The 62,072-nt window shown below is 39.0% G+C and overlaps 1 protein-coding gene across 1 annotated transcript; it reads right to left on the reverse strand.

Annotated features, from left to right (window-relative positions):
• Nucleotides 1-16,188: 16,188 nt before the first annotated feature.
• On the reverse strand, nucleotides 16,189-46,060 carry ZMAT3 (zinc finger matrin-type 3). The gene is made up of 6 exons (XM_090274087.1): nucleotides 45,854-46,060; nucleotides 42,122-42,445; nucleotides 25,625-25,744; nucleotides 18,593-18,759; nucleotides 18,378-18,478; nucleotides 16,189-16,432 (listed from the first exon to the last, which is right to left on the reverse strand). The coding sequence occupies exons 2-6, from the start codon at nucleotides 42,389-42,391 to the stop codon at nucleotides 16,224-16,226; spliced, it is 867 nt and encodes a 288-aa protein (XP_090130213.1). The 5' UTR covers nucleotides 42,392-42,445; nucleotides 45,854-46,060; the 3' UTR covers nucleotides 16,189-16,223.
• Nucleotides 46,061-62,072: the final 16,012 nt, after the last annotated feature.

The raw sequence follows: 62,072 nt of genomic DNA on the forward strand, positions 1-62,072 counted from the left end.
CCAGCAATAGGTTAATTGAAGCATTAAAACAACACCTTCTTTTCGTTTTTTTATCTTTGAAAACAAAACGTAACCTCTAAACCAATGTTGGCCCCCTTTTATCCACTTTACCTGAGATACTTGTTCAAAATGCAAGTTTCTGGACTCAAGCCCAGGTTTACTTAATCCAAACCATGGAGGGTGGGCTAAGCAAAGAGTATCCTGGGTAATCCACTGCTCACTGCAGTTCGTGAACTACAGTCTCCATCTCAGGAAGCATGAAGCCCAAAGAGCCTTGTGATTGTTTTCAGAGTGTTGCCTTTTATTCATCCTTGTTTTGTCTTTTGTTACCAGCACCTGGTGAAAGATAATCATCACAGCTGAATGGCTTCTAGATCTCAAAGGCAAGGATGATATAAGATGATACAAATTTTTCACAAAATATGGAAAAACCAGCCACAGTGAGAAAATGGGAAATGCAGTCTTCCTTTCCCACATTTTTTTTTCCCATTGCGTTACCCACATATGTATCCACACTTTTAGTTCGTGTTTGTTTGCTTACATTTGGGCTCCTAATTAAATTTGTTACATGCGATAAGATTGAATATTATATCCCCAGATCAGGCACACTTCTCTTTCATTGCTCCACGCAGCTCTTTCTTGTCCACGTTGTGATAATTCAATTGTGTGTGTGCCCACAGGATGGTTATGAAATGATGGACAGACAAGGATATAAAGTTTCTTTAATGGAAGAGGATATGAAAACTTTGAAGATGGTTGTATAAAGCAGGCAATAACACAAACAGAAGCAAAACCTCCCGGGTCCCCCCAATGTTGCACAGAGAGAGGCACTACTGTGGGTAAACCACCCTCCCGGAGATGTGAACTCGTTGGGCATGAGACATCTTTTCCATTCTCACCGAGATTTGATGCCTGTCTGTTCTGGAAAACACCAAGGCTATACCCAACTACAAAACACCCCAAATCTTCCCCAGACTGAGGCTTCTAAAAAGTCTGAGAGCCGTTCCTGTAACTGTCATTTCCTAAACCTGTGAGAGGCTCAGGCCCTGCGGTTTCTGGAAGTGCCACAAGGAATGATGCCATTTGGCAACAGTAGTTCAGTTGCCAAGTACTTAACAATAAGCTAAGGGACAGGCACAGCATTACTGATATTCTAGGAGCTTTTGAAAAACAAGACCAAGACCAGTTTTCTCTCACTGCTTCTTTTTCTCACTCCCTATTCAAATTCAACCAGGGCCACTGCCTCTTAAAATCATATTGTCTGGCCTTGTCTCCTGCTTCACTGGGAAAATTTAGGCCAATGGACATAAAACATCCCAGTTTTCTTTCCCATGTATGTATATTTTCTACCTTAGCTTCCCTTAAGAAGTAATAAGACAGAGTGGTCAAGAGCATGAGCTCTAAAACCAGGCTACCTGACTGCTTATCACCTGTGTGATCTTGGGCAGTTACTTAGCCTCTCTGTGCTTCAATTTTCTAATCTGTAAAATGGGGATAATAATACTATGTATCTAAAAGAATCCTTGTGAAGAGGAAAGGCTAACATTTACTAAATATTTTGAGAACACTCAGAACAGTGCCTGGCATGTAAGCAGGTATATATCAGCTTTTGCTGTCATGATTCTAATTTCAGAGAAGACTCCTTTAGAGGGAAGTTCCTGCACTTGAGCTCAGGATGCCACTCTCATCATCAACAAGAGTTGGCCCCATCGACATCTCCTCCCTCCATCTGCAATCTCTCCCTCTTCTCTAGCTCCTTCCCTTAGCCTTTAAAGATGCATGAGTGTGGTGGAGGAGTTAGGGAAGGGTCCACAGAGGAAGCTAAACTGAAGCCAGCCTTCAAGACTCAGTAGGAATTTGCTCAATGGGATGAGGGAAGCAGGGAATCCGTGGGAGGATGCAGGGGTGAGGGTTCAAGCAAAGGGAACAGCAGTTGCAAAGAGCTTTGCTGCTTGAGGAGTTGCACAGGTGGTCGGGTGCTGAATGCCTGGAGCGCATTCCTTCACGTGACTCTCCAAGGCAGGGCCACAACCTCAAATGCCTGTGGAACCTGGAAGGTAAACTGAATGAGGCAAGTAAGCTGGTTAAGAAAATCAGGAATGGAGAAAGTCTTAGCCTAATTCCCACATAAAAGCAGAGCCTGCGGCAGGAACTCAGATACAGGCATTTTATTTTACGAGGTGTTCTCAAGGAGCGTGAGGGACTGGAAGAGTAGAAAATGAGGAGAGAAAACCAATCCAAGAGTGAATGTGGATCTGGTCGCTGCTGTGGGAAGCGGCAGCTCTTTTCCACTAGGACATATTTACCTACCAGTTCTTTTATTTATTTGTTTGATTTTTGGTTATTTTTAGAGAGAGGGGGAAAGAGGAAAGGAGAAAGAGAGGGAGAGAAACATCACTGTGTGGTTGCCTCTCACTCGTGCCCCCAACTAGGGACCTGACGTGCAACCTAGTCATGTGCTGTGACTGGGAATCAAACCAGCGACACGTGGCTCGCAGGCCGACGCTCAAACCCCTGAGCCACAGCAGCCAGGGCTACCTACCAGTTCTTGATCCTCGTTTCCCAGGGATTGCCCCATAGGGTAAGAACCACTGCACACTTAAGTTTGCCCCTGTATCAGAAAGGTTAGTGAATTCCTTCCTACATCTCACCCTGCAGAGAGGCTGTGGGTCAGAGGCCAAGGCTTACAGTAACAGTAGCCTCCGGGGGTGTAACAGGGATTGTCGCAAAGTGGGGAGAGCTCATGCCCCATCCAAAGAGTGCAGGCACATTCATGACATATAATGTATACAGAAATGCTGGCCAATGCTGTCAAAAATCTGAAATTTTATGTCAAATCTCTCAACCTTGTTCTCTTAATAATTGATTCTATTTTTTCTAAAATGTTGTGGGGCCAGGTTAAACATGTTTGCCAGACAAATTCAGTCCTAGTCTGCTAGTTTGTAGCCTCTGCTTTCAGAGCCTTAGATTTAATTCTAGGACAATAGAATTTACATTTTTGGCCATGGAAAACCAGTAAAAGTTTTTAAGCAAAAGAATGTTACAGCCAGATCTTACTTGGAACGCTTGGCTTTTCCCCTTCCGCCCATCAGCCCATGAATTCCAAAGCGGCAACCACCTGCAATAGGGCAGTTACGAGGCAGCGTACACATCTCTCTTGAAATCCAGCACACGCCACAGTTTTTGTCACCGGTGGTGACTTTGCAAAGTCCTTGAGCCCAGAGATGACTTCCTGTTTTCCTTGCCAGCTACCAAGAGATAAAGTGGTGACCACATGCAAAGAGACACGAAGCTGCCCATTCTCTCTCCTCGGTCCACTAGCAAACACCTGGCAGGAGGGCATGTTGATGAAATGTGTCAGAGCATCAGGCAACAGCCATCCTGAGGGCCCCCATCTGCAGAGCACAGTATTTCCTAAGGCCCTCACTGATAACATGAACCCATTGGCTGGGTATTGTCCTGCCAACAACCAGAGAGAATTCCTAGGGAACAAAACTGATCATCCCCCTGCATTTAAGTGGAAGAAGGGAACAGGAAAGAGCAGCGTCACATTCAGCAAATGAAAATCCCCGGCCACAGCCTCTGTGAGCCACTGACACTAGAGAAAAGGGAGTACTGATGAAAAACCGAGGCCCGTTTCTCCTCCCTGGGAAAGACTGTCCTTCCAGTTTTATCTGTCTAAAACAGGATGTATATAACTAAGGCGTCGCTGACTGCCTTTTAAATATAATTCTGATACAACAGTGAGCTCTGCCACTTTGGTCATTTGTTTTCATTCTCTAGAGCATATTTTTAAGCTGTATCCTGGGTAAAGTAATTCATAGTTAATGTAACACAAGAAAGAGTTGGGCAAATCTGGGAGAGAGATGAGGAAATACAGTTAAATAAAGCACTAGAATATATATTAAAAGTACATGGTGTAGAAATTCTTCTCCAGTAAAACATAAAGATTACATATTTACAAATACATAGGAAAAGGTTTGGAAGGATACACATTATGCTAATAATATCAGTTACCTCTGGGAAGGGAAAAGTGGGATTGGGGAAACGGGAAGTTCGAGGAGCGTTTCCCCCTTTTAAGAGTGCTTGCATATTTGACAGTGAAAATGTATGTTGAGTCTAGTTATGTGATTGAACATAAATCTAAGTAATGAAAAAAATTTTCCTCTCTCCAAGGAAGTTCCTTCAGGTCACATGAATATACTTTGAAATGGCTGCTCCAGATGTGAGTTAAGTGCTCTGTTACACAATTTATTTGCAAAAACACAGAGTGACTGGATATAAGAATAATTCACCCTGAGGTGCCACTGGAAGAGAAGGATTTTCCCAGTTTTGACCACAATGACACTGTAGTGTTGGGCAGAAAAGGCCACATCACTAAGCGAATGAAGTCCTGAGCTCTCTTCCTTAGGGAAGCAGTAGCTTTGTGCACTCAGAGGTCATCCCTGCTGGGTGAGTGCGGAAGGGTGGGGCAGCTTCCTCCAGGGAGATTCCCGGACCCCGCTGACAGAGGGAGCTGCTCGGCCTGGCAGAGATGAGCAGGAACCTTGCCGTCCTACCTCATGGTCTTGCTTATTACTACATAGTCTCCTTTCTGATAAACTGCACGATTTCACTCAAAATTTCAAAGCCTTCTTAAGGGGAAAGTAAACTTTCCAGCAAATAATAATATTAATAAAATGCTTTACAGGAGATTATCTGATATATAGTTAGTGCCTTACAAGTGTTTAAGTAAATTAAACTCTAGGGATGAAGAACTAGTTGTAGTTAAAATAGGACAAGGTATTTCCTCAAGTGTTTTGATAAATTACTGCATTAGAGGTTTCCATCATAGTAGCTACCTGCCTGCCGGACACCCTTGTGGGTAAAACTGTCTTTTCTAGAGAGGCATCCCAGCAAAAGCCAAGGCACACTTGCAAAGCAGCCATGAGTGTTTAGGTCCCAGCAATCATTCTAAAGCTTGGCTATATATTAGAATTACCTAAGGAGCACAACCCAGAGCAATTAAATCAGATTCTCTGCGCCATGACCCAGACATAAGTTTGTTGTTGTTTTTACCTTCCCATGCGCTACTAAGTTTGAGAACAACTTCTCAAACTTTAATATGCTTATGAATCACCTGGGGATCTTGCATAACATAGCTTCTAATTCAGTAGTTCTGCAGTGGGACCTGGAATGCTGCATTTGTAAAAAGCTAGAGGGTGATGTAGCTAGGATCTAGCCTGGAGAGTCTATGGAGATATATTTTAAAAATTCACTGTGGTATTGTTTTTAATGAGAAAAACCATCTAAACATCCATCAACAAAAGGATGAGTGAATTGTGCTATCTTCAGATGGTGGAATATGACTACATGTATCATCATACATATATCTCAAGAACAATGTTGAGAAAAAATTAAAATACAAATATTTGTATATTCTTGAGACATTTATAATTTTGTAAGCATAACAACAATACTATCTACTGTTTATGGATACATATAGCATTAATGTAAATTTATACATGGAAATAATAAATACCAAATTTAAGATTGTGGGTTTATCTGTCAAGGGCTGAGGGGTGCACAGTGGGCTTCAGCTGGATTGGTAATGTTTTATTTTTCTCTAAAACTATCAGAATAATATACAGCAAAATGTTAGGACTTGATAGTGCTGGGAAACTCAGTGATAACATGTATGTCTGTTAGTTATCCTCTATACTTTGCATTTATTAAATATTTCCTAATTTTAAGTCTTTAATTTTTTTACACCCATGGTCAGCATTATTCACAATATCCCAAAGGTAGAAGCAACCCAAATGTCCATCTATAGATGAACAGATAAATAAAATGTAATATATATATAAAATGGAATATTAGCCCAAAAAGAAAGGAAATTCTGACACACATTATAACATGGATGAACCTTGAGGACATTATTCTAAATGAAATAAGACCATCACAAAGGACAAGCACTGTAAGATTCTCCTTACATGAGGTACCTAGATAGTAAACTTCAGAGACAGAAAGTAGCACAGTGGCTGCCAGGGGATGGGAGATAGGGAAGAACGGGGTGTTATTGTTTAACGAGTTACAGAGTTGCTGTCTGGAAGGATGAAAAAAGCTCTGGAAATGGAGGGTGGTAATAGTTGCACAATGTGAATGCACTTAATGCCACTGAAGGTAGACTTAAGAACAGTTAAAATCATCGATTTTATGTATATATATTTACCACAATATTTTTAAGTTTTTTTTAAGACATTATTTTTAGAGAGAGGGGAAGGGAGGTAGAAAGAGAGGTAAAGAAACATTGATGTGTGACAGAAACATCGGTCGGTTGCCTCTAGCAACCCCCTCCCCCACAACTGGTAACCTGGCCCACAACCCAGGCTTGTGACCTGATTGGGAACCAAACCAGTGACATTTCAGTTAGCATACTGGTGCTCAGTCCACTGAGCCATACGAGTCAGGGCTTAAGTTTTCATTTTTAAAAGATCGCTTTATATATATATAATTTACATAGATATAAACATCTCGTGTGTGTGTATAAAACGAATAGAAGATCAAAGTAAGAAATTTTGAAAATCATGCAAGGACATAACACACAGTCAAAAAGAATGAGATAGATTCACATGTCCTGGCATAGAATGATTGCCAAGGCACACTGCTCACTGAGTAAGGGGTTTATATGTAATGCCCCACTCACACTGCATAGACGATCTCTGGAAAAACAACTTAAGCAGCTGGTAACTGCTCACCTTGGGGGAGGAAATTGGGAGATGAGTTCAGGAGTGAGCTCAGAATTTATTTATTCAAAAAAAATTAACGAATTTTTTTAAAAGACCAATTCTCTAAATTGTCCCTACTGTTGAGAGTGGTAAAAAGGAATAATTGGAATTCACACCTAATAAAACCTCAATTCTAAGTAACTGAATTACAGAGAGGTTAAGTGACGTGCTCAAGAGCACACAGGTGACAGAACTGGGACCAGTTATGGTAGTACATACTTTTTCTAAGTGTTTGAAATATTTAATAAAAGACTTAAAAATGTCTCCTTATGTACTGCCAACTTATTGAAGCAGAAATCATTATGTTCTTCCCTCAAATAAGTTATTTTGGGGAAAACTTTAGAATTCTGCAGTTTAGTTCTTATATTATCAGCACAATTTGCACATGTCTGGTAACACTTGTCCCTGTATATAATTTTTTAAATGTTTAACAATCTTCTATGATGAAAGATTTTTTCTAGTCCTTTCCAGTTTGGGGCTCCCACTGACCATTATTTTATTTTAGTTTCTATGTTTGTTGTTCACATACATGAACATGTATGGATAACAGATTTTTTTAAAGCAAAATGGATATTTTTAAAATATCACAAAAAATCCTATACCTACATGCATAATATATACATGCATATGCATATATATGCCTCCTGATTCCCAATCCACCACTTTTCTCACTCTGCATACTTCAGCAGCTGAAACTGTAAAAGAATAAACTCCTTAACACCTCCTAAAGACATGTGTACCCTTGATTTATTTAAGGATGAAAACTCCTCTCCCCGAAGGTGGTTTTTAGCCAGAGATCCTGCTTCAAAGGTAGTGTTCCAACCACATCCAAACTGCTAACTGTAAGATTCAGAGAGTCCACAAGGTGGCACTAGATACCTTTGGTCAAAGTCTAACAGGCTATTTGCAGAAAACGAATGGAGAAGTCTCTGGCAGGAGCCAAGATTAAAAATTGAAGCTAATACTAAAGACGTCTTGTTCCTTTCTGGAGGATGGCTGCCAGCCAAAACACATTTAAAGCTCTAATTATACTGAATGGCATGCAAAACGACGGGCAGGAGTTACAGGCAGCCTAGGGTGGCGTGTGTCGCCTCCAGTGGCAAATTTACTCCACTCCTTTGGACATGCTTCATTACAAGAATTAGACATCTTAAACATGTTTACATAAACTCCCTCCTAATACACACAACTCAATCTCTCTGTCTCATCGTTGTCTCTCGCACACACACAAATATACACGCACAATAGAGTGTATTTTCAGGTGACTTTTTTTTGGGGGGGGGTAAGGATTCAGAATCACATCCCTATTAAATAATACTTATATTTCATAGTGGGCTAAGTCTCAACTCAGATTATAAAAATCTTAAAATTCATCACAAAAAGATCTATTTCTGATCTCTCTACAATCTTACACCAATTTATAATAGATTGGTAAAGTTCATTGCTGGTCTTTTACAGACAATTCTAAAGTACAACACACAGCGCTTGATCTTAAATAAATTTTCGGCGAACAAATAGACCTCAAAATGCCTGAAAAAAAAAAAAAAAAGAAGAGCTGAAAAGCTGTACTGATTTAAGACTTTTATTTCTTTGTTGCCCATTATTATGGCTTTCTTTTAAGCTAAAAATCTCTTGGAGATGATTTAATAAAATGTGCTGATGCCTTGAGTGTTTTTAAAACACACAGAGTCAATGTCATCTATTCAGTTCATTCAAAAACATTTTTTGTGTGTGCAGACAAGAATTTTTCCCACGACAGTAAGTGTATGTGTCTTGCATCCTGATTAAACAAACCATAACAGCACCTTCCAGGCCTATGATCTACTTTTTAAAATGAGCATTTAAATTCAAAAGCAAATTGCAAAGAGTAAACAAGAGTGCTTAATGACCATACCCCAATAATATATCATATTTTTAAGCTAATTTTAATAGTATTTTATATGTGAAATACCCAAAAGATTAATATGCCTGTTAATATGTTTATTTCTAAAAGCAGCAGTTATGATCATACGAAGCTCAACTTTTCTCAGAATTTGAAGGGGAAAAAAAAGACAAATTTTTAAATATATCAATAAAATTAAGAACTCACTCCAGTCCCAGGCTAACTCCAGTGATGTGGGGAGGGGTAAGACAGTGTGGGCAGCTGGTCAATTCTACTGCAAGCCCAAGACCTGACAATACTCCACATGAGTTCAAGGAGTCCAGGACAGATTGTGTGCGGACCAATGAATGGTGAGCCCACAGTCATCAAGCACCGGCATCAAAAGTAACACCTCTGTGCTGACAATGGGCCTTTTCCCATGATCTCCAACTCATAACTGAATGATCTGCAGACAGGACTCAGAAACTGTTTTATTAAATTGAACACAAAAGGCCCGTTATAACGTCAAGCCTTTATCAGAAACCAGTACATAGTGAGGATACACAGCCAAAACAAGCCATCAACATAAGCAGTAATAAATTTTAAATAACTTTTTGATTTCTATATTCAATATGCAGAAGAAAATAAACCAAAAGAGCAATTTCAATTTCACAATTCACAGTTGATTGGTTTAAATCCCATGACACTTTTTGTCATTTCTATAGCCCCAAAACAGAAAGATTTCCAAAGCAGTGATTAGCACTTAGCCCCAGCAGCATACACAGATGTTAAACCCCTGTAGGACATTCAAAAATAATTTGAGGAAACAACTCCAATTTCACACAGTTTTGGCTGGCATTTTTTAGCTATATCCTTTACCAGAGACACTGTGAAATAGCAAAAACTGTTTTAAAAGCTTGCCATGCCATTAAATGAAGGGTTCTAAAGTCTCCATTGGTTTTCCATGATTTTATTCTCTAATTTAAAACAATAACTGCACTAAAACGCAGCCTTAACAGTGAAAGCAAAATCATTTTTGCTTCTGGATCTAAGAGCATACATCCAAGAGAGGCAACTTATTGTCCTAGCAGATACATGGAATGCTTTAGAGCAGAGTCTGACGTACTCTAGTAAGGCATTTCAAAGCAGACACACCATACCCAAATTAAGTTACTGTGGGCAGCCACGGGGTACCACAAGGTGAACACCAATTAACACAGAATCAACATGAAATTCTTATGACTCATGAATTTACAAAACCACAGAAAGGCTCAAGTAGCAAAAGAAGGCAAACAATGACCAGCCACTCTGAAAGAGTTTTGTTCCTGTAAATGCCAAATCTGCAGAGTAGAAATAAACTTTTTATGTTCTTTGCCCTAGGACAATATCATTCATTCTGATACATGGGGTCACTCTTCCTTTAAAAAATAGATCATGTAGAGAATATACATATAATCAGTGATAGAGAACACTTATTTTCACTAGTGAGGGGGTCACTTAAGCACTTACATAGAAAGAGTTATGAACAAATCATGAAAGTCATTGAAATGCAAAAATAAATCTGAAAAAACCTGCATTAGTTAGTATTCAACAGTGAAGTGATATTTTTAGCAATTTCATTGGCTTAATGAGGAAATATGACCACAAAAAGGTCTTTAAGTTAAAAAAGTCATGGAATGCCTGAATATAAAGTCTAATTAGTAAAAATACATATTTTTATCTTAAGGGCTCCAAAAGAAGTGTTATTTAGAAGCCATACATCTTACCAAACTAGCACAAGAATATGAATCAAGAACACTGAAGTTTCAATTCCGACATATCCAGTCAACCTTCATGCCCTGGAGTGTCACCTAAATTCTTTATCCAGAAAAAATGGCATAATAAAGGCATACATCAAAAAAAAAAATTTTTTTTCCAGGCAGCACTAGAGTAAAGCTAAAGATGGTTACTAAGGCTCACAATTTCAGCAACTCATTGTACAGTACAATCATTTTTGATCCTGCTAATTATGGCTAGAGGAAGCATGGGCAATTCCATTCTCAGGGAACTCAAAGGCTTTACATAAATAAATGGTTTTAACTTTCTAAACTACTTAATCTGCTCTTCCAGAGCTTTTAAAGCAGCTAATCGTCCATGGTTTTTTGATCCTATACTTTCTGGCAAAATGGGTGAAAGTAGTGAAGGAACTGTGATAACGGGACAAAAGCAGCAGCAGATTGAAATGAGGTATAAGCTGATTTAATAAACCCCCATCAGTAACTCACAATTTTTTAAAGCTGCATAGTTCAGCAAAAATACATCATAACGAAAGGGACACAGGAGAAATTCTTATCATGAAACTTTAAAATATATGACAGCACTTAAAATGACCAACACAAGAAAACTTCAGTTTGAAAAGAGTTCTCTTTCCTCATTCTAAGCATGTACAAAAACAGAAGCTGGAAGAAGGCGAAAGTCCACAGGAGAAAAAGTGTATGTTAATTGGCTCAGGTTATCAACTTTGTGAGTTCAACAAGCACATGATCTACATTTATGACTGAGACACTACTTTTAAAAAGGTATTGATATTTAAACAAATATAAAACTCTAGTTAATGACACCTATGCTGAAGCGTTTAAGGGAAATGTATTGTCTGAAATTTACATTGAAATGTATATTAAAAATAAACTGTGGATTGATGGATGAATAGAGGGATGGACAGATACAGAGTAATACTAGTAAAATATTGACTATAGAATCCAGTGGTGGGTGTATTGTAAAATTTTTTCAACCCTGATATGTGTTTGAAAATTTTCATTAAAAAACGTTAAATTTCTAAAAGTAAAATTAATTTAGCAGTGTGTTTTAAAGACTCAAAGTACTCAGTGATTTGGAATTTTAAAAGTTATTTGAAATATGGAAAATTTTGTTTTAAAAGGCCTCAGACCTAATTTGTGAAGATGCTTTTTTTAAACGTAGAGACAAAGTAACACAATTAATATTTATTGTGCATGACAATCTCTTCCCACACTTCATTTGCAATACATAATTCTCTCCTCCCTACAGAAGACACAAGTTTGAAAAAGAACACTGGAATGAAGTTTTTCCAAACACCAGTGTCAAGCTTCCCAATCCACCACACCACCATTCACCAAATATAAATGTAATGCAGATAAAGGTGAAAAATACTCTATGACTGTTGCCAACCTAGGACAACTGAATTCATTTTCAGGGCATATGGTTCCTAATCAATAATAGTAACAGTTTTACTCAATATCAAATTGAGCCTTCATTAAGATAAAAAAAAAAAAAGATGTGTAACACAGAAATCACACAAACCTTTGCCATTCCAAGCTCCTGTGTTTAATGAACTGTGATTAATGGCAATAATTCTACCATCTCTTCTCTCTGTGAAATGCTACAACTTGCTAAAGGCACTCATATTCTGGGCTTAATGGAGACAGGGTCATATGGAACCATAAGCCAGTATTTTTTTTTTTTTTTTTTTTTTGGTAGCTACCCAGATAGGGAATTTACAGATAACCCTCCCATTCATAATGGGAAGAAAAAGTCAAAGAGCTATCAGAAGAAATGTCATATGGGAAGCTATTTACACAACTATTTATTTGTCCATCCAGTTGGACTGAAAGTAGTAACAATAGTAGGGATCCACTGCCAAAAAATAAAAAATAAAAAAAAAACTAAATAAAAGCAACAACAAAATACTACTATGTATAAAACTCCTGAATAGTGATTTGGCTGATAAAAAAAAAAGTTGATAAGGTAGAATATTTTTAAACATCTCTTCAACAGCCTGTATTAAACTTTTGCCTATACTGACAAAACATTTCTCTATTTCTAAAGCAGCTCTACTGTCCTTACATGCCTCACCAATTTCTTTACGGGGTACTTCCAGCGTAAGTTCTGACACTGAGGAAACAAAACAGATTAGTTACAAATCTACCATTCCTGGGCCACTCTGCAGACGATACTTAGAGGGACGATCACATGTCTCCCCTGACATAAGCAAACCCATTTTACATAGGTCACTGGACAGTCCTCAAACTGTCATTGCTCATCATTCCAACCAATTCAGGAGTGAAGGAATCATACATCCTACAGCCAATCCTTAAAATCTATCTACAGAGGAAGATTTATATATACATATGCATTTTATCCTTGTTTGAAGTGTAGCTAGGTAGCTATAGCAAGTATTACCCATGCCACAGAACAGCTTTGCAAAATAAAGGGAGGATCTCATGCTTCCTTTTACTGTTCAAGTCGGAGGGACACAAGGATGATCTCAGGCACAATTCTCCACTCAATCTCAGGGGTTCTGAAACCTAAATGGTTTTCTAAGTGTTCCAACACATTAAAAGGGAAAATAGCAAGGAGTTGGAGAAGGAACTTTTTCAAAATGGATGGTATTAAAAAAAAAAAGAAAAAAGTATTCACTTCCAGAATTCAGTGCATTAAGAGACAGGCAGACAAATGTAGTCAACAACATGCACATATTTACAAGTTGCAGCACATGGTACACAAGGACCAACAAAGTATTTTCTGTTCAATGTGGAGTCAAAAGGATTACATGGCACACTCAATTTGGTAGTTTATAACTTTTGGGGGGGAAAAAAAAAACACTTCGAAGGCATAAGCAATCCAATCTTTTAATTGGAACATGGAATTTTTCCTTTACAACTTCTTGCTCTCCATATCTTAGCAGAGGTTCTAACTGTCATCTTCTAACATAGACTTTGAAGGACAACTTACACAAAGATATTCACAGAGAAAAGAGACTTTGATGTCATGAGGTCTTCTTGCACATGATTACTGAAATCTACTTAATTTAATTCACTACAGGTTTTCCATTTTTTAGGCCTCGGTCCGTCCTTGTATACAGCATATAAAAGATACTAACATGATTCCTGGGAAGCATGGGGTGCAAATTCTAAAACATGTTACAGAGCAGGACTGGACTTCACAAAATGAAATCAATGGAAATCACATATCAATCACTGCAGTAGTAACAACAACCTTCTTTGACAGGGAAAAAACACTGTCTATAAGGAATGCATGAATATGAGCTACTGTAGCATGCAGAAATGTATTTTTAGGCATTTCCTTTCTGAGAGCTTCTGTCACCCTCTGTTACACAACCACTGTCACAGAGATTAGTAGGGGTTTTTTAGGGGGGATGAGTATGTAACCTCTATAATAAATGATCATAGAAGTTATTCATCAACTTCCTAGAGTTTAGATATTAAGGAGTAAACTGAATAGGCAATATGGTATCTAAAGTGTCATATAAAACAAACACATAGCTCTTTTTTAGTGCAAAGAAATATAGCAAGTAAGAAATAACACTATATATCTTTTTTCTTTAAAAGAAAATGTGTTTATGCATTCATAACATCCATTAAGGGCACTGGGAGACTGGAAACCTGAATACACAAGGCCAGGAAAAAAATGAAGGCCTTAAATCCACTGCTCTTTGTATATATAATGAAATTAAGTGGGGAGAATGAGGGAAACCCTTCCTTTAATTTTATTTGCAAAGGAAAAACTGGAAATGGATGATGTCACTTTTACAAAATGCAAGTTCTTATCCACAACCTTTTACTGCTATCTGAAATTAGAATTCAATGAAATCTTCTCTATGGTATCACATAAAAGTATTTACCTATAGTTTTTTATATGTGTGTGTATGTATATAAATACACATACAAAGAGAAGGGAAGAGGGGATTTTTAAATAATCATAGAACCAAGTGGCCAGCACTGTAACATTAAAATCTACCAAAAAATTACTTAGCAGCAAAATGAATAATGTACTAATAAAATAAGCTCTAAATGGCCCTAAACTAATCAACTCTATATTTTATTGATTACTGCACAAAGGGTTATTACTAAGACTCACGAGTCTAGATAGAATCTCAACCAAATGTTATTTCATTCTTCTGTTTCTAGGAGAAAAAAACATTAAATAATTCTCCTTTTCAAAAACCATTGCTTCAACAGAAGAGTGACTTGATATTGTACCAGAGAGAGGTTAATTATAAAACTGAATTTTCAATATGGGTCTAGACTGTTCAAAAACTGTTTAGAAATACTAAAGGAAAAGAATACTGATTATAATTTTCCTTCTCCCCATTTCTCTGTATACAGAATTCTCAAGGAAAAAAAAAAAAGTTTTGTTTTGTTTTGCTTTGTTTACTTAGTAATATAAGCAATCAAGTGTGAATTGACCATAGTGCAAAGATACTTCTTAATATAAACTTCTATGTCGTCTTTCAAAAGAAGTATGGATGAGCACTGGTCTTATTCATGTAAATATAAGTAGATAAAATACAGTTAATGAAAGTTCATAGAGTACTCCATTAGTTAATCTAGACATACACTAGAGCTTTATTTTAAAAACAAAATACAAAACTAATAATACTGTTGTAATTACCAGATATCAAGTAATCTATAACATATTTCTGTATTTCTATTATCGTTATGGAAGCTGAATTAGAAAGAATGAAACTAAAGTTCATGTGTTTTTCTACTAGAAAAGATACTGAAATCTGATTAACTTGTTAAAAAGTCTTCTCTATGTATGAAACAGTAAGGCAGTGGTATTTTTCAGAACAGCCAGCAAATGAACAAGACAGAGATGAATGTGAGTTCAATGTAAAAATCAGTTTACCTATAAAGTCTGCCAAACCAAATATCAGAGATCTAAACTTATGACTGAGACCATCGTATAAGTACCAAGTTATTATCAATGAAGTAACTCTAAATTGAAAAATCAAACACATCTTTATATTTTCTAAAATCAGCTGAAAAATATTTTTTAAAAAAATATCATATCTATCTTAAATTCATTGGATATTCAAATGTGGGACTTGGAAATTCCACAACATAGCTTGGGCAGGAAAACAAGCTTATCAGATAAGCCAATTCAACTGTGGCAGGGGTCAGGGGTAGAGAAAGAAGAAGATGGCATTTAAATATGTGAAATCGATAACTGGAAATTAAGTTTCACGGTTTGGAAGTCCACGAGCGCATCAAAGTGTCGAGTCCAAGAAAACCTTCAACTCAATAATGGGAAGACATGATACAAGGGGAAAATGTCCTGGAAAAGAGCTTAGTGCAGTTTATAATAGTATATCCTACCACCAGGACACTGAATTGAGGTGGTGGTTCCAAAGAAGCATTGGGGACCTGAAATCTCTTCTTACCTGTTTTTACTGTGATCTGAAAAACTCATAAAATCCTTTACTTGAGTATATAAAACTAAAATTGCAAAGGAAGATGAGATTGTTAAATAGTTAAAGCTCTAAGTAGTCAGGCTACTAATTGACCAGAATGGTCAAGGTTAAAAAAATTATTTCTCATGGGGTAGGAAGGTCACATGGTCTAAGTGACTCAACGCAACTGACCTGAAAAAGCTTCATGACCTAAGAAGCACATTCTTGTCCTTCCCCAGTTTTGACATCTTCCAGTACCACTGCAGGTCACATGTATTAACATTAAGCAGAGGAATGTACTCATCGAAAGGACCACAAAGCAGGGCATGTTGACAGAAGGCAAACAACAGGCAGGATGAGCTGCTTTATCTGAATACAACAATCACTATACATAGCCCAGATTCTCCATCTCATTCCTGTACCGCTGTTCAGACACCTTGCTTTTATGTTGCTTGCTCTCTAAATGATGCCGGAATTCCACCTCTTCGCCAGCCCCAACATTACACATCGAGCAGTAAAACTGGCCACTTGGAGTGACACACATGGCCAGGTCACGTGGAATTCTCTGCCGAGAGCGACGGTTGAAGTACGGACCTGCGAAAGCAAGATGCAAAAGCAATGTGTTCACTTCAAAATATTCACTAAGTAAATGGCAACAGTCTAATTATAACTCTAATTTTGTTTCTAAGTTAAAATTATAAAATTCGCAGATTCCTAACTTTAAATTAATGTGAAGTTAATGGATTTTTTTAATTACAATTTTATACAAGTTCAATATGAAAGCTAATACGATCCTTCCAACTATTGTCACAAAGATATTGTAGAGCCAGACCAAAACTCTAAATGACAATGTCTCTAAAATGTAAATACCGTTTTTAAAATGATTTAATTTCCCAGCACTATATGAAGTTCTACAATTATCCTAATTCTTTAATCCAAAAATCCTATTTTTAAGAATTATCCTAAGAAAAATATTAATAATGTTCGCATAAAGATTTACCAACAAGGACATTTATTTCATTCATATTTATAAAAAACTTTGGCGGAGGGGTGATGTAGGGAACAGAGAATTCTAAAAGTACAATTTGAAAAATTATGCTAAGGACTGCAATGGAAAACCATGCAGTCACTAAAAATAATAAAAAGCATTATAATTACATGAAAATGTGATTATAATGTGCTGTTAAGTGAAACAAAAATATCACAAAATATAATCACAATTCTATTCTAAAGAAGCAATATGAAGAGTGGAATGACATATAAAAATGTTGGTGGAATTATTGATAATTTTATTTTCTTTTTACATAACTGGCTTCTTAAGTTAAACCATTAGCTTATTAATTTTATGTTTTTCTTTTCTACTATAATAAATATTTCAGGCTTTTCTCAAAATATTACTTTTACTACATCCTACAAATTTAATATATTTTTATTACTGTTTGGTTCTAAAGTTCTTAATATCCCATATAATTTCTTCTTTGACCCACGAATTATTTAGAGATCCTTTAAAATTTCCTAACAGTGGAAAATTTTGTGTTTTTTTAAAATATATATTTGTTTTGACATCTAATTGTACTTCTCTGGTCAGAGAACATAGCCTAAATAGCCTTCTGACCTAAAGTTTATTTTATCTAATATTAATACAGCTATCTCACCTTCCTTCATCTCAGCTCATTTTTTAATCTATTCTTAAAACCTCTATCTTTTAACTGGGAATTTAGTAAATTTATATTTGTTGTAATTACTGATATATGTTCAGGCTTTTATTGATAATATTACATTATTGTTTCTATATGTCCCTATTTTCTATGCTTCTCTTACCTTTCCAATTAACTTCCTTTTGTTTTTGTTTATTTGTTTGTTTTACTGTTCACATGAATGGCTGGTATATGTATGCACTGGAGCCTGGGTTAGGGGAGGATGAGGGACTACTAAGTCCTATTTTCCCTCCTGAAGATACTCAGAAAAGGCAGAAAACATTCCTACAAATTAGTTGTTCTGAACTGAAGGTGTCTATCAGAATCACTGAGGAAGCCTTTTCAAAACACATGTATGTCTGTATCCTACTCCAAATTTACTGACTGAAAATCTCTAAGTCCTGGTTCAGGGATGTGTATTTTTATAAAAACTCCCCAGGTAATTGTAATTCATACCCTGGTTAAATACCGCTGCTCTAATTTTTTTTTCTCCAATAAATATGGATTTAGCATGGTGCAACCTTAAACCAAATAGTACATTTTTATAATACATTTTACATTTCTCAGCTGGCAAATACCAGAAGAAATATAAAGGAATTATAATAAAAGATCTTAAAACATAAAAACTATAGTTTAAAATCAAAATTATATACTAAATACAAAATAAATAAATAAATGAGACCTGAAATAAACAGCAGCTTGAAAAGCAACTAGACCAATTCAAAAAAAAAAACAATAGCTTACCCCAAATTCTCGGGGTTATCTATTACCATTAAAAGAAATAAAAATAAAGGAGACCATTTGTAGAATGTAGCCAAGGTCTGTGGAAATCCTGTGGATACCTGAATTATTCTGTGCTGTATACATATTTCTCCTATTAGGCATCATTTTATATTCACTCCCTTCTTTTCGGGTCCGCCGTTGACCTGCCTCTGAGGATTCCCTGGAGAAAAGAAATTTTAAAAGAGTGAGACTTCTAAACCAGGATCCATTTCAATTCTTTCTCTCTCCAGACAGTCAGTTTCATGCCGGCCTCAGAGAACACGGCAATACCTACGAGAACGAGTGACTCTGAGCTTCCGCCAGCCGCAGCCTCTTGGCGTGGTTCTTCCCTTGGTAGTGGGCCTGAGCCACAGCTGGCGAGCTGAAGGAGGCGTCGCAGAGCTTGCAGTAGTCGTTCTCGGTGGCCAGGATCACCCTGCCTCCCGGCTTAAAGGGGCCCATCTGACATCAAACACATAAGAAACAAGGTTAAGAAAAAATCTGGAGCTTATTCCCTCCAAGTTCCTCCTAAAGCTAGGAGACACTTAATCATGGTTCTGCAGGACAATCACCAGTGTACCAAAATAATGAATGGCTCATTGCTAACTCCAATGAAGAAATTAAAACAAAAACAAAAAACAAACTGAAAAACCCAACATGGAAGATATAGGGCAGTATGGGTAAGGCCCAAAATCACATTGTCAGAAAAAGTTAAGTCAGCCCAGAATCCATCAACAGGCATTTACAAGCATATTTACTGAACACCTACTGTTTAGAAGGCCTGCTCCCTGATGCAGAAGCTATATACAGACATACATTTTAAAAATGAGCCCCTGCTCAAGAAGTCCACAAACCAGCAACAGATATAAGATAGTTAGGGGAAAATAACCAGCAGATCCGGACAATTGTATTCAGGTTGGGAAACGATGAGTTAAGGGAAACCTAACATAGTGCCTGAAAGATAGTATGCATTCAAATGCTATTGGGTTAACAAAAAAATGACAAACTAGATTTTGTCTGGAGGAGAATAAAATATACAAGAGTCTGGAAAGCATATCACATCAGGACTAGCTGAAAGAAATAACACTGTTTCTTTCACTTGGAAGGGAAGACTTTCTGGAGACAGGATATCGGTCTTCAAAAATCACAAAGGGCTGTGCTATGAAAGAAGGCTAAGGCTGTTTGCCCAGAAGGGTGGAGCTGGCTGAAAACAGTCCCCAACAGGGAACAGCCACCCAGTTCTAGGGCAGCCTTCAGGAATTAGTATTGTGACAACTACACCGCCTGAAGATCATCCTAGTAATTTTCCTGTCCTCTGATTCTGTGTTCACATATCTCATTTACCCTCACGAATTCTTGAGGATGGAGGAATAGCTGGTATTGTTATCCACACTTTAAGCACTGGAAATTGACATTTAGAAAAGTATGATTTATACCATGATGCTTATGAGTAGAGCTCTGAGATCAAAAAGTTCTTGCCCCACCATGTGTAATGCTGTGGACAAGTCATTGTATTTAGCTTACCTGAGATTCTAATAAACTTCCAGGTGAGACTGATATTGCTGGCCCATGGATTACACTTTGAGTAATAAGGCCAATACTTCTAAGTTACTGCAAGCATTACATGAAGTCAGGGCCCAGGTCTAGAATGAGCCAAGGCAGGCACTTGTCATGGGTGCAAAATTTAAGAGAGCATCAAAAAACCCAGCAATCCAGAGAAATAATATTTTAATGAAATAGTTTTACAAATCAAACCTAATGCAAAAAAAAAAAAAAATCAATGAGGAACAAAATATCACAATTTTAAATAAAGACAGGATCAGTAGCTGTGCCATGCCAAGCCATATTGCAGCCTGAGGCAAAAGGAAAATCGGTAATACTTATCCTATCTTTAAGTTTTTGACCTTTTCTTTACCACTGAATCGTTTACATTAATTTTTAATATTTTAAATATTTATCCTGATTACTGAGTTTTTCTGTCTCCCCCTTAAACTGTGGGCACCAGTGGAATGCATCCCTCTCCCGACCTCAATCCTAGCCCTGGATGAAATAATGCATGAGAAGTGCTTAGCCGGGTACCTGGCATAGTAATTAGTTATTATTGATGACCATTGTATTGTTCTGAGGCAGGAGCCCCTACCCTCTGGGCCAAAACTGGTCCATGGCCTGTTAGGAACTGAGCTGCACACCAGGAGAAGAGTGGCAGGCCAGCAAGTGAAGGTTCATCTGTATTTACAGCTGCTCCCCATCGCTCACACTACCGCCTGAACTCCGCCTCCTGTCAGATCAGTCGCAGCATCAGATTCTTACAGGAGGGCGAACCCCACTGTGAACTGCACACGTGAGGGATCTAGGTAGGTTGCGCCCTCCTTATGAGAATCTAACACCTGATGATCCGAGGTGGAGCTGGGTAGCAGCTGACATTACAGATTCATTAGCAGAGAGGTTTGACTGCACAGAGACCATAATAGAATAATTGCCGGCAGATTCATATCAAAACCCTATCAGTGAGTGGCAAGTGACAATTAAGCTGTATCTGGTGGCAGACTTTATAGTGGCAAGTGAGTTGATGTACTTCAATTGTACAGCTGCATCTGGTGGCGGGTTTTACGTCAGAATCTGACACTTATTTTAGTCCATGCGTGGCCTGCCCATTATTTTATTTACCACTTCCATCCGCTCCTCTCTCCTGAGCTGTGCACTTGTCTCAGTCACAGTTTTGGTGAGCCCACCTGCTAACCCTAGCCAAAGTGAGTAAAATGTCGCTGGAGGGCTTCTTTGAAACGGGGAAAAGACGCAATGATGAGTCAGCAGAAGACCCTAAGACTGCCAACAAAAAGAAAGCTATATTTTTAAGAAAATACCAAGAATCCTAGTTAAATTATGGGTTCATGCAACAGGTGGTTCACATTCCCCAAGCCCGCTTTGTATTATCTATGGCGACTGGCTATCCAATGAAGCCATGAAACCTTCAAAACTGCTTCACCACATGGAGACCAAGCACCCTGCATTAAAAGACAAGCCTTTGAAGTTTTTCAAAAGGAAAAAACGTGAACACGAAGAACAGAAGCAATTATTGAAGGCCACCACTTCATCAAATGTGTCTGCACTGACAACAACATTCTTAGTGGCTAACCACACTGCTAGAGCTAAGAAGCCCTTTACTGTTGGTGAGAAGTTGATCCTGCCTGCTGCTAAGGACATTTGTCATGAACTTTTAGGAGAGGCTGCAGTTCAAAAGGTGGCACATGTTCCTCTTCTAGCACCATTAACTAGAAGAACTGATGAAACAGTAGAGGAAATTGAGGCACAATTGTTAGAGAGGATTAATGAGTCACTGTGGTACACAATCCAGGCTGACAAGTCTACAGATGTTGACAAGGCAACAATGCTTGTTTTTGTGCAATGTATTTTTCAGGAGGATATGTTATACGCACTTTTGTTGCCAACCAAGTCCACAGCTGCAGAACTATTTGAGTCTTTGAATTAAATGTTAGGAAAACTGAATTGGTCATTTTGTGTCGGTATATGCACGAACAAAGCAGCTGCCGTGACTGGACTGTTTTCTGGTTTCACTACTTGGGTCAAAGAGGCTGCTTCTGAAAGTGAGTCTACGCACTGTGTCATCTACATAGAAATGCTGGCTAACTGAAAAATGTCACCTGAACCTAAAAACGTTTTGCGATGTGATTAAAATTATCAACCACATTAAAGTGCATGCCCTTAACTCACATCTGTTCATGCAGCTCTGTGAGGGATGGACGCAGAGCACACAGGTCTTCTCTTATACACAGAAGTGAGATGTCTTTCTAAAGGTAGATCAATTGCCAGAGTTTCTGAGTTATGAGAGCCGCTCCAGAGATTTCTTTTAGAAAAACAGTCACCACTGGCAGCACATTTCAGTGGCACAGAATGGGTCACAAAACTTGCTTGCTTGCGTGACATATTCAACCTGCTCAACCAACTCAATCTATCACTCCAGGGGAGAACAATAACCGTGTTCAAGTCAGCAAGTAAAGTGGCTGCATTCAAAGCCAAACGGGATTTATGGGTGTGATGAGTGAACATTGGGATTTCTGACATGTTTCAAACATTAGCAGAGATTTGAAAGAAACTGAGCCAGGGCCTTCTTTTTCCAAAGCTGGTACATGATCACCTATCTCAGCTTTCAGAAGAGGTTGAGCATTACTTCCCAACTATAAAAGACCCCTGAACTGGGAAGGAATGGATCTGTGACCCATTTGTAAATAAGCCAGGTGAATCGACTTTTGTCTGTGCTAGAAGAGGATCAACTACTTGATATTGCAAATGACGGTGGCCTTAAAAGTATGTTTGAGACAACTTCAAATCTCCATACATTCTGGATTAAAGCCAAGGCTGAATATCCTGAAATTGCCATAAAAGCACTGAAAAGCCTGCTTCCATTTCCAGCATCATATCTTTGCAAAGCAAGGTCTTCTGCAGTGACAGCAACCAAAACAAGATTACAGAGTAGACTAGACATAAGCAACCCACTTCAGGCATCATTGTCTCCCATCACCCCCAGATAGGAAGCTAGTTGCAGAATAACAAGCTCAGGGCTCCCACTGATTCTGCATTATGGTGAGTTGTAAAATTATTTTGTTATATGTTACAATGAAATAATAATAGAAATAAAGTGCACAATAAATGTAATGTGACTGAATCATCCCAAAACCATCCCCCCACCCCAGGCCATGGACTTGTCTTCCACAAAACCAGTCCCTGATGCCAAAAAGGTTGTGGACCGCTATTCTAATGACAAATAATACTTCAGAGGCAGGTTAAGGAGTAGAATGCATATGTCAGAGGCTATTAAAGTACAGGAATATTTTGCTTGAAACACCTGCTCTATCTTTCAAAGAGTAAAAGGAACTCCACTTTCAACCAGAAAGAGTTTATACAGGTTCCCTGCACAGAAATATAAAAAATGGGGGGTGGAGGTAGGGAGCAATCCCAAGAAACTGATCCTAAGGGAAGGCAAAATATAAAATAAATGGGATTAACTGAAATAAAGATATAAATGTTTAAAAAATCTCTTCTTCGGCCAAGATGGAGGCTTAGACGGACACGCTAGGTCTCCCTCTACAACTATAGTGGAATACAACTACTTCAAAACAAAGGATAACTAGAAATTCCAGAAAATAAAGCTACACGGAAGCCCAACATATGAAGTTATAAACCAGCGGTGCCATTTGGGCAGGTAAGAGTTAAAGAAGGCAAAGCTGTTTGCGGAGCGGCGGGGCGGGGCGGCGAAAAATCCTGGAGGCAATCAAGCCCCTGGCGTGCCCGACTCTGGCGCTGGGGAGCAGCCGCAGCATCGCCTTGAACAGTGAGGCCCAGGGGGGCGGGAGGACGGATCCCGGTCTCCTAGCTGAATAACTGTGTGAATCCATCTTGGACCCCCGCCCCCACAGAAAGCACCACAGGGCTGCGAAATAGGTCGCGGACAGGCAGGCCGCGGACAGGCAGGCGCCGGCGGTCGCTGATTTGTGACGCGTACGCAGGCACTGCCCCCTGCCCCCGACAGCCGGCCCAGGAAAACAAAACGCATCTGTCAAAATGTGGCAGACAAAGATAGAGATCCCGGTGGCACAACTCACCAGACAGCAGATAGAGAACCTGACAGATGAACAGATAAGAAACCTGTCAGAGGCTCAGTTCTGGGCCATTGTTATCAGGTGGCTTACAGAATTCACAAAAGAGCAGGAAAAAGATATGAAAGAAGCGAAAAACTTTCATAACAAAAGGAACAAAACCACATACGAGACAGATGGTGAGGAATCCAGAGTCCATTTCAACAAACTGGAATATGGAGAAGGAACAAGCAGTCAACCAATGCAGCGAGAGGAAATGGCAAGCAACAATGAGAGGATCAGAAACCTCTGGGACAGCTATAAAAGGCCCAACATAAGAATCATTGGTTTGCCAGAGAATGAGGAAGATGAACTAGAACTTGAAAAATTGAGTGAAAATATAATAAAGGAGAACTTCCCAGACTTGGGGAAGGGAATAGACTTGCAGGTCCAGGAAGCAAGGAGAGTTCCCAAGAGACTGGACCCAGGGAGAACCACTCCAAGACACATTATAATCAAAATGTCAAAAATTAAAGATAAAGAGAGAATCTTAAAAGCAGCAAGAGAGAAGAAAAGAATTATGTACAAAGGGGTCCCAATTAGACTATCAGCTGACTTCTCAAGGGAAACCCTACAGACAAGAAGGGACTGGCAAGAAATATTCAAAGTAATGAAAATCCAAAACCTACAACCACGAATACTCTATCCAGTGAAATTGTCATTCAGAATAGAAGGACAGAGAAAGTGTTTCCAGGACAAAATAAAACTGAAAGAGTTCATTAGATCCAAACCACTGTTATATGAGAAGTTAAAGGGACTGGTTTAAAAAACAGAAGCTAGGGAGATGAAACAAAGGCAAACGAAACAGGCAACGAGAGTGGAAAAGGAACTGTGGGTAAGGGAAACATAGTGGGGGGAGGCCAACAGGGAGGGGGAGTGGGGAGAGGGAGGGAGATGATATAGGAATTGGGGATCATGGTAGGAGGGAATGGAATAGACGGAGAGAGGTTGGGAGGAACTGTAAGCACAACTAATGGACATAATCTAAAAGGGGGGGACAACTGGAGGGAGGGGGCCACCGGGTGGAGGGGAGCAGAGGGAAGGGAAAGTGGCACAAATGTAATATTTTAATCAATAAAACACATTAAATCTGAAAAAAAAAAAAAAAAATCTCTTCTTCTTTTCAAGGTTACAGTAATCCCTCTCTATATCGTGGTTCCCTTTTGGTGGCCTCACTGTATCGCGGAATTTTTAAGGTTAATAAGGGATTGGGAACAGTTTATAAGTGTGCGGGAAGAGTTTATAAACCTTAAAATATATATAAATACTAAAATAAATGTAAGGTTCCTATTCTGCGGATTTTCACCTATCGCGGGGGAGCTAGAACGTAATACCCGCGATAAGTGAGGGAATACTGTAGTTGGTTTTTATTCTAACTTAGCCTAGAGTTGAGCGTGGTTTAAGCCAGAATTTTGAGAAATGCATAGAGAAAGACTCGTGAAACAATATTTGTTTCATCATTTCATTCATCACAACCAAAGCCAATGAGAAATCTCAAGGTCTGTGGATTTTGGCATGCATTAAATCCAGCTCGACAGTTCAAAGAGTTAAAAGCACCAAGTGGGGCCTTTCAGGAGCATTTGCCCAACTATACCTTGATGGGCACACAGATGACAAATTTCATCTGTGACCATGTATGCATAGGACAGCTTCTATGCTGGTACACATCTCACCTGCGGAGGGACTGGAACGGCTGGAGTGGCCACAGGTTCCACCACATTGCTCATTCTGGCAGGAGGAGGACAGCTGTTCGCTGCGTAGTAATTTCTGAGTTTCTTACCATGATTTTTACCCTAGAAGTAAAGCAAAATGGTTAATCACCATGATCAAGTTAATATATTCACTTAAAAAATAGAAAAAAAGAAGAAGAAACACAAGCAACACTAACTACATTTTATCCTTTCAGATATATGTAACACTGGGATAAACAGACCCCTAGCTAGATTTGATTATTTGATCTTAAAGTAAAGGAGTCTATTCTTTGATTGTAACAGGATGATTATATTTATCTGGGAAAGGTAAGAGAACAAAGCCAAAAGAAATTAATTTCCTATATATTTCTAGAAAAGTATCACATTTTCCAGCAATCTGTGTCCTCCCTAACCTTGTTGCCATTCATACGCCACTGCCTGAATATGAATTTCATGACACTGTGATTTAATCTATTTTATAAGTCTGTAATAAAATGGATAATCCAATTATTTTTTACAAAAATAGCTCTTACAGAGTATCCTTTTACTTTGTGCATTATTAATACATTTGCTGCTCACAAAACTCCTGTAAGATGAATTTGTTAATATTATCCACATATGACAGGGGCATGGGAGACTTGCGACCAACACTTTGAGCAGGGCCAAGCAATAGAGCCAGAGCTGGAGGCTGGCCTTCCAAGTCCAAAGCAAGGCCCTATTTCTCTACAGCACAATGGATTTAGGGTGCACCGTGAACCTCTATTAAAATGGATCTGCTTCTCTCATTATGTTTCCTTTAAGTTATTATTCACATGACTACACTCCTTAAACTGAAAAACTGGTGGGAAAGGTTGGTGATTTAAAAGCATTCTAAATGAGGGTTAAAATGTATATTATAAACTACACTGTAAAAAGCAAACTTGTAGGCAAACATTTACTCACCATCTACTAAAGCTAAGCCCTAGAAAGAAACAGCACTAGCACACGCCGTGGAGGAGGTGACAGATACATTTGCCGTTAATTAAAGTAATGAGCTAAGTCCCACCTTCTGACCACTGGAATGCCCTAATGGTATCTCACCGTGGTCCCAGGGACCTCCGGGGAGTCAAATCCAGTGGTCGTATCTGTGCCATCACCGTATTCTAACTCTAAGCATCATGACACAGTTGACACTGTCTCCCTCTACTGTCTTCTACATTCCCTCTCACCTCCCCCCTACCCCTCATTCTCTAAATACTGTGGTGTCCAAAGCCCTACTCTCACCTCTCTTCTCTCTCCATCTACACTCAAAACTCTCGGTTATTTCATCCAGTCTCGGAGCTTTAAAATATAATCAATAAATTGCTGACTCTCAAAATTATCTATCTCCATCCCTGTTATGAACTCAATGTTTGTGTCCTGCCAGATATTGCATATTGAAATCTAATCCCAATGTGAAGGTATTCAGGGGAGAGGGCTTTAGGAGTTAACTGGGGCTTGAAGGTGGAGCCTAGTTAGTGCCCCTTTATGAAGAGGCCAGAAGTACCCCTCACCCTCTATCTGCCATGTGAGAATACAAGGAGAAGTCAGTGGTCTGCAATCTGGAGGAAGGTCCTCACTAGAACCCAACCATGCTGGCCCCGATCTCAGACTTCCAGCCTCCAGAACGATGAGAAATAAATGTTCACTGTTCAAGCCACCCAGTCTCTGATCATTGGGTATAGCAGCCCCAACAAACTAAGACAATCCCTGACCTTCAGAGTCACCTGTCCAACTGACTTCCTGCCTTTCACACTTTGCAGTCTTAACAGGCATGTCCAACTTAAAATATTTAAAAGGGAACTTTTGATTCCTCCCCCACAGAACTTTCTCATCACTGCCACCACCTCCAGCCATCCACATGTCAGTAAATGACACCCAGTTACTCAAAAAAGCCAAGGGGTCCTTTTCTTGATTCCTCCCTTCCTTAAACCCAACACATCTAACCCATCAGCCAGTCCTAGCAGCCTACCTTGAACATTCTAAGGCATTCCACTTCTCTCCATGGGCACTACAGATACCACAGTAATCCAAGCTAACAACATTTCCCACTTGCAGCAACAACTCCAACCCGGTCTCTGCTCTCACTCTGTCCTGTGATTTTCCTCATAGCCTCCGGAGTGATAATTCTAGACATAAATCAGATTGTGTCACTCTCTCACGTAAAACCTTCCGAAGGTTTCTAACTATACTGAAAATTAACAAATCTTACCCACAAGGCCGGACATAATCCTGGCGCTGTCCACTTCTCAGATTTTATTTATACAGCACCCCTTCCTGCAGCTCATGAGGCTCCTGACTCACCGGCCTTCTCTCTGTTCCTTACGTATGTATGACGAATTTATTCTAGCTCCAGGCCTTTGTACGTGCTGTTCTTCATGCCTAGGATGCTCTTCTTTCAGATTGCTGCAGGGCTGGGGCCTTCTCATCTTTCAAGTCTCAACTCAAACAGCAGAAACTCACTCAACCTGAAGTCATGCCCATCCCCACCTACTCCCCCCCCCACACACACTCACACTCTCCATGTAATCACCACAATATCTGTCCGAAATAATATTGTTTGTTTACTTCTTTTCAACCCCTTGTTTACTGTTCTAGCCCCAATGCCTAGAATAATTTCTAGCATGTAGCAGGCAACAAGTAAATATTTGCAGGATAAATAAATCAAGAAGCATAATACAAATAAGAAACTACTAGAACACAGAGAAGCAATTTCTCACTTCTGTCTGAAGGTGTCAGGTACGACTTCCCTGAAAGGGGGACATGTAAATCATCTTTAAAAAAAAAAAAAAAAGTTGACCAGGCAGTTAAGGAGTGAGGGGAAAGAAAATTGTGAACAGATGAAATAAGTCTGAGCAAAGGCCTGGCCTGCTGGAGAGATGGTCTCCGGGGTCCTTAACAGAGGCAGGAGTTGAGATACACGCTGGGGAGGAGGAGGCAGGGGGTATGGGACAAGTTCAGAGGCAGCTGGGGACCTCTAAAGAACTTTAAGCAAAGTACTAACATGATTAGATTGCATTTGATAAAGATTATCCTGGGATTAGAATGGAGGATAATTTAGTTAATTCAAAGCTAGAAGCTGGGAATATAGAGAAGAAAGCCAAAGACAAATCCTCGGGACACTAAATACAGAGTAGAACAGAAAATGAGGATCCAAAAAATGAGATGAGACTGCTTGGCCTATGAAGTAAGATGAAAATCAAACAAGTGTGTAGTATCATGAAAGCCTGTAACAAAGTGATTCAAGAAGAGTCCAGTTAAACACATTGTAACCCCGGAACTCTGCTTCTAGGTATTACCGAACAGAAACATCTAAGGAGATTTTTATAAGAATGTTCCTAAAAGAACTGTAACAACTGAAAAGTGGCAACTATTTGTCCATCTACCACATAATGGATAAATTGTAGTCTATTCATAAAATGAAACACTATATCCACAGTGAAAACATGAATGAATCTCATAACAAAATGCTGAATAAAAAGAGTAAGTTGCAGAAGAAAATATTTAAGAATACTCTTTTCAATATGGAAGTTAAAAACATGAAGAAAACCACTGCATATTACATAGGAAAACACACATGTAGCAAAAGTACAAAACAAGTCTGGGAATAAGAAATGCCAATTCAGAATAGAGTCTACATCTGGGAGCTTAGGAAAAGATACAAGTGGGAATGAATTGAGGGTGGGGGGGCTTCAAGTGATTTGATAATTTTCACTCTTTAAACTAGATGGCAAATACACATAGGCATACTATTTTAGTACTCTTTTTATGTCTGAAGGACTTAAAAATTTAAAACAATAACCAAAAATGGACTGGTTCACCAGGTCAGATGCTACCGTAGGGTGACGACAGAAGCTAATGCTTAGATTTGAAAAGACAGAGGTCAAGAGTAACTTTGGTAAGAACCATTTCAGTAGAGTGGGGGGGGGGGTGTAGAAGGTGTACTAGTAGCTTAAGGAAACAATGGGAGATGTGAAAATGGAGACAACCAGTACAGGCAACTTTTTAGAAGAGTTCTACTATGACAGGGCACAGAGAAACAGAGGAAAGAGGGTAGAGAGTTAGAGGGGAAAATGGATCAATGAAAGATTTATTTTTTAAGATAGGCTTTATTTAGGCTACTTTGCATGACAACAAGAGGAAGTCAGTAAAAAAATAAAACACAGAACATGATGCAGAAGCTAGCACATGGCTACAAAAGCAGAGTCCATGAAAAGGTGGAAGAAGGTGAGGTACACAGTACTAAGGGAGGGGTCAACATTAGATACAATCAGGTATTTTCTTTTTCAAAATAGCATCCACAGTACTATTCAAACAGATGTTGCACCCACAGCATGACGATGATAATGGCAACTAGAATATTTTAGCAAGTATGTGATTTACACTGTTCGAAACAATTCATAAGTATTATCTCATTTAATCTTCATGAAATCTCTATCAATTAGTATAATTATAATTCCCATTTTACATATGAGGAAATTAAGCTCAGGGCGTTACAAACTTGCCCAAGAGCTTCCAGATAGGTGGGGAGAGGCTACCTAGATTTGCATCTCCTCACGTATCCTCTACAAACAATACAGGATGATAAGAAAAACAAAACTATACACAAATCAGCCCTCTACATAACCAGACACCACAGAATGTCCAGACTTCAAAATAAATGTAGGTTAAAAAAAAGAAAAAACATCAAATCCCCCCACAAGCCTTCACAGTAAGCAAGAACACTCTAATAATAACTGCAAGAAAGAGAGAAGAGAGAGCTAGCAGAACACCTAAAATTGGTTTATAATTACCACCAGGAAAAGTAAGGTCTCTAACTTTGTAAACACTAAGGCTAGAGGCTCACTGACTCCCAGGAAGAAGATTGAATGCACAATATTCTAAAGTGGCTATCACCAAAGTGGCTTATGGAGGAGAAAAAGGCAAAAAAAAAAAAAGTCAACCTTTCACAACTGGGAGGTGAAGGCGGAAAAGAAACGAAACAGGAAAAGCTAGTATCCTGCAAGACAGAAAAAACAAAACAAAAATCAGAGGGCACACAAACCCTCCCCTGAACTCCAAAACAAAAGGAAAAATTATTAAAGAACTGGACTTTGCGGTAGTGATAGAAGAGGCTTCCAATAAATTAAGGACCTCATAAGCCACCCAAAATCCACAAAATGAACAGATGAAAACTAATCGAGTCTATACGAAATTGCTACCAAAAAAATCAACACATCTCAGCAAATGAACCACCCCCTGCCAAAAAAAAAAACCAACATGAAATAGAAGAAAACCATCAAGAAAACACTCCAAATTGAATTAAATATATTCAAACAAGAATCTGGGGATATTAAAAACAATCACTGTGAATCGGGAATTTAAAATTTACAAAGAAAAATGGGCAAAATGCAGTGAGAAATAAAAAGTAGAGTAATTAAACTCAGGGAAACAACAGAATTATGTCAAAAATAAGGAGCAAATACAAGCGCCAAAGGAGAATAGAAACAATGAAAATGTACAATAATAAGAGGCATAGGAGATATAAAAAAATCAATCAAGAAAATAAAAATAATATAAAGAAAAAAATTTAAGGGTCCAAGAGAAAGCAAAGTAAATAGAAGAAAGAGGAACTTATGTAAAACTGGAATTCCTGAAGAAGTAAAACAAAACAATTAAGGAGAACTAATATTTGAAACTATAATTATCTAAAATTGTCTTAAATTGAAAAGGCATACCAGGTATCTGGTTAATAGGTTTGTTTTTCACAGAGATATTGATGAGCATTGAGAGAGAGGAGGAGGGAGGGAGGGTGAGTGACAGTGTTTCATGGACAACCACGTTTCTCACTTTCAAAGAACATAGTTAAACATTAAGAAAAGATGGAAGAGCGAAGGTCTCAAGCTCCTCTAGCTGCTTCAAGCTGGACATGGTCCTTTATAAGATTATAAAGGGTCTTAAGTCTGAGGGGGAGGGATTGTTATTTTTTATTGTTAAAATAATTCATTATTTATTTAATTTAAAAAAAGAAGAAGAAGAATATATGAAAGGGTGAAGCGGGAGAGCTTGTATGTACAACCCATGGGCATGGACTTGGGGGGCATTGCTGGGGGAGGGGAGCGAAGGGGAAAAAATTGGAACTATTGTAACAATATAATCAATAAAACATACTTAAAAAAAAGAAAAGGTGGAAGGGAAGATTAGAATGAATGTTGTCTTGGCATATTGACATTGGAAGTATCAGCCTAAATTCATTTTTCAGTATATATACAGATAAATATAAGTATGTTTACATATACATATTTATATTACTAGCTCTGACACTGAGAAGATCTAGAAACAATAAGACCCCAGTACCAAATAGCACACTTTGCACTGAGATTTTGTTTCTTAAATAACATTCTCCAATAAAGAAAACTTGGCTCCTTGAAGAAATGGGTGGCATAAGGAAAGTACAAGAAAATCCTGGAATATTTCATATTGCCAGAAAGTGAAGGAAGTATGCAAAAAATTGTGGGGAAATGTCAAAAGGATATAAGCAATAGCCTGAAAAAGTTCACACTGGTCAAATCTGGGACAATTTAAACATCAAAATAAATAATAGTAAGAGATTTATGCCTAGAATAAAATAAGAATCCACAAATCCATAGTGATATAAAAGATTAAATGATTAGAAAGACAGATAGCTAGAAAGAGGGAAGTTCTTCCTTAAAATAAAATGCCAACCAATAAATGTAGAAAGAATGATTAAAACAGGAAGAAAAATCACCATTTCGCAAACACCACAGTAGTAATCCCTGCAGAAAAGAATCATTAGTGAATGCTAAAATCACTGAGTAAAAATATGATGAGAAATAAAATATCCACATGGTCTCAAAGTTTCTCTCCATATGATATTTATTAAGCACAGGAGAAAAAAATTGTAACTTTACAAAGGAAAATCTTGATAAGACACCCCCTACCCAGTGAGCAAAGTCAACAGTACCAGTGATGCAAAATGTGCACATATGTCCCTCCTGATGTGATATATTGGGAAGGACACAATATCATATATTTGGCATTCCTGCCAAAAAATAAAAATAAAATGAATTTAATCATAAGGAAACCCAAATTGGGACAGTCTACAAAACAGCTCTTCAAAAATTACAGGAGTATAAAAAGAAAAAAAAATTCCATTTACACAATAGAACAGTACTTGGCCATAAAAAAAAAAAAAAAAAAGAAGAAGAAGAAGAAGAAAATGTTACCCTTTGAGACAGCATGGATGGACCTGGAGAGCAATATGCTAAGTGAAATAAGCCAGTCAGAGAAAGACAAATACCATATGATTTCACTCATATGTGGAATCTAATGAACAAACTGAACTAACAAGCAAAACAGAGACAGACTCATAGATGGAGAGCAGGCTGACAGTTGGTGGGTGGGGGAGGGTCAGTGAGGGGATTGAGCAAAAAAGAGAGTAAACTCATTGGCATGGACAACAGTGTGGGAGCTGCCAAAAGGATGGGGGCTAGAGAGAGGTGGAGAAGGATATGGAGGGATAAATGGTGATGGACAGAGACTTGACTTGGGGTGGTGACCACACAATACAATATAGAGATGAGATGTTGTAGAATTGTGCACCTGAAACCTATATAATTTTGTTAACCAGTGTCACCACCATAAACTCAATAAAAAAGAGAAAGAAAGAAAAGAGGAGAGGGGAGGGGAGAGGAGGGAAAGGGACGGGAGGAAACTAGGGAGGCACTGGTAGTTGCTGGGGAAGTGAGATTAGGTGAACTAAGAGAATGAGATGAGTCATCCAGCAGGTGAGTGCTCTAAGCTATCCAGTAGCTGAGGCCTTAAAGTGCCAGGCCTCCCTGCAGAACATAATTGATAGCATCTCCTTCATAAAGACTGAGTGAAGAGACTTCCAGTCAAGATGGTTGCTTCTCCGCACAACCACATCAAAATTACAACTAAAATATAAAACAACCATCACTCAGAACAGGTAGAAATTGAGTTTAATGGAAGCCTGATAATTATGGAATTTTAAAAAACCACATCTATCCAGACTGGTAGGAGGGGCACAGATGTAGAACAGGCTGGTCCCTCACCCACGTGTGGTGGATAAAAATCCTGGAGGGATATCTTGGGAACGAGGAGTCCCAGCCCCACACCAGGCTCCCCAGCCCAGGGTTCCAGTGCCAGGAATAAGTCCACACAATTTCTGGCTGCACAAACCAGCACGGATTGAGTCAGTAGAAGAAACTGCTGGAGCCCCAAGCAGTTCCTCTTGGCACCTACTCCAACTCACTCCCTCTAAGCTCCAGCACCGGGGTAGCAGCTTGAAAGGCACCAGTAGTATAAAAGGAGAAACTGAAGTGTCTGGCAACAAGGAGAGTGAGGCCATTGCCCCCTTGCTAAACCCTCTCCCCACAGAGTTGGTAAGCTGGTGCCACATCTGAGTCTCCATCAAGCTGGCTAACACTGTTTGACCTGCCTTGGAGATCAAGAGACTGTCACACCCAGTTTATGGGCCCACCAAAGCTGCTTTTCCACATGAAAGCTGGTATTGGCTCATGCTTTACAACTTCCTAAATCCTAGAAAGGACTGGCAAGAAATACTCCAAGTCATGAAAAGAAGGGACCTACAGCTAAGACTGCTCTACCCAACAAAGCTATCATTTAGAATCAAAGGGCAGATAAAGAGCTTCCCAGACAAGAAAAAACTAAAAGATTATATGAAATGTTAAAGGGACAATTTAAGAAAAAGAATATCAAAACTATGAACAATAAAATGGGCAAAAATTCCTTATCTATCAACAATTGAATCTAAAAAACAAACTAAGCAAACAAGAACAGAGACAGAATCATGGATATGGAGAATGTTTTGATGGTTGCCTAATGGGACAGGGGAGTAGGGGAATGGGCGAAGAGGTGAGGGGACTAATCAGTACAAATAGGTAGTTACAGAATAGCCATGGGGATGTAAAGTACAGTATAGGCAATGGAGTAGCCAAAGAACTTATATACATGATCCACAAACATGAACAATAGTGGGGCGATTGTCTGAGGGAGTAGGGGGTGCTGGGTGGAGGGGGCCAAAGGAGAAAAATTTGGACAACTGTAATAGCATAATCAATACAATTTTTTTTTTTTTAAGACTGAGTGATGAGACACTTCAACCATGTCTGAGGTATAAAAGAGGTGCTATTTCTCACCAGCCCCAAGTACAGCACCAAGAATGAAAACAGGAGAGAAGGAAATCAGATAAGACTGTGATTTAGAGAAAAATGCAGAAGGCAGGGCCCTGAAACATGCACTATCTAGGTGAAAGCGTATCGCTGCTTTACTGTTTTTAAAGATGTGCTCTCTTCTACTTCTCTAAATTTTCCAAAATGCCTAGGCATAACATACTCTCATGTTATAGTGGAAAGAAAAACAATAACTACTGAAAAGGCATTCTATTTAACAGGGAACCTTCTTTGTAGGCCGCACACTCTGAAAGGGACTCATGTATCATCTGAGAACTAACAGGTAGGAAGGAGAAAAGGTAGGAGATAGGTGAAAAGCAGAGAATACGTGATTATGGTTTTTCATCATGTGTTTTTTTTCTGTAGACATTATTTTGACTGAAATATCTTTTAAGGACTTTAAGGAGGCAAATTACCAGTGGCAAATACCACAAAGAGGTCAAGTGAAAAAGAGCTAGATCACAGGTGACCTTGGAAAAGACCACTTCAGTAGAATACTAGAGTGGAAACCAGAGTGCAGTGGACTGGGGAATGAATGGGGAATGAAGGCCCAAAGAGGACAATTATACCCAGAAGAACTCTAAGGACAGGAGAGAAGAAGAGAAAGGATGATAACAAGAGGAATTAAAAGGAAAGGGAAGATTGATGTTGCTACTTTTGCATGTATGGAAAAAAAAACTTAAGCATGGTTTTAATTTGACTGAGGTGAGAAAGTGATGACAGGTGACGAAATCCAGAGTACAGAGTGAAGAATAAGCCTTGTACAGGGAAGGGATATCTGTTATTTAGAAATAAGAAATGAGATAGCGGTGGTTTTGGATAGGGAGGCAGGATCTGGTGAGATCCAGCTAATTACAGGATCACGGAGCGCTTCTCTCCCCTAATAAAGTGTATTTGGACCATCTTATTCCACTGCAAGTTCATTTGGAAAATAATCAGATGGGAGAATTCTGAAAGCCTAAAAACTAGCTGAGATTAAAGTTGCTCGTCATGCCACCTGAACCTGAGTGATCAGTGTTAAAACATGCCAGAATCAGTATTTTAATTTTGGGGATAACATCTAATTGCACTCTCTGAATTATGATCACAACATACAGCATCATAATCCTAGAACTACTTTTTTAACTGTGTTCTCTCTAATTAACCTAATACAATAGATCATTTGGTGACTAAATATCACAAAAAGAAACTGATGTTTATGACAAATTTTAGAAATGTACTTTGAGTAACTAGTACGTTTTCAAATGAAAGTGCAAATTACAAGATAAATCGGCTGACTTTCTTTTAAACTGTGGATGACTGAGCAAAATTTACCCATGCTTTTTGCTTTTTAAAATTTCTGTTAATGACCTTCCATTCTAAAGTGTGTCTTCCTCTAGGCATTTATGCTCCTGAAACAGTGTTGGGTTACTCCATGTGAGACTTGCCCTAAGTAACCTGAAGCCTGCAGATTTTAATATAATGAAGACATGTTTTTCCTCCAAAGGTTTTATATTTTTAAAGATTTTATTTACTTATTTTCAATGAGAGGGGAAGGGAGGAAGAAAGAGAGGGAGAGAAACATCAATGTGCAAGAGAAATATCAGTTGGTTGCCTCTCGCAAGCCCCCAACTGGAGACCTGGTCCATAACTCAGGCATGTGCCTTGACTGGGAATCGAACCAGTGACCATTCAGTTCACAGGCGGCACTTAATACACTGAGCCACACCAGCCAGGCCCACAGGTTTTATTTTAAATTAAGGTGTAACTGAAGCCACAGTTTTGAGGCTGCAAAAATAGGTAACCTCATTAAAAATAAAAAAGAGTTAAGGGTATTTTGAAGCAGGCTGACCGGTTTTAAAAAGTTTTGGAAATAAAACTATATCTGTGGTGGCAACAGACACACCAGGGTGTTTCAAAGGCAGCCCTAGCTTGGGAACATCAGGATGTCAGGGAAAGATGGTAGTGAGCTTAAAGGGAAGTATTCATTGAGCAGTTTTCACTGTGCATCCTGGATTACTAGAATATGATACAGTCAGACTTTAGTGTAACACTGTTCAAACCAGATTGAGGATTGTTTACAATACCTGGGCAATTTGAAACTTTGTGATTTCAATAGTGGTATCAATTAACCAGAACGTTTTGAGTAATGTAATCACAGTGATTTATCACTTCGCAAGAATGTGTTTGTAGCTTATAAACAGGCTACCATGGACCCCTTTTATCTCGCATATAACTGAAATAATGAATTGCAGTCTTGGTATCACTCTACACTAAAAATTACAAGCAGGTTCTTAGAATTGAAATAAAACTTTACTTTCATCATCTCATCAACCATTTTTTTTTATTAGTCTGCAATCCTTGCCATTCTGCCCACTCCTGGTTCTGGTAAGCCTTACTCATTGGTCTTACCCTTACCTTTAGTACCGTTTTTTAATCACTGACTTTTTTTTTTTTTTTTAATTACAGTTGACATTTGATATTGCATTCATTTCAGATGTACAACCTAGTGGTTAGACATTTATATACCTTACAAAGTGATCCCCCAGATAAGCCGTGCACCCACCTAACACCATTTATAATTATTACAGTATTACTGATTATATTCCCTAAATTACATTTAACATCTCCATGACTATTTTATAACTGCTAACTTGTACTTCTTAATCCCTTAACCTTTTTCACCCAGCTCCCCAAAGCCCTATCCATCTGGCCATCATCAGTTTGTTCTCTGAATCTACAAATTTGTTTTTGTCTTGTTTATTTTTTTTATATTCCACATATAAGTAAAATCATAGAGTATTTATCTTCCTCTGTCTGTCTTATTTCCCTCTAGGTCCCTCCACGTTGTAACTAATAGTAAGACTTCCTTCTTTTTCATGGATGAGTAATATTCCATACACTACATCTTCTTTATCCATTCAACTTTTGATTGGAGCAATTCATCCATTTACATTTAAAGAAATTATGGATGTACAGTTATTACCCCTTTACTGGTTTGATAGCTTTTGTAGTTCTTCACAGTTCCTTTCTTACTCTTTTACTCTTCCTCTTTTGCATGTTGATGACTTGCTGTAGTATTATATTTGGATTCTTTCTACTTTATTTCTTATGTATCTCTTGTAGAACCCTGGCTGGTTTGGCTCAGTGGATTGAGCGTCGGCCTGAGAGCTAAGTGTCGCTGGTTCGATCTTCCAGTCAGGGCACATCAGAGAAGGAAAACTCTGACTCCAAAAAACCTCCGCTGCCTTGCGGCATACCTCTTCAGGGGAAAGGCTAAGGGAGTAAACCCCGACAGAAAATCCGGAGCCGGAGTCCCTAAGGCGGTTTGACGTTGTAGTCAACACCGGCAACTCCTGCGGCGCACCTGAAGCCAAGCTGTATTGACTCCGTCTTTCCCTTGGACCCTTCAGCTGCGAAGAGAGGGGGTGTCTGCTGCATGGGCAACAGCAGACCCTCCATATCACCCTGCCCAGGCTCTGTAGCTTCAGCTCCACTGGAGAGGACACTCCAGCGTCATCACAAGATGTCAATTCAACACGGGAGGAGACAGATACCGTGTCACTCCCGAGTTGGACTGCACAGCCATTCTCGGCGGTGCAGATACTCTTAAGAAGCTACACCATCGTCTCTCGAGACGGACGGCTGCCGACGATCTCTTGTAGATTTTTGGTTTGCGGTCACCATATGAGTGATATATACCACGCTATGTTTACAACAGTTTATTTTAAGTCAATGGTTGCTTAAGTTCGAACACATTCTATAATCACTACCATTTTTACTTACCCCCTCCACATTTATGTTTTTGTCATTTTTTTACTTCTTTCATGTATATGTTTATGTGTATCCCTTAATTTACTGTTGTAATTACACAAATCTTCCTACATTTTTTGCCTTTTAACCGTTGCACTAGTTTTAGTGTTGATTGATCAAGTGTCTTTGTTATATGTTTGCCTTTGTTGGTGAGAATTATTTTCTTTGAGGACTGTCTTAATATTTCTTTTTTTTTTTTTCTTCTTCTTCTTAAAGAACCAGTCAGGAATGAAGAATACAATAATGGAAATGAAGAATACATTAGATGGAATCAACAGCAGATAAGAAGATGCAAGAATCTAACCAACAATTTGGAAGTAAGGTAATAGAAAACACCCAATTAGAACAAAAGGAAAAGGAATTCTAAAAATAAGAATAGTTTAAGTGACCTCTGACACAAAATCAAGTGTAACAACATTCAAATCATAGGGGTACCAGAAGGAGAAGAGAGACAGCAAGGGATTGAAAACCTATTTGAAGAAATAATGACCGAAAACTTCCCTAACCTTGAAAAGGAAAGAGCCCTACAAGTCTAAGACAATCAGAGTCCCAAACAAGATGAAATCAAGAGACCCACACCAAGACACATCATAACTAAAATGCCAAAGGTTAAAGACAAAGAGAAAATCAAGTAAGCAGCTGCAGAAAACAGGTAGTTACCTATAAGAGAGGTCTCATGAGACTATCCGCTGATCTCTCAACAGGAACTTTGCAGTACAGAAGGGATTGGCATGAAATATTCCAAGTGATGAGAAACAAGGACCATATCCAAGATTACTCTTCTCAGTCAAGCTATCATTTAGAATCAAAGGACAGATAAAGAACTTCCCAGATGAGAAAAAGCTGAAGGAGTGCATCACCACCAAACCCCTATTACAAGAAATGTAAAAGATAAGAATCACTGCTTGTTTACATACTCTTTGTGTAGCCTTTGATGCATCTTTCAGGCTAACATGTCTATACTTTCCTTCTATATTGATTCACTCGCCTCTAAGTTATAGTCATGCTTTCATTGTTCATTATTCTGATTCTCTTTTGATCTACATTCTCTCACCTTGAGCATTTCTTTCTTGCTCAAATCCAGATCTCACCTCTAAGACTAGAGTTCTTCTGTGCTCTCCTAATGAAACTGCTTGCCTTGCCTCCCTCTTTAAAAATTACTGATAACATTGGTTTCATTCAAATCTTTGCTTCTAAGCTCTTAGAAACATGCTAGTCTCACACCCAAACTTTACATTTTCTATTAGGTTCTACTTTTTTAATACCCACTTGCTACTTCTTTACTCTATGCTTACCCTAGTTCTTGGCTGCTTACATTGTCCCCTACAATAGCCTGTTCCTTCTCTTCTAATTTTTCTTCTTAATAATTCTAATTATTCAGAAATTTACCAAAATTTTATTGCCCTTTAATTGTATTTTCTAATTCATGCATTCACTGTATGACTGACAGAGCTACAAATAAGCAGAATCACTAATCTTGCCAACTAAAAAGTTTAGAGCACACACACACAAATGTAGAATTTTTAAAATATTTCACTTATTTATTTTTAGAGAGAGGGGAAAGGAGGGAGAAAGAGAGAAACACCAATGTGCAAAAGAAACATCAATCGGCTGCGGCTGGCTCTCACATGCTCCCAACTAGGGACATGGTGCACAACCCAGGCATGTGCCCTGACTGGGAATCAAACCGGCGACCTTTCAGTCCACAGGCGGGCACTCAATCTACTGAGCTACACCAGCCAGGGCCAAGTGTTGAATTTTTTTAAAAAAAACCTAAGTAAATGCTGATTCTGTTTCTTATCAACTTTAAGCCTTATATTCCAATGACCCTGCTCAAATGGAATTTTCTCTATGCCTAACTATAAGCATCCATCACTGTCTACAGAGACACAAAGTGATATTAGGAGGGGGAAAATGCACACATATTAAACTACACATTGCCCAAGAATTTTCCCTCATAAAAGTACACAACTTGTCTTTAAAGAGCACACAAGTGTGTTTTCATCCAAGTTAATGATTTATTAGTTTTCAATCAAAAGTTGAAAACCCAAGTTTAATTTTTCAAAGTTAAGTCTTAGGCTATAAAACTGAACATTCCACAGGAATGAAGGAAGAGGAAAACCAACACTGAGTTTTGGGTTTTAGGTGGACCACCTGAATGATAAAACTGGTAAAGGGAGACCCTGTATCAAACCACTGTGGTGGAAAGTGGTACCCCAAGGGAATGAGAGCTGTGACTGGGGAAAGGGGGAAAATTGTAATAACAGAATCAGAAGATGCCTTTATGAACCAATGATGATATGTGCCAAGATCTGAAAGATCTAATTAACCCAACTCTTTGCACCTGAGGGCAAAACAAACCCAAACAAAGGGAAGCAATATATTATGTCTTCCCCTAAATCCCAGAGAAAACAACACGCCATCAAAATACTGATCACTGTACAATCACAAAGTGACACAATCATCAGACTTCAGGATCAAAACAAAAAACTTACACATAGAGTAAATAAAAACTTGAAGCTGGAAAAAAGTTATAGTGGCATGATAGAAAAAATACCTCTGTAAGTCATCTTTCTACCACACTGACTTATCACTGAAGATATTCATGGAGAAAATAAATAGCCAAATCAATGAGGATGCAGAAGACATCCTTCCACTCAGTGGCATTTGGCCTCACTTGCTTCTCAGGTCTCTTTTCTCCAAGGAAAAGGAAACTATGTGATTTTGAACAGACAACAACAGAGAATAAAAAGAAATACTGTACCCTCTCTTTCTAGCCAAAATTTAATATTCTATTTGTCCTTTAAAATTGTGTTTTCCACTAGCTATTCTACATGAAGGAGAAAGCTTTAAATCTTAGAAACAATTATCAGTTCACTATGGCAGGCTAAAAGAAATCAGAGTGTGCTTCTTATAAATGAAGGGCAAGGCTCAATACTCAAATGTCATTTTATTCTCACTACAGAACATACCTGTGTTGTCCTTAGCAGTGACAGGATATATAAGAAGAGTGAGAAGTTAAGAGCACAAGATTCATAGACAAAGATTACCCTGAACCAACGCAAATTGTATTAGAGGGAAGAGAATACTTATAAGACCAATTCTTCTAAGGAATTTTGACACTGAATTGAGTTTAATACATCATGTGTCAACTACCTGTTTTTCTTGGGATCACAGGTTAGATTTGTTCATCAACACAGATAGCATATATTTGCTTACAACGACAGGTAAGCTATCCAACACCACACAGCTGCGTATATAAGGTTAAAACCCCATTTTATAATAAATGATGCTTTCTTTCAAAGTAGAAACATTATGTTTTCAGTCAAACTAATACTTAGCTGTTCACAAAACCATCTCGATTTTCAAGGCATATCAGGAGAGACAACTCTGAAATGGGCAAAGACTTAAAATATTCTCCCACTAAATGCCTGATTTTCTTTTCTTCCTTTACCTGATAATGAGCCTGGGCTTGCTGCGCTGAGTTCAAGGTGACATTGCAGAGTTTGCAGTATAGGGGCTTACACAGCTCCTCCAGGGCAGAGTCTTGCTCCCCTCCCTTAGGTAACTCTTCTTCCCCTGCCAGAGGTACAGAAGCCTCCTGCCCAAAAGGCTTCTGCGGCGAATGCTGCAAGGTTCCTGTAGACCTGGCGGCCACTGACATAGGAGGAGAGGATGAGGGCCGCTTAGGCAGAGGAAGCCTGGAGTGTTGCAAGAGGATCATTGGGTAGAAAAGCCTGGGGCATAATCCAATGTGTGAGAAGTCGGGTCTTCAAATCTGAATCAAAAGCAAAAACACACTCACTTAAAAATGTGACCTAAGCAATATGAAATGTAAATGACCACACCACCTCACCCGTTTTTCCATTTCCTCAACCCATTTTTGAGACTTCTGCCTCATCTGGCTGACTGCCCATCTGTTAACCCACATTGACACGAGGCTCTTCCACTAAAAACAGGTTTATAGATTTGGCTGTGTTTCACTTGGCATAGCTCCAGCTGTGGTCCCTCTGGCCCATGAACATTAATAGCATTGCATCCATGACTAATCAAATCTAAAAATCACATGGCTGAAATGGACATCAAAGGTCATCTAGTCCAGACCCCTTCCGTCAAGCACACTTACACTTAAACACTCTTAATAATCATGCATACGCAAAATTCCACCAACTAAGAACCTCAGCAAATGTCTACTTTCCATCCAAATTAGTCTTTCATCCAACTATATTTTTAAAAAGAATGAAATAAAAAAATGTCACTTCTCAGAATCCTTAAAGCACTTCTAGAACTAGCTAAAATATCAAGGAAGCCTAAGAATAACTCACAGTTACCATGTGACAAAAATACATTATAGTGTACTTTCTGGGAGGAAAAATAAAAAAGTGTTCCTTCTGATCAACTAATAATACTTAAAAAGCTGAGCCAATGATTCCTCCCAGCAGAGGTTTGCAGACAGCCTATAGGCCATGTAGCCATAGATATGTTCTGTTTAGAATACAGTGTTTTGTTTTTCCTTTAGTTTTCATTTAAAAATCAAGAGACTCATGGCTTCTCTTGATAAAAAAGACGATTTGGGAACATTTGGCACACAGTCCTACATAGACAACAATAGCTAGTTAGTGCTGAAAGGCACAGTCTCTGGCAGCCACGCCGGCCTTCCCCAGGCCACTGAGTCTAGGACTTCACTTCATATAGCCCTGAACTACATTCACGGGTCCCCAATAAAACGAGAATATTTTCTCTCACTCTATAGGTAAGTTACCTGCACAAAAATAATATACGAAGTAAATGTCCAATGAGGTTATGGGTCACACTACCACAAGCACCAACAGAAATCCAGTTCATCAGTCTTTCAGTTATTTATTTTCCCCTTCTTATTAAATAACTGATAGTCTCTATTCTGTTTCCCTCAGAAAAGTTGCAATATGTTCCAATCCCTCTTCAATTTTATCCATGATTTCTCTTGCCTCCCACCCAGATGGCATCTTCTAACCCTGAATATCTCAAAATAAACCACAGTACACACTTTGAGTTCCCATGATTCTAATTAACCCAAATTAAAATATTTCAAAATCCACTATTCCTTCCACTCTATTATTAAAAGCTCTTTTTTTGGTCAATAGAATACGGCTATTTTAAGTTGCTGAAGTTTGCTACCTGCAATAGAAATGTGTATGCTTAATGATAACAATAGATTTAATAAAATTAAGTAACTTTTTATAAGTTGAAAGTCTCTTTTACCAATTTAATAAGTAAACACATGTGGAAATCACAATCGAGTAACAACCTTTATACTAAATTCAGGGTCTTGGGGCAGCAGAGAATATCAGTGCAGTGGAGAAATAATGTGCTAAGAGCAAAGTATATAAATTATTAGTCATAGTATTTAACTATCAATCATAACATCTAGAAAACCAATATTATTATTATTTTATTCTTAGCAGAAATATGAGGTCCATATCTCTGGGAACATAAAGATTTAATCTGAACAATACAGATTTAGAACACTTAAAAAGTCCGGTTCTCTATAATCACGTTATTCCTCTCAATTAAATCAAGCAAAGACATTCAGAATGCAGACTGATACATGGGCATTTTTACAAGGAAAACTAAGGCAACAAAGACCTCTTTTTCAAAAACGTTAACTACCTAATTACAATTCATAATATTAGAAGACTACACATACTACCTGTACAGAGACACATTCATGCTAAATTGTCATAAACAAGCTGCCAGTTCAAAAGAGAAATGGTGGACAAGGGTGTCAAAACATCTGGATAGAGAAAATCATTGTTATAAACAGAAAATCAAATGCTACCAATTGTTTAGACATGTCTGGACTTGTTTCATGGAGGCTCACTCCCACTTGAGGAAATCGCAGCATGTGTCTCCCCCAGTGTTGCCTACAGATTTCTATCAAAGGCCTTCTCAAAGCATGGAGGTATAAGAGGTGATAAAATCCCCTGAATTAGAGAAAAAATGCTCACCAAGTACAGACTTAACTATTACCAAATTTTATCTTTATAATTTTTAAAGACTAGATATTCCTGTATTATTTTTGTAATATTTAACAATCAAAATAATGTCAACTTCCAAAAACAATGTATGACAATTACATCAAGTATTAATGCATTTGCAAATAAAAATTAGCATAAAATACAAATCTAAAGAAATAAAGCCAAGGCTTAAGTGAAAGCATGAATGGTGACATACATAAAGACCAAAGCATATGTGACTCACACCCATTCAACTACTGCATTGGGCTAAAAGAAACTAAGTTGATGGCTGATGTAAACAAAATATTCCTCAGATAATAAAAGCCATTCAATTTGATGCTTAAAGTGGCATAAATGAAAGATTAATGGTGGTTAATGTCCCGGTTTGGAAGGGGTTGAGGGGACAATAAAGAAAATCAAAGCTTCATGGTGTACCCTGTTTAAAGAAAGAGAATGATCGTAGCATAGTTTTCATGATTGGACTGGGGCCTACTTTTCACATACTGTTTTAAAGCTAATCACTTTCTCATTTGGAGACAGCTACAGATGAAAGAGAACAGTATAAAGGGACAGGTTAGTGGCACCTCGGCAAAGTAGCCAAGTCTCTTATTGGCAATTCTGGAAATGAGGAAGACAGTGAGCGTTATTCAGAGGTCATCAGAACACAGCCAGAAGGATTGAGAGAAAAACAGAAAAATAATCAGCCGAGACAAGGTGTATCATCTAAGGAAGACTCAAAAGAACGCAAGCATCTGGGGAAGAAGAGGCCTTTGTGAATTGGCCAACGTCTTCCAGTCTCAGTTGTGACGGTGCCTAATCCTACGGCACCGTTTACATATTTGAATCAAAACTACAGCATCGCCCACATACAGTTACCTTACATTCCTAAAACGTGCACGCACACACGCGAGCACGCACACAAACGCACCTCAATCCCTTAAGGATGCCATCACGAAAGATGGAATCCCCGTCTCCCAGGAGGCGGGAGCCACTGCCAGAGTCAAGGGAACTTGCACGCCTAGACACCCAAATAGAGCACGTGAAAGGCTCAAAAACAAGCAGATAAATAAAAGCCGCACAAGCCTGTCACGTGGAGAGCAGGTGGAAAGACTGCAGCCGAAAGGATCAGTAGTCCCCGCGGCTCTTGGGCTCGTCCTTAACGCCCCGAGGCTCTGGTTCGCCGCACTTACCGGAACCACCAGGAGTCTGGGCGACGCGTTCGCCCTGGACGCCTGCCGCCCTCGTCCCTGTGCGCCAGACTCGGCCAGGCTCACCCCGCCTCCTTCGGCGCAACTTTCTCAGCTCGTCCCAGCCGAGCCCTCTCCTCAGCTGAAGGCTGACTCCAAAGTCAGCCCTACCGGACCTACAGGGAAACAGCTGCAGGAAGTGACTGCGGAACCGGGAGGCGGCGGAGGAGGAGACTGAAGGCGCCGGCCCGGCGTCGCCACTGCGCATGTGCACGGCGGAACAGGCTCAGAGGCGCAGCGGTGTCTTCAGCACCCAGGCGCGCGGGGCGCTCTTTGCACAGGTGCGCACCTCGCGATCCAAGGGGCTCTGGGCCAGAATGGGAACAAAGGCAGGCGTCAAAAAGAAGATGCACCACCGTCCATCCTGCGGACAGGTACTGAGAGATATTCATCGTATGAACATCTGGAAAGTTGATTCAGAGCAGAAGCCTGGACAGCGCTTCTGCAACTTTCATCTGCTGTCATTTAGACCTAAAGCTCTTTTATTCCAGCTGCGCCCTCCGTCTTTTGGCTGCTGGCTGAGGAGGCTGAGTGAGGCTGCCAAACGTCCAGGACCCTTTAAACTGCAGCAACAGAATGTTTAAACCGCATTCCTCCCCAAATGGAAGAAGAACTTGGCTGCATACTCAGTGGCCTCCAATCACACGAGTGCCCAACACACACACACACTTACACACTCGCCCTATCCCCCTACACATGGGCAAGAAAAAGGACTTTGTCCTGACCCCTGGAGCCTCTTCTGCAAGACAGGAAAGACCAAAAAGTGATTGGCTAAGGCTAGAATGTCATATATTCTCAGTCAGCTTTGACACCTTCAGGCTTAACACTGAGAGATAAGCTGAGGAAATTCCAGCACTAAAATTCTATTAATTTGTGAATTCTCTCATAGGAAGATTTTCGGGGGGGGGGGATATTATGATAAAATATATACAAATTTACCATTTTAATCATTTTAAACGTATAGTTCACAATAAGTATATATACATCATTGTGTGCTTATTTTTTAATCATTAGTTAAAATATCAAGGAGACCTAATAATAGTAAGATGTGCCCTAGTAGTAGGCAAACTACTGCAGGAAATTAAGACTTTTTTTGGCTGAAACATACCATCCAAAACGACCACCAACGAACCAGATTGACTTTTCCAGAAATGACTTCATAAGTACAGTGTTTAGTAGCCATAAACACACAGCTAGCATATATAGGCTATTTGGGGTGAGTAATCAATCCATCATGACTAAGTAGAAAACAAAATTTTTCTGAATAGAGACTCCAACTGTGTATGTATACATACTTTATGTGTCAAAATTATAAATGGCCACATTGTTTTTAAAACAAATACTGCTGAAGTCCACTCTCTCACCTTTTTTCTGCATGGTCTTTAGCTACTTCACAGTCCATACTTTTTAGCTAGGACCAAAACTGGGCCCTGGCTTACCTTCCCAACCTGACCTCCTATCAGTCTCTAAAACATTGAACAAAACAGAATCACTCACATGTATTTACTGGATCCATCTGTGTCACTTATTCATCTGCCTCTGTGACTTAGATAGATAAGCAACCTGAATGCAAAAGCCCCACCACCACACCATCCTTGAATTTTCAAATCCTGCCTATCCTTCTAGATGATAACTCATTTACCCTATAAATTCCTTGACTACAGAAAAATTATATGTCTTGGAATTTTCAAATTTTATGTTTCATTGTTTTATGCCATTCTATATGTCAGGATAAATCTGAAATATTAATTGAGGTACCCCACCCCATAGCTCTGTGCACACACATACATTTCCATGTCCTCTACCCCTTGTCTTATAGTTCTTCCAGACAACTAGGGCATGCCCTTCCCTGCCTCAGGGAGAAAGAAGGAGGAAATTCTCAGGTTTGTTTAAAAGATATTTGGAACTTATGACAGTGACAGTAGTCTCTTGAGTCAGATGTTTTTGGTTTGGAATACCTGTACTTCAGGAGTTTTAGCTCCTAAAGAGCTGAAAGAAAAAAGAAATTAGACCGGGAACAATGTATTTGTCAGTTTTACTATAAAAGCAAACAACCCCAAAATATCAATATCTTATGACCACAAAGGCTTGTTTCTTGTTTGGATTACATGTTATGGGGCAGCTCCATGGGTCTTCTTATTCCAGGTTCAGGGTGAAGAAGCAGTCCCTATGTGTAACTTGACAATTCTCATAGCAGATGGGAAGAACTAGAGATCTGTGGGAAACATGTGAGGCCTCTTAAAGCTGCTTCTCTGATGTGTCGTGACATGTCTACTCAAATCCCATTAACCAAAGCTTTTCATACGGTCAAACCCCAAGTCAATGGAGAAAGAAGTCTACTGCTTCTATAGGCAAATCACATTGATTATAATTGTTCTTAAATGGTGGTGATGGAGGGGCAGTAATTGTAAACAGTAATGTAATATGCCACAAACACAGGGGAACCAATTTTCTTACCATAGAGGTATTGGTGTGTATCCACAAGATGAGCCTTGTACCCCTGCAAGACTCAGCCCTTGGATTAGCTTCTTTTGAAAGAAGCTATGGAAATAAAAATTTAGAACCCCAGATGTGTTTTAAGATCCAAAGACAGAGATCTAAGCTCTAGTCTTGGGAGTAAATGGGGGAGGCTCAGAAAAGCAACCAAAGTCCTAAGGTTTCACTCTAATAAGCTAACAGAAAGTAGAATGTTTGCATGAAGTATTTGGGCATGAAGAACCAGAGGAATATGCCCAAACCTGTTCATGATTTAGTATTTATGGCATTAAAGACCATTCAAATGGATGAGAGAGCATTGTAGAGATCAGAATAAGGAAGGACAGAGCTGAGTATATATATCAGTGACCAAAAATAATTTGTAAAAAAAAAGGTGAAATATGTAGGCATAGGGAGACATGCTTCACCTTCCTCCACAACTAAAGACAACCAGAACTACCAGAAAATTGAACTGCATGGAAGTCCAACAAAGTTATAAATAAGTAATATGCATCAAGACAGGTAGGAGGGGTGGAGCCAGGGCAGAGAGGAAGTGGTGTGGCTACAGTGGTGGCAGCGGCACTGGCAGCAAGGAAGTGACCATGGCCAGATAACAAAAAACACAGTCACACATTATAAAAGTTGGGAGGGACACCTGATGGGTGATCCCAGCCCCAGACCAGACTGTGCAGCTCATGGCTCCAGCATCAAGGAAAATAAAGCCTTGTTGCTTCTAGACTGTGAAAACTAGTAGGGGTTGAGGCAGAGGAAGAAACTGCCAGTCTCTTAGTAGTGTCTCTTTGTCCTAGAATGTCTGCAGACCCACCCACTCTGGCAACCACAAACAGAGCAACAGCTAGAGGGGTGCCTGTCCCTTACAGAAAGTGGGAGAAGTGCCTGGAAAAGGGGTGAGTGCTGAGTAGGTGGCATTGTTCCCTCGCAGACCCCTCCTCCCCATATAGCACCACAATGTGGTGAAATGGGTCACCCCACACTGATGAATACCAAAGGTTCAACCCCTTACAAAGTAATAGGTGCGAGAGCTGTACCTAAGACACAGAGGCAAACACAGGAGCCTGTCAACTTGAGGAGACAGAGAAGTATGGCCCAAAATAGGGAACAGATCAAGGTTCCAGTGGGAGAACTTAGTGACAAGGAAATAGCCAACCAAAAAATGCAGAGTTCAAAACACTGGTGATAAAGATGCTCACAGACTTGACAGATATGCTTGAGTATGACAAATGCATAAGAAAGAAGTGAAGGCTATACTGTACTAAGAGAAACAAAGGAAAATTCATACAAAACCAATGGGAAGGGAAGGAAGCTGGAGTTCAAATCAATGATTTGGAACATAAGGAAGAAATAAATAGTTAACTAGTACAGAATGAAGAAATAAGAATTTAAAAAAAACAAGGAGAAGCTTAGGAACCTCTGGGACAACTTTAAATGTGCCAACATTTGAATCACAGGGGTGCCAGGAAAAGAGGAAGAGCAAAAAATTAAAAAATTATATGAAAAAATAATGAAGGAAAGCCTCCCTAATTTGGTGAAGGAAATAGACATACAAGTCCAGGAAGCGCAGAGAGTCCCAAACAAGCTAGAAACAAAGAGGACCACGCCAAGACACACCATCACTAAAATGCCAAAGGTTAAATATAAAGAGAGTATATTAAAATGAGCAAGAGAAAAGAAGAGTTACCTACAAAGGGGTGCCTATAAGACTATCAGCTGATTTCTCAAAAGAAACTTTGCAGGCAAGAAGGAACTGGCAAGAAGTATTCAAGGTGATGAAAAGCAAGGACCTGCCACCAAGATTACTCTATCCATCAAAGCTATCATTTAGAATGTAAGAGCAGATAAAGTACTTCCCAGACAAAGTAAAGCTAAAGGAGTCATCATCACCAAGCCATTATTATATGAAATGTTAAAGGGACTTATTTAAGAAAAAGAAGGAGATCAAAACTATGAACATTAAAATGACAACAAAGTCACAACTATCAACAACAGAATCTAAGAAGTAAAAACAAAAACTAAGTAAGCAAACAACCAAAATAGGGACAGAATCATGTATATGGGGAGCATTTGAAGGGGTATCAGCTGGGAGGGGGAAGAAGAAATGGGGAAATGATGCAGGGATTAAGAAGCATAATTGGTAGGAACAAAATAGACAGGGGGAAGTTAAGAATAGTATAGGAAAGGGTGAAGCCAAAGAAGTTACATATACGACCCATGGACATGAACTAAGTTGGGGGGGGGGGGGAATTGCTGGAGGGAAGGGGCGTACTGGGTGGAAGGGAGCAAATAGGAAAAAAATGGGACAACTATAACAGCATAATCCTTAAAATATACTTTAAAAAAAAAGAAGAGCAAATTTCAGTAATTAGATGTTTGCCCTGCTTTTAGATTGGTCATAAAAACTTATTTCTGGTGACAGCTCTTATTATGGGCAAGGCCCTCTATTTTAAATTCTTTAAGGGAGTCATAGTTTCTCATGAGCCTGCAGAGTCTTGTTGCCTTCAGCTCAAAGTATTTCACATGCCACAGTGGTACATCTTGGGGTGACTCATTCTGAACCCCTACATCATTAAATCCATTATCTAAAATTAAACCTCTGATTAAATCCACTATAGTGGTGGTTCTCTGGATCTTGGGATTTCACAAAGCAGTAAAATTAACAAAAACGTTTGGGCATCTGCATTGGGTTAGTTTTACTGAACATTTTCTTTTTGCACATTTTTATTTTAAACCTATAACTTTGTATGATCATATGATTATAAAAGAAAAGACATTTCAATTCAAAAAGCAGAGAGCACACAACCTCAGAATACATCACAGTGAGATAAATAAATTCCTTTATGGAAAAAAAAAAGTGAGCATCAACTTCTGAGGCCAAAGCCAGGTGCGTTTTCATCTGATAACAAAATATCTCACCCTACCACCTGCCTCTCTACCCAACCCTACACTACCTTCACCCCAAAGAATTTAGAGGCTACCCTCAGAAGAACAGGAGGAGTTATATCATGATGAAGTGATTACATTTCAGACAGAAATGATTTGGGGATAGGAAAGATTTGTGGGTAACAGAAGTGCAGGTGGAAAAACAAGATCTCAACATTGAAATTCATTTTCATTATTTTTAAAAGATTTTGTTTGCACTCTGAATTTTATGATCTGATATGTCATACACAACTAGAATATTTGTAACATCATATTTGATCAAATAAATGGATGAATAAGTACATAAATGAATAAGGTGTTTGTGTCCTCCCTTTTATAACAAGAATTATAGTGCCTGACAATTGTAGTTCATAGAAATATTGTCTCTTTTGGTGTAACTACTATGTGGGAAACTCTGAATTTATCATTAACAAGGATAATTATTTTTCTTTATGTTAAATCCCATACTGAGAAAATCCACATTTTGAAGATTTTATTTATTTACTTTTATAGAGAGGGGAAGGGAGGGGAAAAGAGGAGAGAAACATCAGTGTGTGAGAGATACATCCATTGGTTTCCTCTCTCATGCCCCCAACTGGAAACCTGATCAGCAATCCAGGTATGTGCCCTAACTGGGAATCGAACCAGTGACCTTTCTGTTCACAGGCCAACACTCAATCCACTGAGGCACACCAGCCAGAGCAAAATCCACCTTTGTGTTAGTTTATTTACCATGACATTTTTGGTGTCATGGCTTGAACCTTTGGGTAATTTAGACCAGACATCTTTATCCTGCCTCCAAAGTCAGAAAAAGAAGCATCCATCCCTCCCCACGGACTGATGAAATTTGTTGGATCAAATCCCCTCTGGAATGTAAATTTTATTATCCTTTGAGACTCTGCATTCCTCACTCTAAGCTGTGACATATTATATCTTGCAGATCTCCTGCTTTCTTTAAATCATCACTGTAGAGTGGCTTGAAAGAAAACACCATAAAAATTTAATACTGTAGAATTTTGGAGTAAGCCTCCAAAATCACTGTCTCTCACACCAAAATATAAATGATGATAAGGACAATTCACCAAAAGCTACAAGAACTATGTGACATCAGCAAGAGAAAGCAGAGAAAAACAACAGGACAATGGACAAACTGAGAATACCCAGCAAGCTGACAGAGACTCACATGAAGGGTCAGTGGGCCAATTTGAGAATAGAAGCTGCAACTGAGTTTTGCACATTCCAAGAACAGATGCAAGCGTGAGTATATGGTGAGTTCTGAAGGGTCTGGAACAGTTAAGGGCCCATAAACTCTCAGCACGAACTACTCTAAACTCCATTCCCAAACTGTGGAGAATATGCCAGAAATAGAATCCATGTGGTATAGTTAGAGAAATTAAAAAGAGAAGATCCAGAATAGAAGACAAGGGGCCAGGAGATCTCGGAGGGAGGAAACGAGCACCTAGTGAACACTATGGGAGGACAAGACAAGAATGCATCTAGCGTCTGGAGATAGAAAAGTGTCCCAAACCACCCATTTGTCAGCTTCTAATCAAACCTGTAGACTCAACTGCCAGCTGGAAAGAAATATGGAGGCAGAGAAACATTAAACTACACTATGGTACACACTCAACAAAATCCAGGCTAGAGGACAAATGACCTGCTTTCTCCAACAATTAATTACCCAGCAAAAGTGGGCATGGAATACAGGGGGAGATTTCTTTTAAGTCTTTAATATGCAGATTAACATTCCTCTCCAGGAGGAAGAATCTCTGTAGAACCAGGAGTACCGAGGGCTGGACACTCCAGATCAACCAGTCAGGTAAACAGAGAGCGAATTCTTTCTTCCTCCACATTTTTCTTCTCTTCATCTTCAACGGATTGGATGAGGCTCACCCACATTGAGGAAGGCAATCTGCTTTTCTCTACTAATAATCAAATACTATTCTTTTCTGCAAACACCCTCACAGACACCTGAAATGATGTTTGACCAGATATGTGAGTATCTTGTGATTCAGTCAAGTTAATATATAAAATTAGCAATCACACCATGTAAGATAAGGAATGCTGTTTTAAACTGTTAAATTTTGGGTAATCTTCTATACAAAGTTAACTAATATAAGCCTCCTCCTTTTTAAAATTATTTAAACTATATACATATATATAGATAGATGTATAGAGAGATATATCTATATAGACAGAGATTACTTTGGTAAAAAATAAAAATATATTCCTTTCTTTACTCTTTTTTATAAAGTTCTTGCCTCTTCTTTGCTGTTTATACTTCCTGATTAACTCTAGAATCACACTGTCAAATTCCCCAAGAAAAACTCCCATTGGGATTTTAATCTTAATTTCATCAAACCTATAAACTTTAACTTTTACAATATTCTCTTTCCAGCCACTCTACAATGATTAAAGACTTTTATGTCCTCCACTGAGATTTCATGATTTTCTTTATCATAGGTACAATATTTGATATATTATTAAAAAAGGTAAAACATGCCTTTTGCATTAGTGAATGAAATCTGTTTTCCTTTAAATAATTATTGCTGGTATATAGAAAACTTATCAGTCTTATACTCAAACATTTAAAATAACTTTTATTATCTGCTTGTACTATTACTAAAATGGTATGCTCTCCCTTGTGTGTGAATTCATCATTATTAAAGAGAAATGAATACTTTTAAGATGATAGTAATCATATATATTCTTTTCTGTAACCTGTGGGATTAGTTATTTTCTTTAAAACTCCATATTTCCTTCCTAACATAATGTTCTTTTTCCTCTTAAAACTTGCATAACTTTTCTCTTAATTCTAAAATATACTGTTATTTTTGTTGTAGCTTTAATAATACATCTCCCTTATGCAGACCAGTTAGCTTCTGTTTCTTTGCCATTGACGTCACTAACATGAGTCAATTTTGCATACCCATTATAACAAAGAAAGCCAAACCATACTTCTTCCTGACCCTTCTTCCTTGCAATCACTATTCTATTTGAAACGGCTATTCATTTCCCATCTATGTATTCTAATCTGCACCATTTTGTGTATGTGCTTACCAGTGCTATACAATAATGAGAAGAATGATAAGTTTATTTAATGCTGGAAAGGAAGTGCACTAACTTGTAATAAGAGCCTACTGTGTCAGGCATTGCACCAGTGGCTTTCATACCCTATCTGATATAATCCTCACAACAATTCCAAAGAGGTGTGTATCAGCTTAGCTCTTTCATAGATGAGGAAAATAATTCTAAAATGTTGGATTATAGTCAAAATTGTTCAGTTGAGGTCTCTCTGACCCCATGGCCTTGGTTTTCACTCAATCAGAGCTTCTCAGACTTTGTGCACACAGATGACCTGAGTATCTTGATAAAATTCAGAAATTTTCTCCATAGTTCTGAAATGAAGACTGAGAGTCTGCAGTTCTAACAAATTCCCAGGTGATACCAGCACTGCTAGTCTCTATACCACACTTTGAGTAACAAAACAGATCACATAATTTAAGACAATATGACTTGTTGAAAGGAGTACAGGTTTGGAAATTTGATCACCTGAATTTGAATTTGAATGCAAATTCTTACTAGCCCTCTATGCTAGCACGGATTCTTTCTAACCTCAGTTCCTGTAGTCTGAAATACAGAGAAAGTAAGACCAGCTTTATAGAACTGTTAACTAAAAAATAAAATATGTCCAGAACCTGACACATGGTAGAGGCTCAGTATTCATTTTCCTCTCCTTGGAAACTTAAACTATTGCTACAAACCTTATAGTCATTCATTACATGTATTTCATGGTAGTGATATCAGAAAACAACTAAAATTGATTTGGGCAGAAGGCATGGAAGCATCTCAGAGATTACCTAGTAGCCCAACTTTGAGAAAGACAGCTGGGCTCCTGGAACCAAGGACTCAGATGCTACCCAAAAAGAATCTCTCTCTCTCCCCTCCTTTTTCCCTCTCTCAGATCTCTTCACCTCCTTGGGCAAAGGGGCTTCATTCTGTTTCACTGCAGTCTTGTTTCTCACAAATGAGAAGACTTGAGTGCCAATAATTCCTAAGCCTTACATCTTAAGATTTCCACCGTCATTAAAGATGGAATCTCAGGCACCATCATAAAAGACAGAATCTCACGCTCTGTCCTTCTGTACCAAATTTTAAAACCCCTGAAACAGAATTTACTTGGATAAGAGGGGCCAGGTGTCCACCCCTGGATCCATCACCTCTGATGAGAGAGTTAAGGACTCAGAGAAGAGGATATTGCTGTGAAGTTCTAGGAACATCAGTGTGTCAATTGGTGACTTCTACAATGAAAGGTATTTAAATGCCAAAGGGAAGAACTGGACTAGAAATCAGGAAACCTAGATAGTTGCCCTGATTGTGACACTCATTTCCTAAGTGACTGTGGATAAGCAATTTAATAGCTTTGGCCATCATCATTCTTGTTTCCATGATAAGCACTTTAGATGATATCTGAGGTCATATCCTAAACATAAAATTTTATGAGCCTATAAATATGTGATTAAAATGTAGAATATATTCAAGTTTAAATGTTAGCTTTTTAAAAAGTCTGTCAGATGGGACCATCTTCTAGTCATATTCAAGCTATTGAAGAATGAGTCCTTCCAGGGTTAGTGCTCTTTAACATCAGTCAGTGTGGCTTGTCAGTTGCATTTAAAAGGAGAGTGCCCTTGCAGTTGATGAAACTATTTGTGATTTGTTATAACCTTTCCCTGGGCTTTACTGTCAAATTAAAATTCTCTTTTTAAACAAGATAATTCTACCCTCCCTCTGCTTAAAAAACAAAACAAAAAACATGGATTTGGAAAACAACCACTACAAGTAATAAAAAGATATCCTTGGAAAGGTATATATAGAAAAAGTACTGCTGACTAGCTTCCAAAGGGTCACTATTACTTTAGGAAAATTTATCACCTCATTCATGGATTCATTCAAAAAATATCAATTGAAGTCTGGTATGTTTCAAACACCCTTCAACATGCTGGGGATAGAGTAGAGAACAAGACAAACTATATCTCTGAGTTCTAAGTGCTTATATGCTAATTAAGAAAATAAATAATAAATGCCAAATAAAGACATGGATAAATATAAAAATTCTGACATGTCCAATTTTTTCCTTTCTATACTATCAGCCATGGTAATTCAGGCATTTCAATTTCATTTGTCATGGGCCATTGCCTTCTTCAAGCTTCTAAAACTCACACTAGCAATGAGTTTGCAACATCTTCTGGGTCCTTGTTAGGATATTAAATCTCAGATCCCAGGAGAGTAACCCAAAGTGAATAACTTCCTTCTTATCAAGTTTTTTAAAATAATTTTTAATACGCTTTATTGATTATGCTGTTACAGTTGTCCCAATTTCTTTTCCCTTTGTTCCCTTCCACCCAGTGACATGTCTCCCTCCAGTTGTCCCCCACACTTAGTTCATGCCCATTGGTTGTGCACATAGTTCTTCTCAACATCTTCCTGTCTACTCCACTCCCTCTTACTATGCTTCTTAATTCCTGTACCATCTCCCTCCCTTTTCCCCCTTCCTCCTCCCTGCTGACCTCCCTCCATAATTTTCCCCATACCTATAATTCTTTCCACACTCTCATTGCCTACTTAGTTTGTCTTTGTTTCGGTTCCCTAGCTTCTGTTGTTCGTTGTTGTGATACAGTTTTCATTTTAATGTCCATAGTTTTGATCCTCTTTCTCCTAAACAAGTCCCTTTAACATTTCATATAACAGTGGTTTGGATCTGATGAACTCCTTCGGTTTTACTTTGTCCTGGAAGCACTTTCTCTGCCCTTCTATTCTGAATGACAGCTTCGCTGGATAGAGTAATCATGGTTGTAGGTTTTTGCTTTTCATTACTTTGAATATTTCTTGCCAGTCTCTTGTCACTGAGATCTCTATCATGATCTGTGCCATCTTGAACAGTTTTGTGTTTACCTTTGCTTCCTTGGCAGGGCTGTCACACCTCCTATGCAATAGAGGGCAGAGCCCCATGCACTCATCACAACCAGGCGACCCATCTCACCATGCTGTGGTGTTTTGGGGGGTCCAAGATGGATTCCTGCTGTTCACTCTCTGCTAAGAGACTGGGAGCCTCCTCCTCCATCCCCACACCCACTGGGCCTCACAGTCCAAGGCAATGGAGGTCTGCCTTTCCTGGCTTTGGAATCACAAGCTGACAGGTCTAGTCTGCAGCTGGGGGTGCTCCCCAGGCACTTCTCACCTCCCCTTAAATACAGGTGTCTGTGCTTACCGCTGTCCTGCTGCCATCGCTGCTGCTGCTGTGGACAGCACAGCTTGACCTCTCCTCCCCGGCTTAGCCCCTCTTACCTGTCCGGATGAGCACCACTTCTTTATAACTTCATATGTTGGACTTCCATTGATTTTCTGGAACTTCTGGTTATTGCTGATTTTGCGGTAGTTGTATTCCTTCTTAGTTGTGGAGGGAGACGGAGCATGTCAGTCTAGGCCTTTATCTTGGCCAGAAGTCTCTTCAAGTCTTAAATTAACCACTTTGATCAAGAACCTTCCCTGGCTCCTGCTAGTACATGCTGACTAATTTTGCAGCTCCTTTGGGGTATGGTCTTGTTCTTCTCATGTCAAGTCCAGCATGTCCTTGGTGGGTTATACCATGATTTTGCCTTACTTACTGGCCTGGAAGCCAGGAGAGGAAGCAAGGGAAAATTCTGAGGGAGCTTCTGATACCTTGCGGAGGAGAGGCCTCTGTAGTGCTTTCCTCCATGGGGAATAAGAAAATAAGAGATGGGTGTGCTAGCTCTGATAGGGACGGCCAATTCTGCAGGTTCTGAGGATTCAGAGGAGTCTGGGGATTCAAAAACTTTGGGGTTATCCACAAAAACCTTCTTATCCCATGTGTCAGAGATCCAAGTTTCCTACAGCCCAGACCTTGGCATAGCAGTGCTGTCTTAGTGGAACAGTAAATTGTCTTTGAAGCTTAGTGACTCAAACTGTTAAGTCCTGAGTACAGTTTTCAACAATTTCTGCTCTCTCAATGTAGGATATATTGTAAAGAAGTTTTGTAGTTACCACAGAGGCCTTATGACCTTCACACTTGGTTTTCAATGTTTTTTAAATGCCAGTATTTTGTTATCCCTCTGAAGGATAGCAGTGCAACTTAATATCAGCTAGTCAATATCATGTCCTTGTATGCATTGTCTGCCTGCCACCACCTTAGACTTTTTCAGAAGTCTGAATTATTGTACCAGCCAAGGTATTCTTTTCTACCAGAACATTTTCACCACTGGGGAAAGTGTTCATGACTTGGCTGTCATCTTGTTCTAGAAACTACCTTTTCCTCACATACCACCTGGGACAGGACTGTCATTGGCAGGCAAATGGTGAATGATCCAGTCCCCAATCTTCACTGCTGGTGACTTACTGCACCACTTCAGGTCTTTGAGTAAGCAGACAATAAGGTGGCATTAGAAATACAAGAATTTCATTGAAGGGTGATGTTTATGAAAGTCAAAAGAAATAAAACAAAACTGGCAGAAGGCGCCTACAAGCAACAATGCAGGTCTGACAGTCTTGGCCAATCCAATGGGGAGCTCCACGATAAAAACTATCTATTAGAACTCTTGGATCCTATTTATGTTTGTTTGAATATAGAAACAATGTTTTAAATTAGTTATTGCCAGGGGAAAATGAGTAAAAGCATGTTTTGCAGTAAAGGACAATAGGCAATAAGAGTGAACACATCAACTTTGCAAAATTGGATTGAAATGAGTTTCTATCAAAAATGTTTTCAATTTGTTGTCAATTTTCTCTACTCTCCTGAGGTAACAATATTTTGGAGACCCCAGAATTCCACAGATATGTGGGTAAGGATGACAGGAGGTTTTTGTTGTATGTTTGTTGGTTTTTACTACATTACAAGCTATGATGAGAAATCATCGAGAGGAGATGGTCAGAGTGCAACTAGAGATAATAGGGTGCAACCAGATATTTGAGGCTAATGTCAGACATTCTATGAGAACAACTCACTAGTGAAATAAGAATGACTAATAGGATCGTTAACCCAGGATCAGTATATTTTACAATTTGGATTATTTTTCAAAAGACATTTTCAATGAAGAAAGTGAGATTTTACCAATAAAGTTATAATTTTTATCATATGTAAATTTAAAAGTAAAATGATTCATGATCATTGAGTTCTTCACATACCCTCACAATTTATTTTTCACTGAAACAATATTATTTTTACTAAAAACATTCACAATTCATTGTTTTCACCATCCGTTAAACATACAAATTAAAGAGGCAACTTTTTTTCAGACAAAATATTCTCTGTAAAGAATGTAGTATTAGTTAACAAAGTAAGGAGATGAGTAACCCCACAGCTTCATATGTGCTAGACTTCATTCCATTTATTAAAATTTTTAGTTGCTATTCTGTTCACTAAAAATTCACACATCTTGTTGAAAAGATTTTTGTTAGTACTTTGCAAATAAATGTGACTTCACAAATATTCTCAATGTAAACAATACTAAACAAAAATGAATGAAAAGCTAGATCAACATTTGTCTTTAATATAATATGTTATATTTTTTTGGATACATGTTTTGAGAAGCATCACTTCACTTTCCCTGGAGATTATCCTGTATTATGTATTATGCGAGTACATTTTGACTGATTGTATAGATTTCCAATATCGGTGCATTCACTGGTGATATTTTGATTTTATGCTACCAGTTTTCACGAAGGGCTTTCTTAGTTTGGGCTGCTATAACAAAATACCTTAAACTGGGTAGTTTAAACAACAGAAATTTATTTCTAATAGTTCTGGAGGCTGGGAATCCTAGATAGCAGTGCCAGCAGATTTGGTGTCTAGGGAGGGCCCTCTTCCTGGTTGGTAGATGGTCTTTCTGTGTCCTCACATGGCTAAGAGAGAGAGGATGGAGCTTTCTAATCTCTTCTTATAAAGGCACAATTCCCATCATGAGGACCCCACCCTCATGACCTCATCTACACCTAATTACCTCACAAAAGCCCCACCTCCTAATATCATTGCATATGAATTTTGGGAGGGCACAACCATTTGGTTCATAACAATGGAAAACATTAAAAAAATTTATATATAACTTATACTAGAGCTCTTTTAATTATATTGTTGAAAGTATTTTTCATACTTTTATATAATGTCACCTTTTTTTTTTTTTTTTAAATGATTTAATGTGTTTTATTGATTAAATTATTACATTTGTGCCAATTTCCCTTCCCTCTGCTCCCCTCCACCCGGTGGCCCCCCTCCCTCCAGTTGTCCCCCCCTTTTAGATTATGTCCATTAGTTGTGCATACAGTTCCTCCCAACCTCTCTCCGTCTATTCCATTCCCTCCTACCTTGATCCCCAATTCCTATATCATCTCCCTCCCTTTCCCCATTCCCCCTCCCTGTTGACCTCCCCCCAATGTGCTTCCCGTACCCACAGTTCCTCTTTCCCTCTCGTTGCCTATTTAGTTTGCCTTTGTTTCATCTCCCTAGCTTCTGTTTTTTTTTTTAAACCAGTCCCTTTAACATCTCATATAACAGTGGTTTGGATCTAATGAACTCTTTCAGTTTTATTTTGTCCTGGAAACACTTTCTCTGTCCTTCTATTCTGAATGACAATTTCGCTGGATAGAGTATTCGTGGTTGTAGGTTTTGGATTTTCATTACTTTGAATATTTCTTGCCAGTTTCTTCTTGCCTGTAGGGTTTCCCTTGAGAAGTCAGCTGATAGTCTAATTGGGACCCCTTTGTACATAATTCTTTTCTTCTCTCTTGCTGCTTTTAAGATTCTCTCTTTATCTTTAATTTTTGACATTTTGATTATAATATGTCTTGGAGTGGTTCTCCCTGGGTCCAGTCTCTTGGGAACTCTCCTTGCTTCCTGGACCTGCAGGTCTATTCCCTTTCCCAAGTCTGGGAAGTTCTCCTTTATTATATTTTCACTCAATTTTTCAAGTTCTAGTTCATCTTCCTCATTCTCTGGCAAACCAATGATTCTTATGTTGGGCCTTTTATAGCTGTCCCAGAGGTTTCTGATCCTTTCGTTGTTGCTTCCCATTTCCTCTCTCTGCATTGGTTGACTGCTTGTTCCTTCTCCAAATTCCAGTTTGTTGAAATGAACTCTGGATTTTATTTCCTTTCCTTCTATCTTGTATGCGGTTTTGTTCCTTTCGTTATGAAAGTTTTTCGCTTCTTTCATATCTTTTTCCTGCTCTTTTGTGAATTCTGTAAGCCACCTGATAACAATGGCCCAGAACTGAGCCTCTGACAGGTTTCTTATCTGTTCATCTGTCAGGTTCTCTATCTGCTGCCTGGTGAGTTGTGTTACCGGTATTTCTAAAGTTGCCTGCCTCATTTTGACAGATGCTTTTTGTTTTCTTGGGCTGGCTGTGGGGGCAGTGCCTGCGTACGCGTCACAAATTAGCGACCGGCGCCTGCTTGTCCGCGACCTATTTCGTAACCCTGTGGTGCTTTCTGTGGGGGCGGGGGTCCAAGATGGATTCACACAGTTATTCAGCTAGGAGACCGGGATCCGTCCTCCCGCCCCCCTGGGCCTCACTGTTCAAGGCGATGCGGCGGCCGCTCTCCCCAGCTCCGGAGTCGCGCACCGCCCGGGACTTGGCCACCGGGACTCCTCGCCGGGGTCGCGCACCGCCAGGGACTTGGCCTCCGGGACTCCTCTCGCCGGGGTCGCGCACCGCCAGGGACTTGGCCACCGGGACTCCTC

Source organism: Furipterus horrens, unplaced genomic scaffold (genome assembly GCF_987537825.1).
Source record: "Furipterus horrens unplaced genomic scaffold, mFurHor1.1.pri manual_scaffold_1, whole genome shotgun sequence".
NCBI lineage: Eukaryota > Metazoa > Chordata > Mammalia > Chiroptera > Furipteridae > Furipterus > Furipterus horrens.

Bases quoted from the DNA above. Each gene is read 5' to 3' on its own strand.
- ZMAT3 (XM_090274087.1), bottom strand. From the start codon at position 42,391: ATGATCCTCTTGCAACACTCCAGGCTTCCTCTGCCTAAGCGGCCCTCA. The intron at 25,745-42,121 runs GTAAAGGAAGAA...CTTTACTTCTAG, and splicing joins AAGCCCAGGCTCATTATCAG to GGTAAAAATCATGGTAAGAA. The intron at 16,433-18,377 runs GTATCCACAGGA...TTGCTTTCGCAG, and splicing joins TACAGCACAGAATAATTCAG to GTCCGTACTTCAACCGTCGC.